At 33.6% G+C, this 72089-nt stretch overlaps 1 protein-coding gene across 1 annotated transcript; it reads right to left on the minus strand.

The window, feature by feature from the left end:
• Positions 1–2476: 2476 nt before the first annotated feature.
• LOC149410474 (fatty acyl-CoA reductase wat-like) lies at positions 2477–47465 on the minus strand. The gene is made up of 14 exons (XM_089648254.1): positions 47405–47465; positions 46077–46394; positions 44644–44774; positions 43182–43304; positions 25977–26102; positions 24446–24594; positions 23132–23241; positions 9340–9417; positions 8995–9118; positions 8351–8473; positions 7452–7571; positions 6178–6307; positions 5331–5455; positions 2477–4304 (listed from the first exon to the last, which is right to left on the minus strand). The coding sequence occupies exons 1-14, from the start codon at positions 47463–47465 to the stop codon at positions 4205–4207; spliced, it is 1818 nt and encodes a 605-aa protein (XP_089504380.1). The 3' UTR covers positions 2477–4204.
• Positions 47466–72089: the final 24624 nt, after the last annotated feature.

Consider the following 72089-nt stretch of genomic DNA (forward strand, 5'->3'; position numbering starts at 1 on the left):
TCTCCTGATGAATAATGCAATGAAGATTTAGCATCGAAGTGTTATTACCAAGTTTGCAGGCTTCATTTTCAATAAATTTTACTAAACCTTCGTGTTTCCCAACCATTGCTGGAGCACCATCTGTTGTTAAGCCCGATAGCTTGCTGAGTTGTAACAAAAAGCAATTGAATGTCGATGTAACAGCTCCTAACAAATCTCGTGAACAAGCAGTGTCCTTAAGTGGATACAGTGCCGCTTATTCTTCTATTTTGTTAAAATGGACATCAACACCCCTGATAAAAATCACCACTTGGGCGGTATCTATTAGGTCTGTGCTTTCATCCAATGCTAGAGCATAAAATATGAACTTGAATGCTAGATTTTTCAAATTATCTTTAATACATTGCCCACTCTCCGATACAACGACTTCACACCATGGGAAATCATTACTTGGGTGATGTTGACATATTCAATACCAACTTGGCAAGTTTTGTGGATCATTTAAAACATTTATTTCAACAATACTCCTAAACACATCATGTAAACCTACAAATAGCTGTAATTTTCTGTTTTTGTTTCTTGTGTTTGTATGACTTGTTGCATAGCTTTTATCAAATGTAATTTTATTCTTATTTTTTATGTTTCAAAGTATCTGTCAAATTAAAATTATACTACCAACCATGTAAAAGCCCTCTGGGCGTTAAATAAATAAATAAATATGTTTTCCAATGTCATCGACACGCCTAGTAATAGTTTTTAACACGAATATACCACAGAAGAAATTGTCACGATAGTTTGATAGTTGATAGTTGTACTGATATGCTTTCATATATGAGATATTATATGAACTACGCACGTTGGAATATTCTTCTGGTAGTTTTATGTATACTAAAAGAAAAAAATGCTCCGCGGGCCACAAGTAGACACCCAACGGGCCGCGGGTTGGCCACCCTTGATGTAGATATTTGGATATGTAGAAAGAATGCTAGATGACAGAAAACCATAAATTATGACCAAGTGGGTGGCCCAGTAGAAGTGGCTCGGGCAGATCAAAAAAGACAGTGGAAGAGGATTGTAGCAGGACGGAAATGACGACTGGAGGAGTACAGTAAGAGACCGCAGTCAGTAGAGAGCATTTGTGGTGGAGTTCAAATACTACTCGGAATGCAGCGTCGTGTTGATGATGAAGTTAAAAATAATTAAAAATTACAAATTTCTAATTTTTTGACTGAGTGTAACGATGTCCTGTTCTCGATCGTTCAGCATTTTTATTTATTTTTTTTATTAATAATTTTTCTGGTACATACATTGGTATAATTTTACAATAAAGGAAACACTTTTAAATATTTATAAAGTTAAAAAGTATAGAATAATACATTTAGCAGATTAACCAAAAAAATCCCACATAGCCAGTTCGTGGGTATACTTGTGTTTATTAACAGTTAAAATTTTACTCACATACATAATGTTTGTAGAAGATTAGAAAATAAAATTGAAAAAATAAAAAATCAGTGTTTACTGAATTACAATTCAAAAGACATGATTGAAAAATATAAAAAATATAAAATTAAAAATGTTAAGTTACATCAGGTCAGATGTTACAGCAGGTCGGATGTTACAGCAAGTAAATGTTTGTATCAATGGTATTTATTCAAGACTCAATATGATTCATCTGTCTGGAAATTTGTTTGTACTCATGTTCCGTTTCCAGTTTAAAAAATCTGCTGCATCCACTTTATTATTCAGGCAATCCTTACTTTGACTAAATGGCTAACTTTGACTTGAATTATTATGGTATCCACCTGCCTGAAGAAAGTTTGAAAAAAGAATTATCATTGAGATAGTGATGTTTTTTTTGGACATATGGTGTAATTCCTTATCTATATAAATAAAAATGTAAATGTTTGCTTGTTTGATATCTTAAATATCCAAAAGTTTGTCACCGATTGCTATGAAATTTTTACACAACAGGCATTGAGTAACTATTGGTTTTTTGGCAAGTTAACTTAACCCCCTTGTCTTACAAACTGTAGTAATGTCGGGGTTTTTTTTCATATAAAATCCTTTTGTTTTTTTGCCTTTGATACCTGTTTGCATTCGAATATGCGTGTGTTTTTATATTGGTACCTACATTATAAAGATGTCACCAGTGACAGAAAAACACATGCTTTTTAAAAAAACAGCGCCATCACGCGCTATTGTTTCTCTATCTGCACAGAGAGACTGAGCCACAGCAATGCGGAGAGGGGTACAGCTAGTTTGAAATAAAAAAATAAAATGTTACATAAAGTATATATTACATGGTTTATACTGAAGTAGGTAGGTATTAAAGTACCTACATAGGAACAAATCTTATAATTTCAATGAAAATTTAGGTTTTCATTTATTAAATAAAGGAAATTTAGAAAAATACTTTTTTGGAGGCGATTTCTGCTGTTCACAGAACTTATGGTTTTGGATTCGGATGTAATAAAAGTCAACATTATAAATTCTCTATACAATAACAGCTTTATTATGTATTTGTTATCTTGTTTTATTATTATCTTACTGTAGGTATATAAAAAAAATATCACAATACAAAAATATTGTTTGAGCGCTTCATTATAATTATTTTATAAATCTGCATATTACAATATCAGAAAAATCAATTGTAACTAAATAGATTATTATGTCATATTATAAAATTGAGTGGTGTACCTCAGGGATCTGAAAAAGATCCTGTATAACTCACAGATTCTTCCAATTCATAAGTACTTATATTTATTTTACTGTTTCGTTATGCCAATACCTTGAGCTATTTATAAAGCCAATAAGTACTTCACTTATTATGTTATTATGAAGCATTTTACTAAAAAGTTAGGTAAAGTATTTTTGAAAATTATTAGTAACTTTGAGGTGGAAGAATATTAAAAATATCTTTATATCTAAATCACTTTATTTGCTAATAAAGTCATTACAATGACCCAAACAGGCACAATTCTGTCCAAAACTATTTAGCTTCAAATTCAAATAAGTCAATTTCGTCCACATTAAATTTAAATATTTTTTAAAAATTATTTTTAATTTCTTTTTTTAGAAATTTTAATCAATAAATATATGTAATCTTATTCCACTAAAGATGATAATGAAAACTTAAGGATAATTCTTATATTACACAGCACCAGTGGATTGGTTTATTTTTTTTATTTACACATTTCCAATATCTTTACGTTCATAAATTAACTAAATACTTAGTTAATTTATGAACGTCAAGATTTATGAAAGCAAAAAATAACCTATAAAATCATATGTCTACTTAGCATAATAATATCGTCTGTTTGCTTCCAAATTGTGACATTTCGCAAAAGAAAACTTTGACAGAGGTGATTTCTAGGACACACATATATAAAAAATATTATTTTTAGAATATGTACTGATATTGGTAGCAAATTGACAATATTATGTCGATATTTTGTCGCGACATTCAAGCGGAGGTCAAAAACTCTGATTTTTGTAAGAAATTCTTTTCACCGAGATGAAAATTTCTTATTTTTTAATAATCATTTTGCATAACATTGAAAACGAAAATAATACTAACAAATCTAAATGAACCATGAAACAGAAAAAATAAAAAAGATCTCGAAACGGGAATCGAACCCAGGATCTCTGTCTTACAAGAACATCGTCTTTAATCACTCGACCATTGGAATTTAATTTTTTTTGTCATATTTGTTGATCTTATATTTCAAATTCAGAATTAACAATATTATTTAACGAGTAGTTAAAGAAATTGTCCCGGTATGATCCAGGGTTTTTCAACTTTATTTTTTCTGTATCTTGTCTGTTTCGATTTATTAGTACTATTTTCTTCTTATATGATATATTAAATTGATGGATATAAGAAAAGATGTTCCAGTAAAAATCATTGTTACAGTATCCGTGTTGAGAACTAAGAAGAAGCAATTAACTTGTGTATATTTTGTTAGCAATATTCGATCAAGCATCATAAAACACATCAGCATTAAACGAATGTTTATTTAATATTTACATTTATAAATGGGTTTCTGGAAATCTGATTTTGAACTAAGGGTTTTCAGAAACCCGTTTATGACAGCATTGCTCTTAGTCAGTTCCCTTTATTTGTTCTCCCTTTGTTTGTTTCGATAACAGTTTGAGTTAATGACTTCCGCGGAATGTCCACAAAATCTGGTTTCCTTATATACTATTAATAATTATCTTATATTACTTAGGAAGCTTTAAGGAATAATCTGTAAAGGAGTGACCATGCTGCATAGGACAGGGTGACGATACTGGTGGTTTTCAATAGAATATGCAGGATGTAAAGTCTGAAAAAATAAACATAATTTTATTACGTATCTATTGTATGTTTTTTCTATTTCCATGACTTCATTTTAGGTTATTTTTTATTTTATTTAGGAAAAAAACAGTCATTTATATATTTAGCATAAACAGCAATTATTTACAATATTAGACCAATAATGTTCCATTAATTCTAGTTGTGGATTCAATATTTGCACCTATACAATACATTTATAAATGACAAAGAAATATTAAGAATAAACATTATATGGAATTACAAAATGTTATAAAAACAATTAAAGACAGTTAGTAGTAATTCAGTTTTCGAATGATTATAATAAAAACAATAAAATAAACAAAGATGACAGGATTATTTCACAAAATAAAAAATTAAGTTATCAGTTTAGTAAGTAGCATTTTATGTGTTTTCAAGTTACACTTGAAAATGTCTACATCTCGTAAGGCATTGTGAGTTTTACAGATACGATGTTCATTTTGAGGTAGGTAGAAAAATAATAAAACGATAGAAACATGTATTTATGCTGACAGCCGAATTATTGATATCTCTCTCTCTCTCTCTCTCTCTCTCTCTCTCTTTCTCACACAAAACAAATATAACAAAAGACATAGGTGCCACGATAACTCAACATAATTAAAATTCAGTACACCGTTAAGCGATATAAAGTCATGAAATGTGATGAAACAAAAACTAGGTTACAGAGGTTAGGTTTATGTGTGAGTTTTTTCCATCGCTTTTATTGACTTTATACCTCTTTTAAATGTGTATAGAATTGTCACTGCGTTTAGTTATCACGGAATCGTGATTATGCCATGCTAAATTAGCGCTTCTAGCGGCCAGAGTTGCCGTCCAATACAAGTAAATGATGCCAATATTTTACTGGGGATGGACGTATTATTAATATTCTAGGGTATTTGGTAACGCAGCATAGGGACGCATGGAAGCCGTGTTTGGTTGAAGGGTCTTCGAACTGAATAGGACAAAGGTAAGAAGATGAGATAAGATATTTTAAAATAAAATAATGTAGTTTTACCTTTTCCATTTTTTGACTGCCTGTTCGTGGGTCTGCTGCTCCTTGAAGAGATAGGTCCTCATTCCCTTGATGTAGTAAGTGAAGTAGTGCACCCAGTCCATGTCCTTCATGCTGAACGGGAACAGCTGTCACAAAAGGAGATATAGTTAGTTGTGGTGCCCACATTAGGAGATATTAAAGAAATTCGGTTCCATGACAAAACAGAACATTGAAGAAAAGTACGTAATGACTGTTGACCCCCCGGATAGTTGAACCCTCTTCCAGTTGATCCCTCGAAAGCTTGATCCCCCAAAGGATTATTTCTACTGTATGTCCTCATTGGTAAAGTATGCAGACAGGATATACAGCCGTATAATATCAAAAGTCGATATACTGTAGGCGTCTTGATTTGAAATCCGCTATATCACTGCACATGCGTTCGGGGACACGCCGTTATTGTTATAAAGGCTTGAAGATATAAGTATATTGACTTTTTTATACCTACGGAAGTATATTCTCTCTCTCTCTCTCTACATACTTACTTTACCAATGAGGACGTACAGCAGTACTAATCCTGTGGGGTATCAAGTATCCGCTGGATAAACTGGCAGAGGGATCAACTGTCCGGGACATCAGCTGTTGGGGGGCCAACTGTCGGGGGCTCGATTGTCAGGTCATCGAAGAAAAACTATTCTAATTCAGATATCTTAATCAGATCAGATATCCGATATCTTAACGAATTACTTTATCATGTTTTGTTTTGTCACCATTCTATTTTTTTCTTGGTGGAATTCATAGCATTCAACACAAGTGTATGAAATTGACTCTAATTGATATTTTATATGAATATAGTTTGTAATAAGGTTACCCCTTTGTCTTTTTCATCTAATTTTCTCCACAGGCTCTGAACATTGTCGTTGGAGAAGTCCCAGTCGTGCGTGCAGAAATAGGAAATAACATCGGCAAATTTGTTGATTTTCTGGTACATTTTTAATAATCTAAAAATTTAAAAAAATTCAGTTAATATACATATTTTTTAAATAAATTAAAACATTTAAAAACAATAACTATAGCGAGTAAACTTGTTCACATATACGTTAACAATTCACAATCAGTAATAAATACACGTTATTGTATTTGTACACAGATATACATAAATAAAAAGTAAAAAATGTTCGTTGGTTCAAAATCGTAAATATCCAATTCACCTTCATCGATTGCTTTGAAATTTTGATACAACGTTGCATTCGAATACGCGTGTGTTTTTATAAACCTACATTATATAAATGTCAAATGTAAAAACATGTTTTTTTTTAAAAAAACAGCTGCTATTGTTTTTCTATCTGCACAGACAGACTCAGCCACAGCAATGAGTGGCGGGGTACAGCTAGTTTTAAATATAAAACCAAATAAACTACATAATATTAAAAGGTTATGTCAATCATTGACCAAAAAAATAACAACATTTAAAATTGAAGACCAAAAAATATAATAAATAAGAATGACAAAAAACAGTAAATTACAACAATAATTAAATAGTGGTTAATTTTGGAAAACAGATGTGTCAAATAATGTCTGCCATCTTAGACTGTGCGGGTTGTGATTGTGGTTGGTATTAAAATGAAATTTTAAACGAGACCGGTCGAAACAAAAACATTGTGGAAAATCATATCTCTACCATTTTTTCATATCTCCCTTTCAAATCGTCTTCAATAATCATATTCTTCTTTTTGAACGCTAATAACTTAGCCTAAAGTGGAACAGCAGCGAGGAATATTTCATACAAAACTTTAAATTGGGATTTGAGGCCAAAATACCCAACCAAACTGAAACATTATTTCTTTATGACCAGACAATACCCTAAAATAAAGTCCAGAATCTCTACAAATTTGTTAGGGGAAATTCAACCGCAGGACTGTCCAATACAGTAGGGTCTCGCGTCGCATATTTTTGTGCACGGCTTTTTTACTTACGTCGTTAAGATTCTGGACTTTATTTTAGGGTATTGTCTGATCGTAAAGAAAAAATTTTTAGGTTTGGTTGGGTATTTTGGCCCCAAATCCAAATTTAAGTTTTGCATGAAAAAGGCCGCGCAGCTGTAGAAATAATAATATAAAGTAATACTATAAATGTACTAATTACCTAGGTTTTTGTCCGATGCACACAGAGATTCCGTCGACTAATATGGCTGGGATGTAGTGATAGAAGAATGAATACAGTTTGTGCATATACTCCGACTTATTAAGGGTCAACGTGTAATACCTGGAAAAATACATTTATTTAAAAATAATTATCATCATTAAAGAAGTTCTTATGCTGGTGTAATTTGATAGGAGCACCCTCCCCAATAAAGACTCCATTGAAGTGATTGGAGGAAGTATCTCAGACCAGCTCTGTAGAAGCCCGAGTAAATCTGGCTTCCAAGAAACTGGGCGTTTTGTACAAGGCTAGCATATTCTTCAGTAGTTACCAGCTGCTAATCCTACACAAATCTCCATTATGTTCAACTATTGAATTTGGGAGCCACCTCTTGGTTGGAACCCCAAATGACTTGATTATATTCGAAGAAGGGCGATTCGTCTGATTGACAATCCGTTATTAACAGAACGTTTGCCACATCTAATGCACGGACCCAATGTAGACGTTTTGAGTCTGTTATACTGGTATTTCAACGGAGCCTACTCCAATGAGCTAGCAATACTGATCTCCGCTGCAGGTACACGAAATTCACAATTTACAGTTGTTGTTCATTAGAGTCGTTTTTTGGACTCATTTTTGTGTAAGTCTGCTGGTATGTGGAACGAGCTACCGGCATGTGTTTTTCTTCATATAATCCGAGTCACCTCAAGACCAGCATTAATACATCCCTTCCTACAGGCCCTACAACGCTGCCCAAACTGTTGGAGATATAGTTCTCCTGTTTTTAACCTAAACAGACAAGGACGCTTTTGTGAGATGTCACATAAAATATCATTTCGAATATCAATTGAACTAAATATTATTTATTTTCTGTGTCATTTAATCAGTAAATGTATATTTACCATGTAGCCGTACCGAAGGGGTATTTAAATCCGTGGGTTCGGTTAAGGTAACAGAATTTCTCCCAGGTGAGTGGATTTTCCACGTTAGATACGTAGTTGTAAATCAACATGTTGTTTTCTTTCCTGCAATTATAATTATTTTGTTTTATATTAATTTGGTGTGATCATGAAAGGTTTGGATGCAAGATGTGCAGATGTGGCCTATGTTTGTTATAAGCGCGTGTAACGAGATTAAATAGCCACAGAGAAAAATGTGGCAGTAACCTAGGAACATACTTATTAATCTTTATTAATTGTATGAGTATTAAAGTTGGAAAGGAATTCCACGAGACATGATAATTATTACGAGAAATATTATGTTGGGCACGTATCACAAACAACAATGACAGTTAAAATCTTCAGTTGGCGAAATTCGAGATGAACTGATGATCCAAAGGGGTTGGAGCAACTGGAATCCAAATGGTGTAAATTTTCAAGTCATCAGCAAACAGTAGGAAATGAACTCCTTGAAATATAGAAATTATATCTTTGATAAATAGTAAAAAAAAGAATCGGACTTAAGTGGGAACCTTGTGGCACCCCCCTTGAAGCTGATACAAGACGAAGAAAATCTTTGGTAGACGATTGGACAGTGCAAATATTACCTTTCGTTGCAGTTATTAGCGATATCCCAGGCTGAAGCCAGAAGAGCGTTTACGCAGTAGTCCACAGGAACCACATTGGCGTGCAGCTTTTCGTTGCAATGGAGGGTTCTAAGTAGGCCAGTTCCTTTAAATTAACAAAAAAAAACTTTTTAGACTCTGTGTTGTTCAAGAAAAATAAATTTGCATCATTTTTTGCCATCTAAGAATATTTTCTAACATTAATAATCGGTCAGTAAGGATTCAATCAGTTAAATCAATCGTATTAAAAGTTTCTCTAGGTGTGACAGTGAGGGACCGAAATCAATGAAAACGAAACCTTTGGTGCAGTAAACAGTATTAACTCACCAGCTCCGGCTATGACTCCGGTAGGTCCATAAAGGTTGTCGATCCATCCCACAGCTGGTTCTTTGAACGTCGATGTAACTGAAAAAAATTAAAATGTTAATAAATTAAGGTGGAAATAAGTTTTTTTAGATTTTATTACAATAAAGCGCAGACACGTGAAAAATCACAGGATAGGGGACGTTAGCGATCTGCAATCGAGCTCAGGAACAAGTTATCTATATATCCTTTATTGATCGATTGTGCTCGACACCCGGATATTTCATGGAGAGATAAACATTTAAAAACAGATTAATTATATCATTCAATAAGAAGATAATATTAATAAATCTAAACGAAACATGAAACAGAACCAGACACAGAAAAATAAAAAGGTAACGGTCTCAAATGAGAATCGAACCCAGGATGTCTGTCTTACCGGGACAACACCTCTAACCACTCGTCCATTTGACGTCATTATATTCAATCTCATATTTCAAATTCAGAATAAACTATATTATCTTACATTGACGGGTATAACTTTCAAAAGTCATTAAAGGAAGTTATTGCAATCAAATGATATAATTCATTAAATATGATTTAAGATTTTAACGGCCAAAAGTATTTTTGTTATTTGTTTTTGGGGTGTTATAGCGCAACACGGCATAACACCCCAAAACAAATAACAAAAAATATATAATTCATTATTTAATTATTGAAGACAATATTAGCGATTCCTAAAAGAAAATTTGAAACAGAAAGATACGGTCACATCTAGGACTCGAACCCAGAATCCTTGCCTTGCCGAGGCATTATTAACGATTCCTAAAAGAAAATTTGAAACAAAGATACGGTCACATCTAGGACTCAAACCCAGGACTCTTGCCTCGCCGAGGCACCGCTATACCAACTGAGCTAATGGGACCCTATCTCCTTCGGTCATATTTAACTGTATCATACTTCGAATAAGAACTACCAACATTGTCTTCATTTTTCTCAAAGAACATTTTTACTGGGAGCTATCTTTATTTCTTATGTCCCATTAGCTCAGTTGGTAGTGCCGTGCCCCGGCAAGGCAAGGGTCCTGAGTTCGAGTCCTAGATTAGAATCGCTAATATTGTCTTCAATAATTAAATATTACAACTTGAGATTTTTACTCATTATTTCACAGTTTTTTCAGTGTACCGTAAAGTCAGTATCACCATCATATGATATAAAAAGAAACAATAAATTTGAAATTACATATTGTTACAGGTAGTACTAGCAATTGTGTATGGAAAATGTATACAATATTCATTGCTTTAGCTGATGTTTTTTAGTTCTGAGGTCAGCCCAGATAAGTTCAAGTCAATTATGTGGTGTACCTACATATAAAATGCGGTAATGAGGTATTTGTTTGCGGTGGAAGTAATGTTAATAGTGTTTTTGTTGTGGTGTAAAATGACATTATTTAATTATTTTGTAAGTTTTATGGGTTGTTATTTATCTAAGCATACCTAAAAATTTCCGATAATGAATAAATTTTATTTAAATAAGATCTGGTGTCGTTGGCTTAAGTCCGCCAGGTAAGTCCTCTATAAAAATATATCAGGGGGTCTAGTACCGAAAACATTATAATATTGACCGATAGGCGTAATCACCGATGATTTAATACCGATTTCAAGAGCACGGTCGGGCTGTTGATATCCAGACCGATGTCGATAACGCAACACGTCAGAAATCGATATATGCTGGCAAGACTGGCGCATCTCTCTATGAATTGACATTCCTAAACGTCAGACGGCTATGCAAAAGTTATAAATACCAATAAATTGACAATGTCGTAAACATTGTCAGTCCGCACCATAGACATATGAATATTAGTAGACCTGCCCTAAGTGATTAAAAGCGTATTATCCCCACTCCCCATACCGGTTCCATTGGAGCCGGCTGTGCTCGCGTATGGCCTCAAGTGAAATTTGAAAACGTGACGTCATCATTCTTGTGCGAACTATGGTCGAGGCATCATCGGTTCATTTTACGAAATAACACGGCAAAATGTTGACTTGTACTATGAAAACTTGTAAAAATAGATGTGAAAAAGAGAATAAACCCAATTTTCGTATTACATTCCATATATAAGTATTATTTTACTTTATTTTAAGCATATTCACATCGTATAATATGAATCAGTTGTTACTATCACATCGAGAAACGTCTGGACGCGAAACACAAAGCTGGTTGGTTGCTGGGAAGTAAATTATGAACATTTATAAAAGTGTCTTAACTAAATACTTAAACGAAATATTCGTCTCTGAAAATAGAACCGAATTTTTTTGCCGAATTTGGACTTCGCAAATTTGTTCATAACGTGGCGAGTAATTTGCGCTCCCATGTAAAAATGTCTATTCATTCAAAAGCAGATTTTACTTTTAAGAAGTAAATGGTGATATTATAATGCGAGATGCCTATTTACTGTCAGATTGATTTATTGACGAATCACAGTCAGCTTCACTCCCTTCGTTCTTCAACAGTTGATTTTACCCCTCGCCATTATCTTCTCGTCTATTAATTCCTATGTCTGTGGTCCGCACGTAGGTATTCCTTGACATTAAAAAGAGAGTTAGTAAGTTCACGCGGTCATTAGTCACAACTAACAAATTGATCGCGTCTTAGATGAATTATTTAAGCCTATAGATCGCTTGTATGATTTTTTTCAATTCTAAGAGCTTAGTTCACCCCCATTCATTAACAAGCCAGTCATTTTTTATAACGAACAAGATAATCAAAAGAATTGTGCATATTGACAGCTTAGCTTACCTTGGGTTTCGCGCTAAAAGTAGCGACTTATTTCTTCCGACTAATTAACTAACTAACTAACTAACCATCACGCCGTTTCTGCGCAGGGGTAGGCAGAGAGGACGGACCGCCAAACAACTCGGTCTTGGCACACACTCCTTGCCTCATTCACATTAATACATCGTCTCATACATACTCTTCTATTATTCTGACTCTTGACTTCCGACTATCTGAATCATATTCTGACCGTGCTCGCAAATATCGCTACCTGACCATAGGTGACGGATTCCGTCAATATCGCATTGACATAGGGCTTCATCGTCTCCTGGGATTTATGATAGAATAAGCAAAAATGACAGTTTTTGGTAATATGATTTAGGTAACCACAAGAAAGGTATCTAAAACGTCCCTTATTTGATGCTATCAATGTCCATGTCAGGTGCTATAGATTAATAAAATTGTGACCTATCTAATTTTAAAATAAAATAAAATATATTTTGGCGTTTTTTACACCAAGAAATAGATAAACAGTTTTGTTTCCTGAGTGATTTACATGCATGCGCATGATGAATGGATATATTCAAAACCTGAAAAACTATAGCTTTCCATTGGTAAAGTCATGTGGTGGTCTCACTAGAGCGGTGTTGTCATTCTATAAGAGCATTTCTAATTGATTATTAGGTGTCATGAAAGTTCTTTTGGCAGTCGATATTAGGTGTCATGGACGTCTTTTGGCAGTCGGTATTAGGTATGGACTTCCTTTTGGCAGTCGATATTAGGTGTCATGGACGTCCTTTTGGCAGTCGATATTAGGTATCATGGACGTCCTTTTGGCAGTCGATATTAGGTGTCATGGACGTCCTTTTGGCAGTCGATATTAGGTGTCATGAACGTCCTTTTTGCAGTCGATATTAGGTGTCATGGACATCCTTTTGGCAGTCTATATTAGTATTCATGGACATCCGATTGGCAATCGATAATAATTGTCATGGACGTCCTCTTGGCAGTCGATATAAGGTTTCATGGATGTCCTTTTGGCAGTCGATATTAGGTGTCATGGACGTCCTTTTGGCACTCGATATTAGGTGTCATGGACGTTCTTTTGGCAGTAGATATTAGGTGTCATGATCATTTATTTTTAGTTGTCCATCTCTAAACAAATATCCTGTCTCCTATCAAGCCTTATCGAAAATTAAATAAAAATTCACCTCCCCTCTTTCGATAATTTGAAATGATGGCCTATAACACCCTTGAAGGATAAAATCCAGAAACATTTGAAAAAATAAACACTAATCGTGTTACATGATTTAATTATTGTGCTAAATTAATTTCGACATATGCATACGTGATAAATATTATAACCACGTAAGCACAGGAATTCGGTGCGTAGATCACATTAAAAATGACTCACGAATTTTGATTTCCTCGAAATGTGATAGTCTGTCATGGAACATTATTCGTGAATTGTGACGAATTATTAATTATTTGTGTAAATTTGGCTAGAAACATTGTTGAAGGAGAAAATTTAATATTTACCGACGGACAACACGGATTTACACAGTAACCATGTTAGGATGTATCAGGGCTGGGAAAAATCATTTATATTAGTATTCATTTTTAAATATTAATAATAATTTAAGATTTGGTAATTTATGTTTTTTTTAATATTAGGTTACATACGAACATTCTAATCCAACAGTCAAATAGATAAATGAAAATGTTTGTAGGTACCCTGCAAATTTGAATACAAACAAATGTGCCACTGACTTAGAACCTTTTGGTTGTAGACCATTTAGCACGGAGTCTGTCTCATGGCTGTATATAGCCATCCCGTTTGAATTTCGCAATCATGTAGACGCAATATTTGTGTCAAAGAAAAATACTTTCTTTGATACAAATAGTTTCAAATAGTTGATGCAAACAGACTGTTCAAATACTTTATTTGATACAAATAGTAGATGCAAATAGCCCGATACAAATATCTTCTTTGACGGAAATCGCGTAATACAAATACTTTCTTTGAAATAAATAGTTGATACAAATAGCCTGATACAAATAGTTTTAGTTTCGGTTAGTTAGGTCATCTAAAGGTCTTCCAGCTGCTGTGATCATAATCAGAATGAAAACTAAGTTTTTCTTCTCAGTTTTTCATTTCCCTAAAAATATTTCCAAAATCGCAACCCTGTTTCTAATGTTATATTTTTTCCAAGTACATTATTTGCATATATGTGTACTCGTAACCGTTTATTTACTTAGGTCCATATTATTTTTCTCGCGAGAGTCTATTGACAAAGTTTTTTTAATAGCGAAGCTGTCATAAATTCTGCAAAGCAACAAAGTTTGAATATCGCTATTCCGTGTGTGCTCGGAACTTCAATGGAAGACCTCGACATAGAGTGTAAATAACGATATAAATCACAGCATAAACAAACACAAAAGACGATATATAAATGAACAAATAATGGTCACGGAAATCTGAGAAAACTGAGTAATACGTATTAGACACAAATAAGGACATAATGTTTATGTACCTTCGTTCAAACTACACAACTGATATAAGATGACGTGGTATTTGTAATGAAGTGCAAAATTTTAATACAATTATCGCAATGAGTAGGATTTTTTCCACAAAACAACACGAAACAAACGCAGGAAGATACGAACTGTGCAAGTTACGCAGAGAAAATGTACTATTGTTGAATAATGCTAATTAATTAAGAATCGCTTCAAATTATCCGTTATCCGGTTAAAAACGGGAATGCAGACCCTTAACGAATGAATTGATAGGTTTCCCGATAAACTTTAAGTCAAATACAAATGATTATCACGATTTCGGAACACATGTTCATAAAACTTTGAGTCAAATAAGAAGTATTATCACGATGTCGGAACACATGTTCATAAAACTTTGAGTCAAATACGAATGTATTATCAGTACCTATGTCGGAACACATGTTCATAAAACTTTGAGTCAAACACGAATGAATTATCAAGATGGCGGAACACATGTTCATAAAACTTTGAGTCAAATACGAATGTATTATCAGTACCTATGTCGGAACACATGTTCATAAAACTTTGAGTCAAACACGAATGAATTATCAAGATGGCGGAACACATGTTCATAAAACTTTGAGTCAAATACGAATGTATTATCAGTACCTATGTCGGAACACATGTTCATAAAACTTTGAGTCAAACACGAATGAATTATCAAGATGGCGGAACACATGTTCATAAAACTTTGAGTCAAATACGAATGTATTATCAGTACCTATGTCGGAACACATGTTCATAAAACTTTGAGTCAAACACGAATGAATTATCAAGATGGCGGAACACATGTTCATAAAACTTTGAGTCAAATACGAATGTATTATCATGATGTCGGAACACATGTTCATAAAACTTTGAGTAAATACGAATGTATTATCAAAATGTCGGAACACATGTTCATAAAAATCCTAATATTTCCGCATTTCGTCACTTTATATTATCAAGGTAAATGCAGATGCATGAACACGAGTTCCTATATAATAGAAATTTAATAAAAGTTTATCAGTAAATGGCCTGCAATCCCGTTTTTAATCGGATTAAAAATAATTTTAAGAAATTTTTTATAAATTAGCAATTCTCATTCTCCGTGTCCACGGATGAGGCTTCAGAATGTTTTTTTTTGATTCTGAGGAAAACACATATACTTACTTATGCCCATAGGGGTAGGCAGAGAGGATAGATTAAACACACAACTCTGTCTCGGCACACACTCGTCGCTTCATTCACATTCACACATCGTATCATACATACTAGTCTGTCATTTCAACTCTTGGCATGATCCAACATATAAAATGAATTGTTTAAAGCAGGAAAAGTAAACATGTTGCTTATGTAAGTACAATATTTAACTTAAAAAATAACAACACAAAAATTAATTCTGTATTGTTTTATCAAATTATGAACAAATAGCAACGTTTACATTTTACAAAACAAACAGCAAATTTTGTTGAATTCACACCATTATTTTTTTATTATTTTTTGGCATTATACCTAGCTCTCATTCAAAATTAAGGCGTATTAGATCTATAAAAAATTATATATAAAAATGCAAAAATCAGTCATTTTAAATACATGTAGGATTACGAAAGGTTTTTTAAATATTTATGTTGAGGGATCAGTAGGTTTTATAGGTCCTGTTAGGAGTTCTACCGAGCAGAACCCTCTGATATGAAAATATCTGGAGTCGGTGAATTATTTTCCCATTTGATCTCTGGTGAGTTGACATGTTGTTCTTGTATTGTTTTGTATTTATTTTGCTTATATAATGCACTTGCATAATGTTGATTGACTAGATGATCATTCGTGGAAAAGTGTGTGGAAGGGTTTAGTTTTTCCTATGGGGAAGATTTAACCCGGACATAAAGTCGGAAACAGAAAAATAAAGATTTTTTATTTATTGTATATTTATTTTTATTTTATTTTATTTATTCACAACAAAGAATTGTGTTCTTTGCTGATGAGATAGTCGTAAGTAACTTTTAATTTTTTTATATGAATTACCGCACAAGAGACCCAACCACTCTCAACCATCTGGAGCCAGTGACACTATGGCATCATGACATGATACTTTGTTGTGATGCTAAATGTAGTGGGGAGCAGGGCCAGACCGCAGGCGCAATTGGAGCAGTCTGCTCCAGGCGCTGACTTGCCAAGGCGCCAAGGAGCTAAGGAATCGAGGCGCTGATAATACCTAACACCTAAAACAGCACCCTTGAGGTTTTTACTAGCGTCAGACGCCATTTGCCTCTGTCCTGGTGGGAGGAGAAGAAGGTGGGAGAGAGGAAGGTGATAATAATCTAAAAATATACTGTATAAAATATTGTTTTGGATTAATAAATAAATTGTAAAATAACACAAATCAAATAAAATTTGCTTTCGCATACCGGGATTCCTTGGAAGGGTAGGCATAGAGGGTAAACCATCATATTGTAATACTCCTTGCTTTCTTACATACTTCGCCTAATATACGCCATTCTGCGGTAGGTACCGACTCACGTATTTGAATCACTCTTTCGTGCCGTGTTTTCTTGAGGCGGCCTCGAATTTTTCTTCCATTCTCCCCCTACATTTCTTTTTCTGATTTTTTTTTTCAGTTTCAGTTCTTAACCTTGCGCTGAAATATTGTCTTTCAAAATATTATGTTAAAAGTAATGCATTTTGCGGAAAATCATTTTTACAGGCGCAGTATAACTTAACGGTTTATACAGGATTTTCCAATAAGAGGTGTTATTTTGATATTCAATCGTAAGATCAATGGTTTCGTTGCTTGTGTGGCACGTAGCGCCGTCTTGTTGAAAGTAAACGTTGTCCAGATCAATACCATCCAATTTCGGCCATAAAAAAACATTAATCATCTCTCGATAGCGCAATCCATTCACTGTAACTGTTGCTCCAGCCTCATTTTCGAAAAATTAAGGTCCAATGACTGCGCCGGACCATAAACCGCACCAAACAGTCACACGTTGAGGATAGAGATGCTTTTCAACAATAACTCTTGGGTTTTCCGAGCCCCAGATGCGACAATTTTGCTTGTTGACGAAGCCACCGAGGTGGAAATGGGCCTCATCACTCAAGATGATTTGCATTTGATTCACTCAAGTGAATTTTAATAATTTCAATGCGTTGTTGAAGCGTGTATTGTTCCATTTTTATTAATGGCGTAGTTTCTACTTGTCAAATGTCAATTATAGGTACCTACAGTAGAATCATTGTTGAGATTGTTGCTTGTGTAGTGGTGTACTATATCATAGAACTACTGTGGGGTAAGAGGGGACTTCGAGCGGGTGTTTCAACCTATTTCTTGCTTAAACTATGTAATAATCTCTAAATAGTATAAAATAAAGTCGCTATCCGCGTCTGTCTGTTTGTGCGCTTAGTTCTTCTAAAGTACGCAACGTATTTTTATAAGGTTTTCACTATCAATTGGAGATTTTTTTCCGGCAGGTGTATGTGTATAATAGAGGCATATTATATTTATAGAAAGTAGAGAAAAATGAAAATAATAAACAATGTAATTGTGTATCTTAAAAAGGCCTACATAAAAGTCCGCATTGGTATATGTCTATTTTTTAAGTATAACCTCCAGAAACGCCAGGGAAGTTTTCTTTAAAAGATAAAGTGAATTTTAAAAACTCCTATAACTTTGAAGTGGTCGAAGAGTTTGCCTACCTGGGCTCCATCATAACGCAGGACAACGAAGACCCAGTAGAAGTAAGAAAGCGCATCACAGCCGCTAACAACACTTACTTCGCGTTGCTGCCAGTGTTCAAATCCCGAAACGTCCATAGGAAAACCAAAATAATCCTGTATAAAACAATTATTAGAACGGTCTTGGCCTATGGATGTGAGGCGGGAACACTGACAGCAAAGTCTGCGGAACGGCTGGACACCTTCGAAAGAAAGGTACTTCGAAGAATCTTAGGAGCGGTGCGAGAGGCAGAGGCATGGAGAATCCGCCACAATAAGGAGCTATATGACATCTACCAAGCTCCCAGACTCTCTACTCATTTACGGCTCCAAAGACTAAGATGGGCCGGACATGTGGACCGAATGCCAAGCACACGTGTACCAAAGAAGGTTCTAACAGGACACCCGGGAGGCAAACGAAAGGCGGGCAGACCTAGGCTGAGATGGGAGGACGATGTCAGGAAAGATGCAAGAGGACTACTCCATGTTGCAGATTGGAAGACGACGGCCGAGGACAGAGGGCGGTGGAGGCTCATGTTAAAGGAGGCCAAGGCTCGAAATGGGCTGTAGCGCCATTGAAGAAGAAGAGAAGTGGAAGTTTTCAATTGAGAACTGAATAAATATTAAAAAGGTAACTTTTGTGTTGTTTTAATATTATTTTATATTATTATTATATTCATCTGTATATTATTATTATATTCACCCTGTATATTTTTTCCGACTTTATGTCCGGGTTAAATCTTCCCCACAGGAAAAACTAAACCCTTCCACACACTTTTCCACAAATGATCATCTAGTCAATCCATATTATGCAAGTGCATTATATTAGAATAATAAATACAAAACAATACAAGAACAACACTTCAAATCACCAGAGATCAAATGGGAACATAATTCACCGACTCCATATTTTCATATCAGAGGGTTCGGCTCGGTAGAACTCCTAACAGGGCCTATAAATCCTACTGATCCCTCAACATAAATATTTAAAAAATCTTTCGTAATCCTACATGTTTTTTAAATGACAAATTTTTCCATTTTTATATATAATTTTTTTTGATAGATCTAATACGCCTAAATTTTTATTACTTTTATATTATTACTATATTCACCTGTGAATTATTATTATTATATTCATCCAGTATACTATTATCATATTCATCCTGTATATTATTATTATATTCACCTGTAGTTAACAATAATATTCAATGCCCATAGTTGCTAAACAAGATTCCATTCAATGTACCTGCACGTTCAACACGCTCTTGTGTCCTGTTCAGGGTTAATCAAAGTAAAACGAACTCTAAGCAGAATTCTTGCCTGAACAGACTATGCAATAATTACAATAGCGTATTATCTAAGGTTGATTTTTTCAGTTGCGAACTTACAAATACAAGAGGTCCATAAAATAATATTTCTCTGATGGTTTGTGAATAATATTTATGTCTCTATTGTTTAAATTGTTTATATCTCTATTATGATTTGATTTATATCTACAACCTTTCTCCATGGCTATAAATGTATTGTTTTGTAAATTTTTCGTTTTATATGATCTGTTGTTTTGAATATTTTTTTTTTAATTCATATTCCTTTCTCACAAATTTAAATTATGCTGTCTCAGTTAAAGTCACAAGGAGGAAATCCATAATTGGTTATATTTTACTAAATAACACTTATGTACAAACTGATTAAATGTAAACTGTCAATTTCCCAAAAATGAATAAAAAAAAAATTATGTTCACCTGTATATTATTATTATATTTATCCTGTATATTATTATTACATTAATCCTTTATAATAAATTTATTACATTCATTCTGTGTATTATTATTATATTCACCTGTGTTTTGTTATATTATTCAATATGATGGCTTAGTTTTATACAATTCTGTAAAAATTATAAAATTAAACCGCTGATTATTGATTAATAAATGATTTGTTTCAAATATTTTTATAACAACATATAGTATTGAAGAAACGTAGTGTTACGGAAATTAGACGACACCACTCTTTATAAATGTACCTGAAAGAGAATTTATCTTTTTATTTAACGATGTCTTGACATGTATGAACTTAAAGGTCAAGTTTGCAGTATTCCCATGCAAAGAATGTTATAAGAAATAGCAAATAGAAATATAAAACAAGTACCTGCCTCGCGTGAGCGTTTCCGCGACTCTGAAAAACCATAGACAAAAGAATCTGTTTACTATTTAATCTGCAGGTACTTGGAAGTACTGTGTAAATAAATAATGTGATGTTTATTTTTAAATAAGCTTGGCCGTGGTCAAGGGGTAAGGTAAAGACTATCAATACGAAGGTCGCGGGTTCAATTCCCGGCGTGCGCATGAAAATTTTATTTAACGAATTTTTGTTGTTTCATAATTCAGAATTGAAACGTTGACCATATCTGAATAGTCAGATACTCCCCCACCTTCCTCTTCCCCATATTCTTTCCCTGCTCACCTTTTCAGCCTCACAACATACCCCAATTGTGGATGCCATAGTCTCACTGGCTCCAGACAGTTGAGAGCTGTTGGGACTCTTGTGCTGTATTCATATAAAAAACAATATAAATATGTTAAGTATGGGGCAACATTTTGTCTATAATGTACAAGTGTTTTATTAATTTACACGTTTTATAATTTACAATAAAATGTTACCCGTTAAATGTTAATAGTGCTGTCCATGGCTATCCTACGTGAAGTTAATAGTGCTGTCCATGGCTATCGTACGAGAAGTTAATAGTGCTGTCCATGGCTATCCTACGTGAAGTTAATAGTGCTGTCCATGGCTATCCTACGTGAAGTTAATAGTGCTGTCCATGGCTATCGTACGAGAAGTTAATAGTGCTCTCCATGGCTATCCTACGTGAAGTTAATAGTGCTATTCATGGCTATCCCGCGAGAAGTTAATAGTGCTCTCCATGGTTATCCTACGAGAAGTTAATAGTGCTCTCCATGGTTATCCTACGTGAAGTTAATAGTGCTGTCCATGCCTATCGTACGAGAAGTTAATAGTGCTGTCCATGGCTATCCTACGTGAAGTTAATAGTGCTGTCCATGGCTATCGTACGAGAAGTTAATAGTGCTCTCCATGGTTATCCTACGAGAAGTTAATAGTGCTCTCCATGGTTATCCTACGTGAAGTTAATAGTGCTGTCCATGCCTATCGTACGAGAAGTTAATAGTGCTGTCCATGGCTATCCTACGTGAAGTTAATAGTGCTGTCCATGGCTATCGTACGAGAAGTTAATAGTGCTGTCCATGGCTATCCTACGTGAAGTTAATAGTGCTGTCCATGGCTATCCTACGTGAAGTTAATAGTGCTGTCCATGGCTATCGTACGAGAAGTTAATAGTGCTCTCCATGGCTATCCTACGTGAAGTTAATAGTGCTATTCATGGCTATCCCGCGAGAAGTTAATAGTGCTCTCCATGGTTATCCTACGAGAAGTTAATAGTGCTGTCCATGGTTATCCTACAAGAAGTTTATAATGCTTTCATGGCTTTCCTACGAGAAATTAATAGTGCTGTCCATGGCTATCCTAATAAAAGTTAATAGTGCTGTCCATGGTTATCCTACAAGAAGTTTATAATGCTTTCATGTCTTTCCTACGAGAAGTTAATAATGCTCTCCATGGTTATTCTACGAGAACTTAATAGTGCTGTCCATGGCTATCCTATTTTTACGATGCTTTAGCATCATTGATATTTCAGACTAAGCATACAAATAAAAAATCATGTTTTCATACAAGTATCAGAATATTTTTAAGTGCCTATTGACTATTGACAATATTGACAGAATAATTAAAATGAAAAAAAATATATTTATGAGGACATCTGCTGAGTGTACGTTTTGTGGGTCAAGTCAAGGTTATACATCGACCTCTGATTTATGTTTCCGTGGTGGAGAGGTTGGGAGTGTTAGGACATCAATTAACATGGGAAATGGAGGTAGTGCGGGTAGTGTAGACAATGTGTACCGCCGCCCCGGGAACTATTCGTTGGATAACCTTAGGTAACACCTCTGCCATGGGTCACCCCAAGTGGTTCACTACGGCCGGTAAATTAACAAGGTTATTTTAGGTACGTGAGGTGAAGTTTGTCTAGGTCTTGGGGGGCCACCAGCTGCGTGGCGGGTCGATCGGTAGAGGCCGGTTGAGAGAGACCCTTTGACCTCTCCAACCGGACTCAATCGACCCACATTTACTTCATTTCCTAAATTTCTTTAAAAATACCATCCACATAGCATCTCCAAGGTGACAAAAACCCGGAGAAAATTGTTTTCTTCAAAACCTCCTGTTGACGCAACTATCTTCCTTTAACATTGTCCTTGAAATTTTCCCACCCTATTACCTACAAGTACCTGTCATTATCCGACTGTACCCACGTTTGTGTTACATTTACAACAATAAACATGACTGTCAAATCAGTTTATTGATGAAGCCGGTTTGATTAACATCTCTTTATGATCAGTGCTTTTATTGATATCAACTCGGGGTAGAATATTGTGCTGTGAATATATTCGGTTCCCATCAGTGTGTTTCTTACCCAACCCAGATGTTGTGGAAGTTGCGTGTGAAATAAATCATCTTTTGTGAGTGAAACCAACCAGCAACATCGTTAACGAACATCAAAGGGGTAAGTCGGATTCCTTCCTTACTCCCTGTTCACCATCTCTAACCATCGTTGTGTCAACTTCAAGTTCACAATTAATTTTACAGTCCATTCTTGATTCGCCTTGCGATTACACCTCCTGTGTAGAGTTAAAGTTAAAAAAATAATAGATTCACTTACCTATGGCCGGGCGGAACATTCCCATGGGTAGGCCTTTGCAATTGTCCCTTATGTAATTTTCAGCTAAAGCTTTGGTAAAGGTGTACGTGTTGGGCCATGATCCCAAGATTCTGAAAGAAAAATTCTGTTATTATATGACATTAAAATAAAAGCTATGTAGACCGACGGGTCGTGCAAATTAAGCAGATTTTTGTCGATGTGAACTATCACATGTCATTGGTAATGATGGACTTACATGCCAAGCCCCCCAGGAGACCTTAAAAAACTAAAAATTTAAATCTGTTTGTTTGGAGAACTAAAAATCTGCTAATTTGAGACGTGGATTTCTGGAAAACTGCAAATTCGGACCTCTGATACAATAAGGACATTCGTATACATAACACAAAGATGTGCAATGAAATCAGACTGACAAAAGGGGACAACGCCAATAAAGAGATGAAATATTATAATGCGCTGCCGGAAAATATAAAGTTTGCACCAATTGGTAGATTTAAGATATATTGTAGGAGCCACAGCAAGAAAATATGTAATAGTATGTAAATTATTTATTTAAACGCCATAAAATGGCTTTTTCAATAGAATCACAAATCGGATTATAAGCATACAGTGGTACACAGGAGAATATTAGTAATAAATTACAGAACAAGTAATGTGTACACAAAAATATAATTGCAAGTGATACAGTTGTTAATAGAAGTGCAGTGAGACTATACATGATTAAAAGAAACATCTACTAATGTAATAATAGTCGAATGAATACAAGGTTTGTATAAGACCCGACATAAATCGAAGTATGATAATAGATAGTAAATAATATAAAATAAACTCTACTAAGGTATAAAATGTTATAATAACAGAGAATATTTTATTTGAACAGAATGTTAACATGTATAATAAAAAGTGACTTTTTAACGTGTATAATCTAGCAAAATATTACAATAGAATAATTAGCAGTGAGTTTATTGTCACCTTTAAAATAATTCTACTTGGAATAGCGGGGCAGGTATCGCAATTTGGTTTTAATAATTCAGGGCTGTCAGCAATTTTATGAAACGTTTGGATTTAGGAATGATATTTTTAATAAAATAATACATAAGATTTCTGGAGTCAATAGTTTAGATGTAGTAAAATATGATATAGGACCCACGCAAAAGAACATTTTCATGCCTAAAATTGATTATTGTAATTGAGGTATGTAATTATAGCCTTCTGTAACTATATTCCGTGCAGTTGAATACATGTACGTTATAATAAATTAATCTTCTTAAACAATAATGTAATTAATAAAATGAGGCTTCAAATTTTTTGACTCACTTGGGGGTATTCTCTTCAAGTTCCTTGTCGTTCATCTTGGATACCTGTTGATAGACATCTTCGTATTTCACGGGATACCTGTAGAAGCATTCGTCCACTGCGCCGGGCCTGAAGGAGTTGGTGTAAGCTGTTGACACGTGCACCAGAGACTGAGGAAAATAATAGTCACTTTTAAAACTATGGCAAAGACCTGGTATAGGATAAAGAAAAATATAGCTTTCATATTTATTTATTTTATTTTACCCCTATTAAGGCTTTTACATACATATATAACAATATTTAAGAAATTATGCTCGTAAATAGTGCATGAAATGACTGTTTAAAACACATATATAAAAAAAAATATTGTTGAATTTGATCCACACAATATGTAGGTACAAAATATAAATATAAAATATCCAAAATAATATTTTTGTTTCAGCCGACAAAATACTGTAATACTGTAAATTTAAATAGCTTTATCAAAATATTCCCCTACTTGATGAAAAAACTTCAATAATGTATGCTTATATAAAGAAATTGATGTACTAAATATATCAACAACATTGGAGTATTTGTTTCCTAGCTGTTGAATCCGTCGCATAGGAGTGTGATATTGGCACGTTAATATAGAATTTCTACAATAATATGGTAAGTATTATAAAAATGTCATAACTTAACATAAGATAACATATTATTTTATGATTTTTATTTTCAAGATGAGATTTCACATGTTTTTTTTATGCAAAGAACATCTACATGAGCATACCATCAAAAAACAAAATATTCAACAACGCAAGATGGAAAAATAGTAGATTCCACCCGTGCGATTTTTGGCATAGGTACAATGCCATGTTTTCAAAACGTTTTGAGCGATCGCTTGTCATAATGTGCCTTATGTAAGTTTTCAGATTATATCCTACCGGCTGCGCCAGCTGTTGTGTTCCCACAAACAGTTCTCCAACTCTTCGTGGAAGGAGATTATAAATAAATGGTTCTTTGTGATAAATCATGGATTTATTAATACTTCGCGTATTACAATGGTGATTCGATAGTCGACTTAACTAGAAGCTGGCTAATTGAGATCTGAAACATTATGTTTGTCTGGGAGCATTCTAACTGGTCCTGGCGACTACTGGCTACTAGCTGCCATCTTGCGGACTTCCACGCAAGCTCTATGCACTGCCCTCTATGAGTGCATCTGTGAAGCTCTTACTTCTCAACATCGTGCAAACCTTTCGGAAGAAATTCTCTAAATGATAATGAAAAACTATCAAAATCCGTTGCGTAGTTTAGACGAACTAAACGCACAAACAGACAGACGCGGATAGCAACTTTGTTTTATACTATTTAGAGATAATAGAGATGACTTCAGTCGATAAGCTAATTTTTGTAGAAAACATTCGTGTTTCAGTTAGGTTTCAGATTATATGCTCTGACTTCGGTCGGAAAGCCAATTTTAGTGATAAAACATTTGAGGTTAATAGAATCCTCGTGGAAGATCGGATTGTGTTATCACAGGGATGAATGGTTGGGGTAGTTTGGTACTGACCTTGAGGTGTTTCATGCGCTTGCAGAGCTCCAGGGTGCTTTTCACCCCCTCCACATTGATGGACATTGCCAGGGATAGCTTCTCGTCAAACCTCACTGTGGCTGCAGCGTGAAATACGATTGTCACCTGAAAAAAAATTAACTTTATTCACGCCGCAAAAATTTTATTTTTTTTTACATCCGGAGGTTTCAGGTTCAAATCCTGGTGTGCGGTTGTAAATTTTATTGATTAATTTATGTTATTTCACAATTTATTAATTTAATATTGTAGCATATAAAAAAATATTTGATGGCCTCCGTAATCGAGGGGTAAGGCTCTCTACTAGCAAACTGGAGGTGAATTTTATTTGATAAATTCGTGTTATTTCTCATTTATAATAATATAAAGTATATTTGTGGCACGTTCCAGAATGGAATATACTCTCAGTATCGCCCTGGTGTAAGACCACCATTCAGAATTGAAACATTGCTTGAAATGGCTTTAGCTGTGTTTGTCAACAAGATCTGAATAGCCAGGTACTTGACCCTCTCTTACTCATCTCCTTCCCCTCCCCACTACATCCAGCCTAACAATATATTCCAATTGGGGATGCCATAGCCTCACTGGCTGCAGTTCTCTGTTGGGAGCAGTTAGTGTGTTTTTTGTGCGTTTTCACATAAAAATTGGACATTCCTGATAATTCTAATCATTCAGAACTGAAACGTTGCTTGAAATGGCTTTAGCCGTGTTTGGTGACCATTCTGAATATCTAAGTACTTCATATCTTTTTCATTTCCCATTCATTCTGTCTGATGATTTTTTCGTAACCTGACTTAAGCAAATATTTTCATGTAGATTTGTCCCTGTTCTGTTTACTCACTGTTCTGTTTTATAACTGTTCTGTTTTGTGACTGTTCTATTTTGTCACTCTTCTGTTTATCACTGCTCTGTTTTGTATCTTCTCTGTTTTATCACTGTCCTGTATTGTCACTGTCCTGTTTTGTAACTGTTCTGTTTTATTACTCTCGTGTTTTGTAACTGTTCTGTTTTATTACTGTCGTGTTTTGTCACTGTCCTGGTTTGTAACTGTTCTGTTTTATTTCTGTCCTGTTTTTTCACTGACCTGTTTCGTAACTGTTCTATTTTATTACTGTTCTGTTTTGTCACTGTCCTGGTTTGTAACTGTTCTGTTTTATTACTGTCGTGTTTTGTCACTGTCCTGGTTTGTAACAGTTCTGTTTTATTACTGTCGTGTTTTGTTACTGTACTGGTTTGTGACTGATCTGTTTTATTACTGTCCTGTTTTGTCACTGTTCTGTTTTATAACTGTTCTATTTTATTACTGTCCTGTTTTGTTACTGTTCTTTTTTATGACTGTTCTGCTCTGTCACTGTTATGTTTTATTCAGTACATGTGCTGTGTATTCCATACGTAAAAAGATAATGTGAAACGAGTAATTTTGGCGCTATTTTCAGGAAAATAATATTTTGTTTATTTGGTGACCTCCGATGTGTCATAATTTTGCGTAACATGCAGATTATTAGATATTGCAAAAATTGGTGCCACCTGATTATTCATATTTTTAACATCAAAATAGTCAAGGTTATGAAGAAAACCTTAACCTAATTGCGAAATGTCCCGCATAAGGTAAACTTTGTTTAAACCTATGAAGATCAAAGCCTAATTAGGACATTGCATTTAAATAGTGACCGCTTTTTTTAATGAAGTTTTGTAATCAAAATTGAACGAGTTCACAAAAAATTATATAATGATCATACATAAAGACAGCAGCCAATAAAAAAATTCGTAAAGAAAATGAAGTCGGATTAGCTCAGTGGTAGAGCAGCGCCCCGGCAAGGCTAAGGTCCTGGGTTCAATTCCTTGATGCGACCGTATCTTTTTTGTAATTTTTCTGTCTCAAATTTTCGCTTAAAGATTACATAATGAAATTTTAAAATGCAAAGAGAGGGAGACCATTTTAAAGTACCTAATGCGCATATAAAAGAAGTTTAATATTAACATCTTGTACTATCATGGTACTGTCACACTATTTCACACGCAACGAACATTTTTTGGGCGTGTCCCAAATCACCATATCGCAAGACTTGTCACACCAGACAGATGATGTGTTATAAGTGTGGGCGTGGTGATGGATGATATGCCGTTATCTACTAGCCAGGCGATATTTGAAAATGATGCTTATCAGATCAGTTGGGGAGCTGCCGTTGTCACGCAGCTATCAGCCGTCAAGGTGACCGTTACAAATAATTTATATTCCGCGACAGCTCCCCGATTGATCTGACTCCATCTCCTGCCGTAACTATAGCTTTGTGTGACACGAAAACATGTAATCTGTTATATGTTTACTAGGCCACGCCCAAAAAAATCTTGATGAACGCCTGACACAGGCATCATTAACAATATTTTAATTTCACGTTTTTTTGTTTTACTAAAATAAAAAAGATAACAAAAATAATTTATTTGAAAATAACCACAAAAAACTATTACAACGGCCGAGAAGCGAACCCGGATCAATTGCTTGTAAAGCAACTATGCTAACCATTACACCACCTTTAAAATAAGGACATTTAACCCTTTCATCCCCAATGTTAATTCAAAATAACATGAACTTTGTGATTTTTTTTACCGTAACGGTAGCGATTTATAAAAACCATGTTTTTGTTTTCTTATAGCTTGTAATCATTTCTGTGGCGTCCATTTTTTCCGCTCTGTTGAAATCGTTATTCCCGCCACAACAACGATAAATATTTTGACATCTGCTGATTGTGAGTTTCATAGAATTTCTGCCGTCATTGATTACATAATTTAAGGTGACATATCAGTATTTTCTACTCAAATTACAAATATTTTAACGCATTAAGATGTGTTCTATAGTAATAACATCAGTTCAATTCACTGTTCACAGTCATTTGCAAGAATATTGTAAATGAATTTCAATGTTCATTCAAATTAACACTGATAGTAACGGACATGTTTTCTACAAGTATGGCGAATTTCGAAAGATTTGTTATCCTAGATTATTTCTTTATTTCTGAATGAATTTTAGTTAAAATGTTATTTGTTTGTACCTTAGAGATTATCACTACATTGTAAATGTACATTTTTGACATGATTCAGTTATTTGTATTACTTTTGTGTTATGTTTATTTTACCTTACTATTTAAAAAATACCCTCTGACATAAAATGTTAATCCAAATTAACATAAAATAATTTCTTTTTAATTAATAATTTTATTACCAAAAATTTTCAAATTTTAGAATGTTGTGTACACAACCAAAATAATACTTTTTAATTGATAATTTATAAATATTACAAATAGAATACGTAAACATAACTTGTGTACGAAAAAAATTTACGATAACCCTACTTATATTAATTCGAAAAAAAAAATCATCACATTTATTTGTAAAATCATCACATTTATTTGTAAAATCATCAAAAACCACCTCCTAAAATTTGTGCACTTTAGCCCGGATACCGTGTATAAAATAAATATTTAAAAATATGTTTTTTTTTTTAAATTAATTTTAATATAAACACGTGTTTAAAAACCCGTACCGTGGGAATATTAAACCTTTCCATTGGCTTATTTTGTGGCCAAAGTGAAATGATTCGGCTAACCTTCCAAAACAGCGATATTACGCGATCGGTAGGAAATTACGCGAGTTATTAACTCTCCAAGGATAATTATTTTCATAAATTTCCATAAGTTTTGATGGATATATTAATGACAGAAGAACTATAAACTTACGAAAGAATGTGTCATATTGACATTAAAATTTGAATGGGGTAGTCAACCTTTATGCCAATTTATCAAGATGTAACTCGAGTATTGTAGACCCGGCGTCCAAAAATGCAAGCTTCTAATTTTATGTTATTTAATAAATCAAAATCAAAAAATACCCCTGAAGGTATGTAAGTAGGTACCTACTAAATACATACCAATTTGTCCAATGAAACGTCACCATATCTATGACATTTCTTTTTTCAAACTTTTTTCAGGTCGGTAGGTAGGTACCATAATATTCATTATTCCAATTCCGACACGGCCACCATCTTAAAACGGAACCGAAACGTACCAAATAAATTTACAGATAGATGAAATGCCAAACGTTAAAACAGGACTTCGCAACGCTAACTGCTCAGTTAAAAATTATTCAGAGACATTCTTGGAAAATACTAAAATTGAATAATGTTAATTTATTAAGAATTTGTTCATTAGAATCCTGTTAAAAACGGGATTGCAGGTGCTTAACGAATGAATCATAAGTTTCCTAGTAATTTTTTTGTAAAATACGAATGTATTATCACGATTTCAGAACACGTGTTCATAAAATCATAATATTTCCGCATTTCGTCATTGTATACGAGTATTATAAAGGAAAAAGCAGGTGCATAAATACGTATTCCGATGTATTGGGATTTTACTAAAAGTTTATCAGGAATCGGCCTGCAATCCCGTTTTCAATCGGATTACTAATAATTTAAAGAGATTTTTTAATTAATTAGCTATACTCATTTCTCCGTGTATCAAATGAATTCGTCAAATGAAAAACTATAGTGTTATATTTTTGACAGAAAATTATTGCAATAATTGCCATTTCCGAAATTGGAACTGTTTTGTCGAGAATTCAAAATACACGTAATTTTTCATAGGTTAACGTGAACCTGCTGACAGGAACAAAATAGCAGGGAAACAATGTCAATCATTAATTTGTATTAATTTCCGCATTGTCGCTACTGTCACAATTATACACAATACACAAAATAATAATAATCACCAAAAAGCAAATCTGTCGACAAGAACAAATTACCAGGAGTGCAGAAATGAATATGATGGAATAAACAGAAACTCCATTTGGTTATTTTTATAAACATTTATTGCACGGTGACTGTAGATGTTAAAATTCACATAACGAGGAAGACATCTTTATTTAAAAAAATACATTCATTTTAATACAGGGTTTTCCAATAAGAGGTGTTATTTTGAATAGCCGGCTATTTCAGTAGATGTTACTTTTGAAGCTGTCATTTTTTAACATTTGACAAGCAGAAACTACGTTTTTAATAAAAATGGAACGATACACGCTTCAACAACGCATTGAAATTATTAAAATTCACTTGAGTGAATCAAATGCAAATCATCTTGAGTGATGAGGCCCATTTCCACCTCGGTGGCTTCGTCAACAAGCAAAATTGTCGCATCTGGGGCTCGGAAAACCCAAGAGTTATTGTTGAAAAGCCTCTCTATCCTCAACGTGTGACTGTTTGGTGCGGTTTATGGTCCGGCGGAGTCATTGGACCTTACTTTTTCGAAAATGAGGCTGGAGCAACAGTTACGGTGAATGGATTGCGCTATCGAGAGATGATTAATGATTTTTTATGGCCGGAATTGGATGGTATTGATCTGGACAACGTTTACTTTCAACAAGACGGCGCTACGTGCCACACAGTAACGAAACCATTGATCGAACCAATATCAAAATAACACCTCTTATTGGAAAACCCTGTATTTTAAGGTAAATACCGCACAAGGGTCCCAACTGCTCCTAACCTGGAGACTATGGCATTGGGGATGTTGGGATATGTTGTGGGGCCGAGGGTAGTGGGTAGAGAAAGGAGATGAGGAAGATGAAGGTGGGAAGATCTGGTCACCAAACGCGGCAAAAGCCATTTCAAATAACGTTTTAAATCTGAATGTTGGTCTTACACCAGGGCAATACTGAGAGTATCTTCCACTCTGGATCATGCCGCAACTATAATATATGTTATTTTAGATTAGAAATTTGTGAAATAACACAAATTAAACAAATAAAATCGGGATTTGAACCGGCAACCTCCAGCTTGCTAGCCGAGAACCTTACACATCGACTACGAAGGCCGTCAAATTTGGTTATCATTATAAGCATTTATCGATAAGTCATAATAGATGTTTAATATCACATTTTTGACATTAACGTTTTTAAAAATACGTTTATTAATTTATTTCAATTTTCCCGTGATTTTTCACGGGTCTGTGTTAGTTCTTACTAAAATGGACACAATCTATAACTATTTCGCTAAACTCAACACTGACAACAAAGATCCATGACCTATTAGACAAGCCATGTTATCGCTTTGACGAAATTCACAAATTTGGGCATCACGTTTGTGCGAACATTTTCTATTTCCTCCGTATCAGGAAAGTCCTTGACGTTGTGTTTACAAAATCACTAAACTAAACAAAAGGACCCTTGCGACGTGTTCCTTATTTCATTGTTTACATTTCGGCAATACTTTATTCTGTTATGGAAAACGTACATTTACGTAATCAACGATGCTGTCTCCAAGACAATTGGAGTTTTGCAACCAATAATCTAGATTCCTGCATCGTGGGCATTATGTTTCAGATAGCATCAGTGTTCGTTATCAGGGCAAATTTGTAATCATTACACATCTTTTACACTTCTGCCCTGATGATGGACTCTGTAACGCTGTCTGAAACCATAATATAATACCCCAAAAATAAATCACTATAATACTATTGGTAGTGAGAATGTTGATTCATATATAAATCAGTTGATTAATTCAAGGAGAATTTACATTGATTAATGTAAAATTGTACTAAAGTTTCGTTAAAACTGATTATTATGAGAAAAAAGTAGCTACTTTTGCTAAAAATGGCTGATTTTTTAAATTATTTTTTTCCACTAGAATCCCAGCCGACTAGAGCCAGTGAGACTATGGCATCCCCTATAATTGGGGTATGTTGTGAGGCTGAAGGTAGTGGTAAGGGAAGGAAATGAGCAAGAGGAAGGTGAGAGAGTAACTGGCTATTCAGATCTTGTCACTAAACACGGCTAAAGCCATTTAAATCAACATGTCAGTTCTGAATAATGGTCTCAAGCCAGGGCGACCACGGCGGCCGTCAGTCTTTGATATGCTACCCTTTCCATTATTACATTCGAATTAATAGACGATCCAATCAGACAAAAAAGGGAACAAACCAAGAAATACGTGACCGTCCCACTTTTGGTAATTTGTCAATATATGAATTTGACAGTATATAGGCAAATCGCATTGTAATATCACCATTCGGTCCTCGAAAAAAAATCTGCTTACGAATTACTAGTCCTTTTTACAATGCAGCGCAAATTGCTGGTTGCGTTAAAAACTTGACTACTTGTAGCAAATCAGGTAAAAATAAGTTCGGGCTTGTTTCTAAAATGTTATATTTTGTTACAATATTTAGTTAGACACTTTTACAATGTGTTATACGTCAGGCGATTTGTTTAGGAAGGAACTTTCAGATTCTGCACAGAAAAGTTCACCAATGGAGAGCGTTGCAAATATTTGACTTACTTTAGCTAACATTACTTTTCTGCGCTTGGTCTGGTTATTTCAATGTGCGCTCTTCGGTGGTCAATTTACGATTGATATTATAGTTTATTCAAAGCATTCCTTGTGCCAAAATTAAGGCCACGTGGTTTCCTTCAGCTCGTCGAAATGATACCCAGATTTCATATTAGGGCAAGTGTATTTATTATTATTTTGTTTGTATATTATTTATTTATTTATATATACGCCCAAAAAAGCTTTTACACAGAAGTGATACATGATGCAGTGTACATAGGAGAATATCTATATTATACAGGAGATACTGACAGTAAATATATGTAATCTATATTGTAAAGAAAGTACAAAATACACAATAATTGTAAAATTGTGATTACAAGTATAATGAGAAAATATTAAGAAATAATTAAAAGAAAAAGAAAACTAAATATGAAGCAATATTAGTAGAACGTAAGAGTAACATAAAGTAAAAAAAGAAATTAAAACAACACTACAATAAGACAAATCATTAAAACTAATTTACCAACGCTACTCTAATTTGTAGGATTCGACAAAGTGTTGGTATAGATAATGCTTAATTCTATAAATGGAGTCAATAAATAATTCAATAGCACCCGCATATGATTTAAGATTTTCACGGCCAAAAGTATTTTTGTTATTTGTTTTTGGGGTATTATGCCGTGTTGCGCTAACTCCTTCTTTAGCCAACGTTTCGGACAGCATTGCAGTGTCCATCATCAGGGCAGATGTCTTATTGTAATATAAGACATCTGCCCTGATGATGGACACTGCAATGCTGTCCGAAACGTTGGCTAAAGAAGGAGTTAGCGCAACACGGCATAATACCCCAAAAACAAATAACAAAAAAGCACCCGCATACTTGTTGCCCAGATCATCTAGTATAATATATTTAGAATTACTTTTGTGTACAACTTATTTCTTGACATTTAGGCACACTTTATACTACATCTAAAAAACGTTGGCATTTAGGCATAACCCACGAAAAGCTGCAAGGCTTTGGCTTCTTTAAAATCCGTCGGTAGTTAATTGAATATCTCGAATCCTTTGAAATACAAATTATTTTGTGTTCCGACAAATATAGTTTCGGATATATAATATATTATATATATATAACCTCCACAACTTCTCGTGGGTTAGCCATATATTTCGAAATTAAAATTTACATTCTTAAACATGATTAAGTTATTAATTATAATTTATCTATAAGTAATTCCATAACATTTTTAAATTTGTATGTTGATGATCATAACTTAATTCAGTTGTAACAGCTGGGAGCACTTAAAACTTATTTGGTATTATTTTAGAAAGCAATAACTTTGTGGTTTGACATATTTAATAAAATAAAACAATTATTTTGTTTAAAACCACGATTTTTTATTAATTTATTCGGTTTCGTTTAGCTCAAACATGATCAGGGTGTTTCACATTGTACATTGTACCTTAATTATTCCTTCGAACTATCATAATTTGAAAGGACATAAAAGCTAACTTTTATCTCGTTTCTGAATAAAGGAATTAAAGATCAATTTATGCTTATTTTTACTACAAGGAAATAGAAGGTTTAAAAGATAATTTAAAAATTTATTCATTATTTATTACCAGTGTAACATCTTTTATTTTATTTTATTTGTTATTAAAATAATTTTGATTTTTTTAAAATTTATTGACATGTGCCTATTTCTTAATGTTCTGTGATATGATTTACATACTTTTAATAATGAATTTACATGTCGGTATGATCGTGAACATCTTATATTCCCTAAATTATTAAAAAGAATATTAAATATAATTATGGAAATTGTTTGCGTGTTTTTTCTTATATACTAGCTGGATGTATGAATGATTTGGAGCAAAGTCATGACAAAACATACGTATTTGTGTAATTTCATCGTGCCATGCTTTCCTAGGACATCCTCAACTACCATTCTATACCATTCTCTACCACACCACGCATTTTTCTTGCACCTCTTTCTTCGGTCATTACGCCACATTTTGCCACAAATAATTATTATTGATTCCTGCCCTTATTCCTATCGAGCGTCCCTAATTTTTTCCACCATTCACTACTTTACACCGCATATAATTCACATATACATACCTAATATCATAGTAAGTGAAGCTGATGTCTCTTTGTTACCTATAGATAAATATCATCCACCTCTCTCTATTAACATCACTAATTTCTTCCAATTAGATTCTTTGAAACCAAGTGCCTCTTATCACTACAAATATCTTAATGGTGACTACTCTAATATGAACAAATTTCTTTCCCAGATTAATTGGTCAGTACTATTTTTAAAATCTGATATTAATGACGCTGTATTTAAATTTAATGAATGCGTCTCACGCGCTATAGATTTGTTTGTTCCTAAGGGATGTTACTATCAACCCAAGTTTCCAAATTGGTTTAGCTCAAAACTCAAACAGTTAATAATTGAAAAAAAGAAAACTCATAAGCTATTTAAAGACACTGGCAACTTAAACTTGTATCGAAAATTTTCTCATTTAAGGGAACTGTCCAAAATCGAATCAGCCAAATGCTATAAATCTTATGTAGAAGTTACTGAGTCAAAATTACTGCAAAACCCTAAACAATTTTGGCAATTTGTTGCGCAAAAGCGTACTGATAATGATCTTCCTTCTAGTATGCACTATAATGAAACTCATGCTACTAACGGTCTTGACATCGCCAACCTTTTTGCTAAACACTTCTCCTCTGTATATTCTGGTGCCTCATGCAACATCCCTCCACTCAACTATGACTACAACATTGACTTGAATGATTGCCAAATCTCACTTGTAGAGGTTTACCAATCTTTAAGTAAACTTTCTAACAAAAAAAGTACCGGACCTGATGGCATTCCAGAAATCTTGCTAAAAGAATGTAAATATTCATTATCTATCCCAATTTGTATGTTGTACAACTTATCACTCTCATTTGGAACATTTGCTGATTCATGGAAAATTTCATATATTCGACCCATTTTTAAATCCGGGAACAAGTCAAACATTGAAAATTACAGACCAATATCAATTATATCTTGTATTCCAAAAATATTTGAGTCGATAATTACAAAGATAATCACTCCTATATTCAAAAATGTTCTGATTGATGAACAGCATGGATTTAGATCGGCGAAATCTACAACAACTAATTTATTGTCCTTTACAAATACCATTGTTAAAGCCTTGGAAGACAACACTCAGGTTGACGTACTCTATACTGATTTCTCCAAAGCCTTTGATAAAGTAAATCACTCGATTCTCATGGCCAAACTTTATGCTATAGGCATTAGAAACCCGTTCTTATCATTCTTTCGCTCTTACTTGAGCGATAGAAAACAAAGGGTTAAAATAAACAACTTTGAATCCTTTAACATTGACGTAACGTCCGGCGTTCCCCAAGGAGCTCATTTGGCCCCGCTTCTCTTCAACCTTTTTATTAACGATATCACCAAAGTTTTTTCTCATACACGCTTCTGGCTTTTTGCGGATGATAATAAGATTCTTCAGATAATTAAATCCTACCTTGACTGCTTACATTTTCAACGTGATATTGACTCGTTTAATAATTGGTGCAAAATAAACTGCATGGAACTTAATGTTGATAAATGTAAAATTTTGTCCTTTTATAGAACCAAAAAACCTATTCAGTTTGATTATAAATTAAACAATGTTTGTTTATCTACTGTAACATCTATCAAGGATCTTGGGGTCACTCTAGACTGCAAACTTTCTTTCCGTGAGCACATTAACAACATTGTTAACAAATCACTTAAACTACTCGGCTTCGTTCATAGAATAACCTCTGACTTTAAACATATAAGTACCCTTAAAACTCTTTACTGCTCGTTAGTTCGCCCTCACCTTGAATACGCTAGTGTTATTTGGTCTCCTTTCTATGCTGTCCACATTTGTCACATAGAATCCGTACAACATCGCTTCCTACGAGGAATCGCTTGGAGGTTGGGTCTTGAAAGAGGAGAGTACTCATATGATGAAGTTGAACAAACTTTAAACATTTCTTCTTTGGAGAAACGTAGAAGGGACACTGATCTGATTTGCATATTTAAGATTATCAATGGTATTACAGACTCACCTGCTTTGTTGCAACTTATCCAATTCAACATCCCTTCCCGTAGACTCCGAAATAATGAATTGCTGTTCGTCAATCAACATTCTACCAATTATGGATACCATTCTCCTTTGTCCAGAATGTCGAGACTTGTCAACTCACTGTCAAGTCAAAGCATTGAATTTTGTGGTATATGCCTAAATGACTTTCGACAGTCAATACGCAATGTCTAATTTCTAATGCCCTTTGAACCATCTTCATGCTTTGACTTATTATTATCTCCCATTCTTACTTTTATATTATTATTGTCTTCGCTCCTCATTTATATATGCTCTCCTTTCACTGTCATCTCTGTTTATAAAACTTATTCGTGTAATTAATATGTTGTTAATGGACTATTTGTCCGTAAATAAATAAATAAATAAATACCAGGACTGAGCATTTCAAGCTTGTACCTAGATTACATGAAGTTAGTAATAGATACGCAGATGTGACGGATCTATTTAACTGCACGGTATATTTATACCGTTGATATTAAATAAAACTTTGATCACAGAGCATTTTTAATTTGCCAATTTTTAAATTAATATTTAAAAGCTTCATGGCTCATGATAGAAATTAAGTTGCGGGCTTACCTTGTATTACGTTGAACATGCGATTACACGTTGAAAATATTGTGCAAATTTCACGCTATGAATATTACGCTTCATGATTTAAATACTAATATTACATTAGTCTGTTAGTCGGAAAATAATTCCATACATTTCACTATTTTGAGACACTCTGAGTTGTTCAATAAAATATTAAAAAAAAATTAAAAAAATGATTTATAAAATATAACAATTTTTCAATACACCTGTTAATATTTAAAAATTTATACATAAATGCGGACAAATGAATACATACGGAACATTTTTTGATCATTTTTTTGAACACAGATGCTCCAAATTATTATAAGCAATAATTAGTAGCCTGAAATGTCAATACAAAAGAGCACCTGACTGTCAGTCAGAAGACTGAGGGTTCAATTCCGGGAAGATTTTTTCAATTTATGTAGGTGTTTCAGGCTAGCAATTATTGCCTAAAAAAATCATACCTATTTGCTTACAAATTCTTCATTTGAAAAAAAAACGCAAATATGTAGTATATTTTATATGTAAACATCCAATTTCTTTCGCAGCAACAAAAAAACTATCTTGTCCGTGAAAATGTTTCAGCAGCAAACTTTTACTCCCATACGTGCCGTGTATTTATTTACTCAAATCAACATTTACGTAAATTTAATATTAATTATCGATTAGAAACTACCTTATTTATTTCATAAACATGTGATTTTTAGCTAATTTTTGTTGGAATTTCACTGTCAAGTTAATTGCACGGCCAAATTAATGAGTAATTTCGGGATTTCTGTGTGTCTGACCAGACTTAAGCATATCCCATTCCGTATAATTTTTTTTTCACTGACGTCATGTCATTTATCAAAAGGTATACAGATATATTTATGTACTTTAAAAGGTATACATATATATTTATGTACTTTAAAAGGTGTACAGATATATTTATGTACTTTAAAAGGTATACAGATATATTTATGTACTTTAAAAGGTTTACATATATATTTATGTACTTTTAAAGGTTTACAGATATATTTATGTACTTTAAAAGGTATACAGATATATTTATGTACTTTAAAAGGTATACAGACATATTTATGTACTTTAAAAGGTTTACAGGTTCTAACAGGACACCCGGGAGGCAAACGAAAGGCGGGCAGACCTAGGCTGAGATGGGAGGACGATGTCAGGAAAGATACCAGAGGACTACTCCATGTTGCAGATTGGAAGACGACGGCCGAGGACAGAGGGCGGTGGAGGCTCATGTTAAAGGAGGCCAAGGCTCGAAATGGGCTGTAGCGCCATTGAAGAAGAAGAAGAAGAAAAAAAGGTTTACAGATATATTTATGTACTTTAAAAGGTAAACAGATATATTTATGCCCATATTTATCTTACAAAATAAAATAAATTTTTGCCCATCGTCATTACAGTCCAGTTACATACTTTTCTATTATTCTGACTCTGCATGGCCCGACTAAAGTATCTGATACACTTGATCGTGCCATGTCATCCGATTTCTTATATCATTCATATTTGCGTCATATATTCTCCTTTCTTTGCTCATTTGCTCTAGATGCCCAAACCATCTAAGCGTCCATTTTTTAATCTTACTCATTACGCTTACATCGGCCTTGCATTCTTTGCGGATCTCCAAATTTCTCATACGATCATTCATTGTTTTATCACACAAACGCCTCAGGAACCTCAGTTTTACAGCATTCAGTCTACTTTAATCCTTCCTCTGCCAATTCCATGCCTCACTGCCATACATCAGGGTAGGTACCAGCACTCCATTGTGGACTGTTAGCTTCGTTTCGTTGGACAAATTTTTGTTAGCGCCAACTGCATTCAGTCCTCCATTAATGGAGTTACCTGCATTTACCCTTCTTTCAATATCTCTGTCAGCCTTCCCATCTCTCGCAAACATGTTTCCTAAATACATAAACTCATCCACCTGATCCAAGTATTCCTCATTTACAACTATATTGCACGCTGTTTTGGAACTCTCTCTTTCAAACACCACGACTTTAGATTTACTTAAATTCATCATTAACTCATTTTTAGATAGATAGTAACTAAATTAATCTACGCACCAATACCCTTAGGTTCAACAAATACAAAGAAAAGTGAAGAGAAAAATTACTGCTTACTGTAAATAACAAAAAACAACATTAAAAGAAAAAGTAAGGTACCTACGTGGTAAAAATAAATTAAGTAAGGTACAGATTATATTTAATTAGCGAAAGAAAATATTAGAAATTTCTGATTTAAATTTTAGTAAGAAATAACTTAAATAATAAACGCAACTGAATTTGTTTCCAAGCCTTTGGAGCCTTTGGACTGGAGAATGAATTAATTAGTTTGTTTTAAACGAATAAACAAAGAACAACTCTGGAAGTCTAGTGTTATGATTTGTCACTCGGGTAACATTATTAGCTTTGTTAACTCAAGCGCATTCATTGAGTTATTAGATGATTTATATAAAGGTAACAAATCGTGGATGGTTCTTCAGCAATTTAATAAATTGAAATAAGAATGATGTAAATACTGCTGCAAGGTCATAAGTCGTAAACAAAATATTGCAACATCCAACTAACTAAGATATCAAAAAGATAACGTTGAAGAGATGACTTAGCTCAAGTTGTCTTCAACTGGAAACATTGTCCGATTCGAGGACAATAAGTCAATGAGGAGGGTGCTCCAGTCAGAGAGCAGAGAACTCGTGTTCTGATGATCTGTCGACATCAGTCAAGCAGTTGCTTCAAGGTGGATTATAACTAACTGACAGGAAGGTGTGACGCAACAGAAGGGAAATTAGAGAATAAATTAAATAAAAATAAATTATAGAATATAAACAATAATGTTTATATTCTTCTGGCAGCGACATGAGTATTTTAGTTATAACAAATTTCTCAGAAATTTCTTCTCCCAATTGTTTTAACTGGTTCTGTAATTCTTGTATTTTTGATAAAAATGCAGACATTTCTGTTCCTTTTTCATATTTGTACTGAAAAAATCGCTGTTGTACAATATGAATGCTGGTCTCCGTTTTTGTTCATACACACTCTGCAACTTCTTCCATATTTCCGCTGAAGTAGAACATGATATTATGTGTAACATAACATTTTCTGTGCAATTTCTTCAGGTTTTGTACTCCGATCTTCCACTATATCCAGCCATCCTTGTCCACGTAACAATACTGCAGTCTGGAGCTTCCACACATTCCAGTTTCTTGACCCCTCCAATTTTAACATGTTCTGATTGCCTTCCATCATTACAAGATGTTTTTCCTCTTATCACATGTGCCTGGGCCCATAACCTGTAGTCTTGATAAATAATAGATGGTGATCTTTAATAACCAAAATAACGTTTATTGTAACAGAGCACACACATTACAGCCATTACAGAGACTAATATACGAATACTTTTGACACCTACTTCCTGTGCATGTAGTGTTACCAACTGAATGTTATTTCATATATTACAACACCTACATCTGACACTTGATCATAAATCAATCTGACACTTGATCAAAGTGGATGATGACGCGGAGACAATCGACCTGATGACCCTGCCACTGAGAGTTTTATAGTAGCCTCTATTTCATATGCAATCGTAATATATGATAAAAATCAAACCGTAAAGACAATTTCTTTTTCTATGATACATGTAAATTAAAACTTTTAAAAAAACAGAGAATAGACCCTTCCTATACAGGAACTGAAGTCAAGTGAGACTCTTTGACCTCTCCAGACGGATTCTCTGGAACCATCGCAGTGGATTCATACTTCACGTATAGAAATTTTAACCCCTGATTCCTACTTATCCCTAATGCCTTTTTCCTTTAAATTTATAGAACTTCTCTCCACTCCTCCCCTTACTTAAAATAACCCCTCCACACAACGTCATGTAAGATGACTTTTTTTACATTAACCCCGAACAGGAGGCCTTGATGAAAATAACTTCCCTTATAACCTATTCTATCTTTTGGGATTTTGTAAGGAAGGTCTTTTTTGTAAAAAGGAAAGATAGGAAGTTCTGGAGAGGTAAAATTTATGAGGGTTGGGTTGGAATCTAGGGATCATTGTTTCCAGGAGTAACGGAGATATTAATATATCCCTCACACTGCGGCGCAAGGCAATAGGTTCAGAGACCAGTTGTAGAAGTCAAAGGGTCTCTCCAAACCAGCCTCTCCCGATCTGACACGCCACTCAGCTGGTGGGCAGACTGTTAAGTCACCAAACGTAGGTTATCCAATAAATGGTTACCGCGGCGACGGTACCCAAACCCGCCTACCAAATTGCATTAAAAACGTAGGCCATGAATGAATTTAATTACTGTGTGGAGTCAATGTAAAAAAAATACGTATGTTTATATTTTTAACAATCATTTCAGTATGTACCTGTATAATGTAAATAAAAATTTAAACATAGAAGGTCAAGAATTCGATGAATCAATTTCCAAATTTAAAGTGGAAGTTTATAATATCATTTGGTTCCAAAAAGCTTCAGCAAGGTGAATGCCGATGCTTGATAATAAGATCATTAAAATACGAGGTTAAACACCCCGTTATTCAAATTAACTTACAAATCATATTTAGATGTCAAAATATGAATAAATTAAATTTAATAGATTCAACCTCTAGTTGAATGTTTGAAATTAAGACTTCTTTACTGGAAAGTTTATTGTTTTTTTTTATGTGATCCGCGTATATTTCTACTAGTCGGAAGCAGTGGAACTATGGCAACCTCATTATGGTAATGTTTAAAGGCTTTTATTTACATCAACCCCACACAGGAAGCCCTGAAATTTTCCTAAGGGCCTATGTCATCTTTGAGGATGTTGTGTGGAAGGTATTTTTAATGAAAGGAAGGAGATGAAGTTCTGGGAAGGAAAAACGTGTGAGGGGTGTACGCAGAAAAATGAGTATTGCTAATTACATATATATATATTACCAACATATATTAGGAATATACTAAAAGTTGCCCCACAGGAAATGCCCCATAACTGGATTAGCAATAATTTGAAGACATTCACAACACTATTTTTTCTTCGTATGGGTCAGTGTGTCCAGTAGTGACGGAAATATACACATACGTCTTTTCTTCTTTCGTCAGAAATAAAATAAAACGAAGAAGATTAAGAAAAGGGATTCTTACCTTTTCGATGAGCATCTGTCTGTCTGTGAGACTAAGTCCCAGTCCAGCCAATGAGACATCTCCGGGCACCAGGACAATCTTGTGGCGGAACTTTGGCAGACTTTTTCTGACCAAATCGAACACCTAGATGAAAGAAGAAAACATACATCAGTTACATCATCACACTACATGCTTCATTAGGAGAAACCGTCTCATACATACGTACTCTGTTATTCTAATTCTTCACAAGAGACATGACTGGGGTTGCCATAAGTGGTTAGAGTGCATGGGGACGATGGAGTAAAACAGGTGCAACAGCAAGAGAGGGCGGGGCTTATAAAATTGAAATAAGTCATGTTTTTTCAGAGTACTAGAAGTAATTTGATCGGAGAGACAGAAGACACGCGGTAGAGATATTCAAATTACTAAGGACGGACATCAACATAAAGGTGACAGTCCCGATAAATATGAACCAATTTCAGTCTTCGATTTGATGAATCGTACCGTGTCTTCGTTGGGTATTTCTCACACATTCTCCGAATACGTTTTCCCCGTTCTATCCTCTATAGATCAAGTAATCCAAGCATCCCTTTCTTAATTTTCCCCAAGATTCATTGGATTATTTTCGAATATCCCATTTGGACACTATTATAAAAACAGGCGTCTCAAGGATCGAATCTCTATTTCACTCAGATTGTTTTCATCCCTTTTCTGCTACTTGACTACTTGTGTTTCCTGCCATATATCAGGGTTAATTAATTGAATTTGCTGTATTCCCCATCTGTCAATGTCCTTATCAACTTTCTAGTCTCTGTCAAAAATGCATCTTCCCAAATATCCAAACTTATCCACGTGATCCAAGGATTCACCGTTTACAACTTGCAAACTGTGTTTTCGTAAACTCTCTTTCAAATATCACATGGGTATTTGAACATACTTTCACGCATCATTAAATCATTATGTAATAATTTTAATTCATCCTTGACACGTAAGATTACAGAAGATCAATTCTGTTAGAAATTATCGGCACCCAGCACAACAGAGAAAATTCTTTTGCATTGTTCATTTTTAACACGTGTTCCGACATCGTGAAAATATATTCGTAGTTTACTAAAAATTATAGGGAGATCAAAAATAGACAATATAATGATACCAAATACAGACTGAAACCGAAACCAATCAATTGAACAAAAAAATACCTTGTAATATATTTATGATTATTTCAGAAAAAAGCACTATTAGATATGTCAATAATTACTTTATATTAGCCATACTACTAAATTTTAATCATATGTTTATGAAATCCTCTGGACGGGAGATGACAGTGAGGATATCATTATATCCGTTTGTTACAAAAAAAACAATAATTTATTAATAAAAAAGCCTCAAATTTCTTAATAACGGTAAACATTAGAACATTGACTTTATATGGCAGGGTTATGCCACAAAACCCGGCAGAACAGAATATTAAGTGATATGTTACCGGGTCATCGAATATTTCCTCAGCCCTGGTGTGAATGTCCTTTCCTTTCTTATCTCTCACCAGTAGGAAGATTGTCTCCAAGTGTGGGCAGGCCCTGAGCAACTTTTCGAGCAGAATCTTGCCCATGAATCCTGGAAGATTAAAACGTGCCATTAGTTATTATGGGAGAGACTACACTTAAATATATGCATCCTTAATTAATACTAAATAAGCATCGTAAGGATGCACTATTCCTGTATAAAGTAGTTAACAATAATATTTAATGCCCAGAGTTGCTAAATAAGATTCGATTCAATGTACCTGCGCATTCAACACGCTCTTCTGTCCTGTTCAGTGTGGATCAATACAAAACGAACTCTAAGCAGAATTCTTGCCTGAACAGACTATGCAATAATTACAATAGCGTATTATCCAAGGTAGATATTTTCAGTTGCGAACTTGGTTTGTGGTTGGGTTGGTTGGTTTGTGAATAATGTCATGTCTCTTGCCTGAACAGACTATGCAATAATTACAATAGCGTATTATCCAAGGTGGATATTTTCAGTTGCGAACTTGGTTTGTGGTTGGGTTGGTTGGTTTGTGAATAATGCCATGTCTCTATTGTTTATATTTCTATTATGATTTGATTTATATCTACAACCTCTCTCCATGGCTGTAAATGTTTTGTTTTGTAAATTTTTCGTTTTATATAATCTTTTGTTTTGTATAATTTTTTTAATTCACAGTCCTTTCTTACAAATTTAATTTACTTATTCCTTATTATGCTGTCTCAGTAGAGGAAAAGTCACAAGGAGGAAATCAATAATTGGTTTTATTTTAGTTATATAATACTTATGCACAAAATGAAATAAATGTAAACTGTAGATTTCCAGAAAATTAATAAATAAATTGCTATTTTTTTACATTAGCCCCACACAGGAGACCTTGAGGCCACTCCCCGAAGAAAAAAATCCACCAAGGCCTATGTAATCTTTGGGGATGGTGTGTCCAGGTTTTTTTTAGGGAAAGGAAGGAAGGAAACTGGTCGGAAGTTCTGTAAGGCAAGAGGGGTGTATATGAATCTGGTGGTCAATGTATCTAGGAGTGACGTATTTAACTATCCTTCCCACTGCGGTGTAAGGCGATGGATCGAGGGAGCTGACTGAAGAGGTCAAAAGGTCTCTCTTAACCAGTCTCTCCTGACCACGCAGTAGGGGGGAAAACGCATCCCGCCAACCCGGGCACCCCCGCTGTCACCAAACGTAGCAAACCACTTGGCGTGACCTATGGCAGGGGTGTTAAGCATTCGTTATCCAATAAACGGTTTCCGGGCCGGCGCGCGGCGTTACGCATACCCCAATTAAAATATATGCCGAATCGTTTGTTGTATTTTTGCGTATATATTACATGTGCGTATTTTAAAGATAATTATAAAAAAAATGTATTTTACATACCTGTTCCACCAGTCACAAATATGTTTGCCCCTTTGTAAAATTCCTGCAATGGTGACAACTTAGCAACGATCTCTTCAATTTCGTTGGAGTTCGCTATCAATGGTTGAGCCCCCTTCAGCGGGCCCTTGGCGAAGCTGACGTTGTTGTTGTTGTTATTGTTGTCGTCGTTGATCAACAACATCTTGTCGTTACCGTTGTGCTTGTGCTTGATGGAAATGATGTTACGTATGGCCTCGCCCTCGCTGGCCACGGAGGTGCGGGCTAACGCGTCTGTCATGGACTCCATCAGAGGAAGAGAATCCATGTTTATGGGCTGAACTGTAACAACAAAAATATAACATTAATTTTATTGATAAATAAATATTTTTCTGATTAAATCGTTTACTGGGCCTCCAATGGACCAAACCCACTTAAATGCAATTTTTTATTTATTTATTTAGATGCCCATTTGGTTTTCACGTAGATACAGGGTGTATCGGCACGTACCCGAAAAACTTTAACCAGCTATTCCTTAGCATATTTGGAGTAAAAAATCTTATATGCACTTTGCTGTCCGGTAACGTTTATTTTAATAAAAAAAATATTATTCATATTTTCACCACATGTCACCACTGTTTTATCCTTTGTCAAAGTTTGAAAACCCATCTGGCAATATTTTATTCGAATTCCGTTGAATAATGCACGTGTGTACCTATATTCATAACGAAATATTATAATCACAACGAAATGGAACGGCACCATTCTTCTCATTTATAACTATTATTATTTAGTGTGTGCGAAAGAGCGAAGACGCTTTTCGACATACTTGCTTATAACAGCTGTTGAACACGAAAAGCAATGCCAATGACAGTGATGGAGTGTGGAAATTTTTATTTTTTTTGTTTTTAATTGAAAAAAATATGCTACCGGACAGCAACGTGCCCATAACATTTTTTACTCCAAATGTGCTAAGGAATAGCTGGTTAAAGTTTGTCGGGTTAGTGCCGATACACCCTGTATAAACAAAAATATAAGTGACAATAATCTTATAATGATTGCATATTGCTGGCGTGTTTTTTTTTGCGAAGCTTGTTTTGTAAAATTTCAATACCGCACCGAGTCCCAAATGCTGTGTGGTTTCAAATATTAAAAAATCAGCTAATTAAGAAAACAATGTCAAAATTTAAATATTTTAATCACAAAAATAAGTATACAATATATTTGAATCAAAAGTAACATTAATTAGCTATTTCGCTAACTTATTTAGCTTACATCATATTTTAAATAGCATTTTATAATGTTGACCTCTCATTATAAGGTGCTATTAGGCAATAAGGTGCAGACGTTACTCTCAGCGGGGTTTGATCTCAAACTGTCCAATTTTGTCACAAGTCCTAATGACAGTGCCATTTTGACTTGCAGATTCTTGACACCATTTTTATTTACGGAAAACAAGTTTTCTGCCCGTTTATTCTTATCATTTGCTAATCTCGCGCGAGTCTGTCAGAATATTTCAATAATGAAAAAGAAAGTTGACCACGCACGTTACGGATTGAGTAATACTACGTTCATGAATAAAAGATACGCAAGTTTAGCTAAGTCTTTATAATTGAATGAACTCGCACAGAATTGTTATATCGTTATGCCAAAAAGAATATCACGCCCTAATTAATTTTCTACTATCCGAAGTGCTAACATCAAGTCTTCTAGATTCATTCTATGGAACGGCTGGTTAGCGTGTGATTAGGAAATAAAATTACGAAGTCTTGTATGTGCCACGAAGGGTTAAGATCTTATACTCTTCGTTCCCTTAACCCGTTAATGTGAAGCTTAATGCCAAATCACTATTTTGATTAATCTTTATAACGAATTAGTGGACATTATGAATACCAAAAAGTATGCTTTGGATAAATTGAAGGTTTTCCTATCGTTTTGCTTGAGTAAAATACATATAAAAAATAAATTAATCAATAAAATATATAAATGTAATCTACTAAAATTTTTTTTTTTAATAGAAATGTATGAATGCATAAAGGAAACCAACTAAAAAATACATTATTATAGCTAAGATTATCTGTGACAGTTTCACTTTATCTACTTTTTGGCTTTCTCATAAAATTATTTGCAAAATAAATAAAAACCAGTTTTGTGCTTGAAATCGAACGTTTCTAGACTCCGTTTGTCAAGCGATTTTAATGCCCTACCTACGAAATAAGGTATACCAAGAATGTACACATTTTTGGTTTGTAGCTTCATTTAAATGATGAGCAAAAATACTTTCGAACGCATAATTCTCAATTGTTCCCGTGTATTATACATGTTCTGTTACATTACTTAATGTTTATCCTTTGCAAAAACTGTACTAAAAACTAGGTAAAATAATCTTATATCTTAGATTTCGGAATTTTAAATTTATTTTGAGTTTAAAAAAACATACCTGTAAAAACATAACGTATAAAAAGTCTATGAAACTGCACATTTTGAAAACACATTCCTTTTCATAAGTAAAAATTTGCAATGAAACTCTCACTTCTTTTTTTAATTTTTTTGATACATTTAATTTTTTTATTACGTATTAACCCTTTCAGCACCACAATTTTCTTTCCACATATTAATATTAAGGTTGATAACATCTTAAATAATTATTTGAAAACTTGTGGTGTAGAAATGTTTTTTTTCCTTACTAATTTAGATTTTTTTCTGTTTTTATTATTATAATTTTTAAGCCTCAAAGGGATATTTTTTGTTGTAAGCAAAAAACCTATCGCACCAACCATTGATAAAATTATAGTGTAACGTGCATAAATATAAAGACAACATTAAAAAAAGACATACAAATAATAATGGATATTTACAGTATTTGTCGCTTGAGTAAAGGTTGCAATCTTGCAGAAGAAACAGAAAATACGGGGTGATTTGTTTCGCAAAATCAAGAGATATTATTTTTTCTTCGTATTACTTAGGTGCTGCAATCATTCTTACGAAACTTTTTTTGCAAATAACTTTTGTTGCAGAAAGATATGTTCGGTTTTTTGTCTCTTTTGCAATTAATTAAAGATTTTGACGAATTTTTATCGAAGTCATGTCAAATCGTCTCCTTTTTAGATAGTAAATATATAGCAAATGTATGGAGAAATAGGTGGCAGGAAGATTAATGAACCGAAGGTGAAGTGAAAAAGAATTCGGGGTTACCCGAGGAAGACATGGCCCGATCAAGTGAATTAAATGATTGATTGAGCCCGATAGTAACAAGAGTTGGTTCAGCACAAGTGTATAGATATATATCACATGTTAAGCAAGGGGTGTGTTTATTTATTTATTTAATATCAACGGTATAAATATACCATAAACAATGATAACATGTCACAGTTAAAATCGTAAAAATATTTTTAAAAAAGAATTACAAATATATGTGGCATTTGATTGTAAAATGACATTAGAGAGTAAGTAAGTAAGTAAACAAGAGATACAAGTACTTAAGTTTCTATAGTGCAAATAAGGTAGAATTCGATTAAATTAATATTGATTGAAAAGATTTGATAGCATAGCCCTCTTGTACCTACATTGCGTGCAGTTAAATAGATCTGCCACATCTGCGTATCTATTACTAACTTCATGCAACCTAGGTACAAGCGAGTGTTTGGAATACTCAGTCCTGATATTGTTGCATTTAAACAAAATTTTAGATCGAGTAGCTCTCGTGGGTATATGAAATTCAATGAGGTTAATTAAATCTGGACTGTCTATACTACCATTTACAATTTTGAACATAAATATTAAGTCGGATATAATTCTTCGATCTGAGAGTTTTAATAAATTTAGATTTTTCATCAAGTAATTATAATTTATATTTTCAATGGGAATACCGAGTTTAAAATTAATGTGTCTTAGGAATTTATGTTGAATTTTTTCGATTGAATCTGAATGTAATTTGTAGTGGGGGGACCAGATCGAGGAGTTATATTCGACTTGACTACGAACCAGGGATGTATACAAAATTTTTAATGTTGAAATATTCTTGAAACCTCTGGAATTTCGAAGAATGAAGCCTAGCATTTTCATTCCTTTATTATTAATATTATTTATATGCGATATAAAGTTTAATTTAGAATCGAAAGTTATCCTCAGGTCATTAATTTCTTCGACAGAGGTAAGGATTGAGTTATTGAGTTTATATGAATGAATAATTGGTTGATTTATTCTGTAAAATTTAATTGAATAACACTTATATATGTTCAGATGAAGTTTGTTAAGAGAACACCAATTAATTAACCTGTTCAAATTATTTTGTAGACAGATACAATCTTCAGCGCTTTTGATTATTTTAAATATTTTTAAATCATCTGCGAAAAGTAACGAATTAATATCTTCATCAAATATATTTACAATATCATTTATGAACAGTAAAAATAATATTGGGCCTAAATGAGACCCCTGTGGTACACCACTGGTAGCTATAAATTGATTGGAAATGAACAAATTGATTTTTACAAGTAAAACTCTATTAGTTAGATAGCTAGCAAACCATTCTAAAAGTTTTCCGTCAATACCGAGCTTACGTAGTTTGATCAGGAGAATTTTATGGCATACTTTGTCAAAGGCCTTGATAAAGTCCGTATATATGGAATCGACTTGAGTTCTGTTAGCTAATGCGTTTGATATATAGTTTTCATATAATGAGAGATTTGTCAGAGTTGATCTACCTGACAAAAATCCGTGTTGATTCGGAACAATGAGATGGTTAATACATGGTGAAATTTTATCAAGTAATAGTTTTTCAAAAAGTTTAGGAATTACAGATAGCTTACATATTGGTCTATAGTTAGTAACATCACTTTTATTACCCTTTTTAAATATAGGAGTTAGATAACAACGTTTCCAAATATCAGGGAAGCACCCTGTGTCAAGGGATTGATTAAACAATAGAAAAATCGGCTCAGCCAGTGAAGTAATGCAATTTATCAGGATATTGGGATGTACATTATCAGGTCCAGCCTTTTTGTTTTTGTCTAAGGATTTGATTTTACTTATAACGTCGTTTAAGTTGATGTGTATGGCAGGGATATGTATGCTCTCGTTAAGCGACGAAGGTGGTATCTAATTGTCTGGGATATCTTCGTCATAGACGCTTTTAAAATAATCAGCAAAATAGTTAACTTTTACATTCATGTCAGTACTACTCTTTTCTTTGAAGTGCATTGAAAGGGGTAAACCTTGTTTGTTTTTTCTAAGAGAGTTAACGTGAGTGAAAAAGTTTTGTATATTAGAAGGTATAGAGTTTTCGATTCCATTTATATAATTGAAATATGAATTTCTTGTTCCAAGATATAGTTGAATGGCCTAATATCTTCTCTGACCATCTTGACGATGATTAGACAGTTTTGGAAACTTTTATCAGCGAACCCTGAAATGAATTGAGATATTAACTGTCTTCTTTGAATACTGTTATATTATGTCATCGTCTTCGTTATCCTCTGTGATCATTCCATGATAAAATGTTACTACTTTACTAGCCTCGAACTTTATCAAATTCTGAAATAATATTTGACTTAAGTTCGTAATAAAAATAAAAATGGGCAATGTTTACGTCCTTGCTGAACCCCGCACAGTATGTAAACAATTTTAAATAAAATTGCGGATAGACTCTATATTTGTGAACTCACACTTCGAACTATGACCGCCTATGAAAATAACTACAAGACGCAAAGATCAAAATTCAAAATATATTCAAATTAATATATTTTGAATTTATTACTTGTAGGTATTACTTAACAATACAGTCAGAGACGTCACCATTTTAGATATTGGGATCACTAGGAAAAAAAATCCCGAAATTAAACTTTCAGACCAGTACACCGTAATGTTAATTTATTTGGGCTTAAAAATTTTGATAAACTTATTTTTTTAATGATTAACTAATGTTTATAAGACAATGTTTTTTATGCATAGCACAAAGGGTAACAAATTATTATAAGCAATAATTAGTCGCCTGAAATATCCACACAAATTGAAAATATTGAATATTTCATATGTAATAATTTTTTATCCTTTGAAAAAACCTTTTCTTGTAAACATTAGTTTACCAATAAAAAAATAATAATATTTGACAAGTCACAATATTTCACCAACAAATGTAGATGTCTCGAAACCATCTAGTGGGGAATTCAGCACTTACAAAGCCTTTCCTACAAAAATAAAGTTGATTGTTTACAGGGAAAAAAATATAATAAGCAGCATAAAAATCTGGCAGAAAAAGAATTTTCTTTCACAGAGAAAACAGACTTCTAGTCTGAGGGTTTTTTAGACTGCAAAACACAGATTTCTGTTTCATATTTAAAAATGATAATAATAATTTACCGACAAAAATTTTATAGAAAACTCATTATATAGATTATAGTTGTTCCTGTCAATCATCGAAAAAGTTCTTACTTGATAAGGAATTTCACCACAAATTTAACCAATACTTTCAACATACTGTAAAATTGTTGAAAAGTCAAATGTGTGGAGGACGGCGTCTATAAACGAATTTGTTCTTATGAGAAAATTGGAAGCCTATATTACTATCAGTACGTTTAGCATCGACGATCGATAAAGCCCTTTTTCAATACGATGTTGACTAAATACGTAATCTATGATCAGTTAACGATATTTAGGAGTACTGACAGAATATGATTCCGACAGTTGGTATATAAAAGCCGCTACTTTGAGCCCGGCCTCCAAGGGTGTCGGATAAACTGTCAATATGCATAACTTTTTGGATAATACGCTATTCAAAATAACTAGCTTATTATTAAAGGAAGGTAAACTAACTAAGCTATTGGAATTGAAATTAATAGTTTACACGATCTCAATTAATTCATGACTTCCGATTCCGAACGGAATTGATTCCGTTCCAACTTGGAGAAACAAACGTTATTAGTCATAAATTAAGACCTCATGACCTAATTAACGTCCTTTTTAGAATCAAAAAGGACACGCGGACTGCCAATAAAGTCATTATTTTAATTGTACATTGTCAATTTATTAGTTATTTTAACTTTTAAGTTGCCGTCTGACATTTAGGAATGTCAATTCATAGATTTAGCATTATCAATATCATTCTGACTATCAACTCGATATAAAATCATCGTTAGTTACTCCTATCGATCTGATATTGTAAAGTTATCGATTTCTCTGTGATCGTATGCCTTATAACATTACCCATTTCCTAAGCATCGGACACTACCGCATTATTTTCCAGTCATTTCATTGCCAGGGCTACGTGAATACTATTCAAGATTTACGAGCACCGGCGGGCCATCAAAACCCTATTATTTATTCATCACAGATACAGTTACACGAGAACGATGCTAGAGAGTGCAATTATCTTTATAATGCACCGTTAGGCTTAATGCATCTAGATTCATTGATCGTTTACGAGTATACAGGTACGTTACGTAATGCGTTTTTATACCCAAATATTATCTGATGTACGAGTAGGTAGCTACTGAACCCATTACAAATTACTTGAAGCGCTCGCGCTGTAGCGTTATTTCTAATGAATAAACTGGATATTACAAGGTATTGTAGAGTTCTTTTGAAATATATTACATATTATTTTATGTAGCTTCTCATCTTATCACTCTTATTTCTTTTCTTTCTTCATATTCCACTCAAATTGAATAGCGAAAGGTTGGAAAACACACGGAGAAAAATTATAGTCATTCAGTATATATCGAGAAAGTGTATTCTTTTCTTTATAGATAGAATGATGGAATGCTACAATATAAGTATTTCAATGTTAATGTCAGTGTTTGTGTGAATATTTTTTTACTGATACTTTGTTAGGAACTCTTTCTATTCGTTCGTTATAGGCCTGCAGTCCCATTGTAACAGGAAAACGAATTATTTGACCAGATTGTTAATTTCACATCAGTAAATTTTCTCTATGTAAGTACGTACCAAATTTAAAGATAAATATATGCCAAAAAATTACAATTGAAACTATTGTCCACCATAGATCGAATCAAAATATGGAATTCTCTACTAGACCCCGTATCCATCACACTAGATAGAATGAAAATATGGAATTCTCTACTAGACCCCGTATCCATCACACTAGATAGAATCAAAATATGGAATTCTCTACTAGACCCCGTATCCATCACACTAGATAGAATCGAAATATGGAATTCTCTACTAGACCCCGTATCCATCACACTAGATCGAATTAAAATATGGAATTCTCTTCTAGACCCCGTATCCATCACACTAGGTAGAATCAAAATATGGAATTCTCTACTAGACCCCGTATCCATCACACTAGATAGAATCAAAATATGGAATTCTCTACTAGACCCCGTATCCATCAAATTAGATAGAATCAAAATATGGAATTCTCTACTAAACCCCGTGTCCATCACACTAGATAGTATCAAAATATGGAATTCTTTGCTAGACCGCATGTCACCGCATCACACAACATTGAATCAAAATGACTTGACAAAACATTCCAAGCCATAAAACCACATTCGGACAAAGAAACTACATTTATTTTGCAACAAAACTTCATAACAGATATAAAATATACAGATATAAAATGATTAAAAAAGTTTAATGGGTACAAATCATGAATAATAATCTGGCTGAATGAGGTCAATGAAAATACTTAAAAAAACAGTAAAAACAAATTAAAAGAATTAAATACTTTATTCCGCCTCAGCACAGGACACCCTAGTGAGGAGCAGTAAGAAATATCAATACTTTACTTAAATTCACCATAATGTTTGGCATGTCCAATGTTTTATATAGGGAGGGGAATAGATGGGGAAGTTAAATGTTGGGAGATATCTGGCTTTATATATCTGGTCACTAACTAAGCTAAAGCCATTTCAAGCAAAGGTTTGATTCTGAATGGTGGTCTTTATCCATTGAGATGACTACTGAGAGTACCTATTCGTTTATTGGTGCAAACAATTACCCTTATTAGGTTCTTACGCGCCCGTTTAACTAGCCCGTTTTTAACGCACCAACGTGCGGTAAAGCCGGCCTTGAGCCTTGTTTAAAATCATTTTAAACCAAACAAACGCCATTGTTATAAGTCAGGTTTTTCACTGTTCTGACCTTTCGCGCCGTGTTATATTTACACCACGTTTTTTGTAAGGCTGTAAAAGTTTATTGTCTTTACTATATTACAACGTGTGTCGGTGTTTGACCGGCTTTCTGAATACAAAATGGTTAACTTTTTAAATAAATTTTATCCGAAACAAATCTTGACAATATCTTCACGAGGGTTGAGAACCAGCCACCATCATCCTGCAATCAATGCTTTAACCACTACGCCACAGATCTTCAATCACAAAAAACACCTCCAAATCTAAATAACATAAAATATTATGGCATTAAGTCCAATATTGCATCAACAACGGCTGCGTTTGAACTCTGTTATAGGATATTTCGTAACACCTATTTGAGGGATATTACCTGGTACACCTGGTACTTGCCGGGAGATGCGGCCGAAGTGTTAGTTGCATCATACCTAACTGGACCCGGCATAGTCGATTTACGCGGGATTTGAGATATCTAACTTGTGACTACTTCCGGTCAAAGCCTACTTTGTGGTGCCGTGAAGCAAGTTGAAAAATGAGTCTTAAAAATTCAATTTCTTGTTGTTGTTGAAACCTTATTTCTTATGGCAATCATTTTTTTTAAAAGAAAGACAAACATCCCGAAATGTACCAATAAATACGATGAAAGAACCCTAAACTTTATTGTACCCAGAATTTTTAATAAACTTCCAATGACAATTAAAAATATAAATGTTTTTATAGCTAAAGTCAAATATAATCTAAGGAAATGGCTATTAGATACTGAGGATTTATATTGATGTCCTACTGAAGACCTTGTTTTCCTAATTGGAATTCACACTCTAAGGAAATGTAAAATCGTTATAAATTTGTATTACCTTATGTATACTAAAACCATAGAAGTACTTGTTGATTATATTCATTTGTTCATATTAAATTCATTTGTGCTTGTTTGTTATATTTTTTGCCCTACTGTCGAATTTGGCAGCCATCTCTGGTCTGGAGCCCCAAAATACCTGAAAAAAACCCTTGACTCTGTGCAGAAACGGGCGGTCCGTTTGATAGATTCCCCAATCTTAACAAACGGACTGCAATCTTTAGAGCACAGGCGTCAGGTAGGTATGCTGTCCTTGTTCTATCGGTATTACAATGGAAGATGCTCTGAAGAACTAGCGTCATTGATCCCTTCGGCACCGGTGCGTAGTCGGGATACACGCCAAACGCGCGCCCAACATTTGTACACAGTTGACACTTGTCACATGAGAACGGGTCGCTTCTACGATTCGTTCTTAAGTTCAACAGCTCGGCTGTGGAACGAACTGCCGGCCTCTGTGTTTCCTCCCTCCTACAACATGGGACTCTTCAAGACCCTTGTTCACTCCTTCCTCTCCACAAAAAGACCACCACACAGCATCCCCAAAGATGACATAGGCCCTGAGGGAAATTATTTTCTTCAGGGCCTCCTGTGTGGAGTAAATATAAAAAAAAAAATAAAAAAAAAATATGAGGCTTATACTGCTTTTTACATATTTATATTTATACATTTCTGTAATTTAACCAACTTATCTTTATTGTTAATTTATCATCAACATTATACATACCTACATACTGTTTACCATTGTACCATGTTATTGCAAAAATGTTGTCATTATGTACCTGCTGACAAACTACATAAGTAGTTTAGCAGGTTTTGAATGTTAATAAATAAACAAATAAAATAAAATAAAATAAAAAATTCCCGAGTTGCAAATAACCTGACAATATTTAAAAACTCCTACTTCCACCACAGTTAGCGTAAAATGTTGCTTGTGTTGTGATGGAGGACTTAGCCAGCCGAGGGAATTGAACACACTTCGCCTGGGTGAGACCCAAACGCAATGCCAACTCAGCCACCGACCATGTCCCATCAATTTAATTTTCTTACAAATGTTATTTCACAATCTCAATGCATTAAAAAATAACGGTATGCGCCATTTCATTTGATATTAAAATTAATGTTATACAAACAGACGGCCTCCGAGGCCGAGGGTAAGGATCTTGACTTACAACCCGAAGGTCGAGGGTTCAAATCCCGGCGTGTGCAAGTAAAATTCATTTGATAAATTGGTGTTATTTCACAATTTATTTATTTAAGATAATAGTATATTTGCGGCACGTTCCAGATGCTCCCAGTTGTAAGATCACCTTTCAGATTTTAAATGGCTTTAGCCGTCTTTGGTGACCAGATCTGAATAGCCAAGTACTTCCCCAACTTCCTTTATCCCATCTCATTCCTCTCTCGACTACCTTCATCCTCAGAAAATATGCCGTATTATCACTGGCTCCAGAAGATTGGAAGCAGTCGGGACTCTTGTACGATATTCACATTAAAAAAACATATGACATTAACAAAACGACATATGTTTAGTATATTTGTTGTGTTTTTTCATATTAAAATTGCGAATGCGAGTAAAATATCAATAAAACGATACGTACCTAAGAGTGGATGTTACAATTATATTTTAAAGATTTACATTTAAAATATACTAATTCATTCAAATTTGTTGGTAAAAGTAAAAAGAAAGTAACAAAGAAAAGATAACAAATACAGTTTTGTAAAGAAGGCATCTAATGAAAATTCAAATTAACCTCAATGCAAGGCTAATTAATTGGTTTAAGCAAATTATCTAGCTCTATTTAAGGAAAGGCTAATTTAAAAACCATTGCCGTGTCAGTTGGGATATTTATTTGTTATGCCTGATTACATATAATTTTTATTTTAATACCTTAAGAGTTCGAGCTGCCCGGAGCCTGTCGGACTATAGCATCCACAATTGGTATATGTTGTAACGTTGAAAGGAGTGGGAACTGGAAGGAGATGGAGATTAGAAGGTAATGAAGTAAAAGTAATTATAAAGCCCGGCAAAAGCCGCCTGCAGGGTCTAGCGGTAGCATTCCGCAGCAAACATCAATAATTTGCAGTGGCACTGGATTTTAAATGTGTATTAAGCACCCAAAAATCAGGTTATTAAAACATTTCAAGCCACAGAAAGACATTACTAGCCACAAACATCAGGTTATTAAAACCTTTCAAGCCTGAGAAAGACATTACTAGCCACAAACATCAGGTTATTAAAACCTTTCAAGCCTGAGAAAGACATTACTAGCCACAAACTTCAGGTTATTAAAACCTTTCAAGCCTGAGAAAGACATTACTAGCCACAAACATCAGGTTATTAAAACCTTTCAAGCCTGAGAAAGACATTACTAGCCACAAAAATCGAATTCCGTTAGAGCCTCTAAAGGACACTCCTGACCTAGAGTTATATAACTATACAAACATTTGTTCGTTGTTGAAAAGGTAAATAATTATTCTTCTCAGTTTGCCTCAAATATTTATACAAGATTGAGGACGGGATGTTTTGGAGAATTTAAAAAAATAATCAAATTTAAACGATCATTTTGAAGTTCTGCGAAAGATTTTTCAAGTTCTGTTTTTATTTCAGTTCTGTCAAGCAACTAGTCTATAAAGATATAATAACAGAACTTGAATAAAACTTTCACAGAACCCGAAAATGAACGTTGAAATTTGATGAATTGTTCACACTGTCAAAGTGTATGATTACAAATTGGCGGGAATTTTTCACTGACAGTTGAAAATTGAATTATTACTATTTTATTGTATAAACGACATAAAAAGCGAAGTGTTAGTTTTCTTACAAATTCTTTACACAAAGGGAATGTGTTTTCTAAATATCGAAATATTTCAAAATTATGCTTATTTTTCTTTTGTTTTTTATTTAGTTATAAAAAATTACATTTTTATATCTAGTATAAACCTTTTAACAACTTATTTCTATGACATTAAGGAAACTTTACAATACTTTTAGCTTATTTAACATCTTTCGACTCAAAATGTCCAGGTAAAGTTTTGTTTACATTTTCACGTCTGATATTAAATTTTTATCTTTTAGAAATATCAACGCTTTTGTCTTTGTACACAAATATTTTTTTTACTTACAACTTTGTCACCGAGTTTTTAATTAACAGTTTGAATGTAACTTATGTAACTTGCACGAGTTCCCCCGAGCAGTTATTACCTGTATAATACGACAGACATTTTTCAAATGATTTCGCGATTTATAAAATTTGTTATTTATTATAACATTGTCTGAAAATCCCATTAACATGTAATAAGTATGGAGTAGGTACTGTGTGCCAGTCATTGGACATAAACTAAAACATTGCCTTGCATTTGAGGAAAATGGGGAAAAAATTGTTTTTCTTTCATATATTTAATAGTATTATTATCAAATTAAGCCACATACCCAATTTATACCGATTATAACAAGTTTCTCGTTAAGTTTTTAAGTTCCAAAAAAAAAAGTTATATTCAAGATAACATCATTTTTGTTTTGCCGAAACGTTAATTATATGAAATTCCCTCGATAGAAAAAAATTAAAAACACGTTTTGTTCTGTTATTTAATATGTTATAGGCATGAATAAATTCACAGTGTATCTTTAAATGCAACAAAATCATTTGTCGAGAGATTTTTGCTGTACTTCAAAAGATTCGTGTTTTATTAAATATTTTCACCATTTTCGCTTAATATCGTTTTTTTAATATTAGCGCGCTCCCTCTAACATTCGTATTTACATATCTCCCTTTCAAACTATTTTTTAACGCTGACTACAACGCCTTAATAAATAACAATTGATTATTAAACAATTTATGCTGTCTAATTGTCACTACGCGTGACAGCTAAAACTAAAACTAAACTTTTTAGGATAACAAGCAAATATTTCCCTATTCATACTCGGAAATCAATAATAGCGTGGGTAATAAAAATTAAATTTATTTGTTTTCATTATAAGTACCTATATTACTATAGTACCTATAAGATTTATACTTTGATCGGATAACTCATCGAGATGACAAAACTCACCATTAAAAAGTGATAAAAAGTCATGAAAAGTGATGAAACAAAAACTTGATTTAATAGGTAAGGTTTAGATAATACTTTTTTTCATCGTTTTTATCACTTTTTAAGAGGAAGCCACATGCCACAAATATGTATATTTTTGGTATGCTTTATTTTGTCACGAATGTAGGCAATAGGCATCAAAATCGTTTGACAAACGGAGTCTAGAATCCGATTTCAAGCACAAAAGTGGTTTTTATTTATTTTGTATAAAGTTAATCAAGGGAGACTGTCACAGCTATACTAATCTTAGCTATAATACTGTATTTTTTTCCTTTAAGCGTTTATACATTGCAATTGAAAAAATGTTTTTTTAGTAGTTTAAATTTATATTTTTCATTGAGTAATTTTTATGTGTATTCTACTCAAGGGAAACGATAGGAAAACCTTCAATTTATCTAAAGCATATTTTTTGGTATTCATAATGTACACCAATTCGTTATAAAGATTAATCAAAATAGTGAGTTAGCATTAGGATTCTCCTTAAATGTGTTGAAATGTCATTTTGATGAGTTATCATGGAATCGATTTAAACACCTGTTATACACGGTGTCCGGAAACTAGTGGTAGAAGCGGGAAACTGGTGAATATGCAGAAAAATGATTATAGCTGATTTGTTGAAATCCTGTTACAAAACGTGACGGCAATCCATTTCCTGATAAAATATCAGTCCATTCCGAACAAGTGTTCCACTGATATTTTCTGGTATCGATACGTCATCGTGACAGTTAAACGTCACTTAATTGTTTCAAGCGACGACGTGTGTAACATTTTAAGTACAAAATAAAAATAGCTTTGCTCGCTTACTGAGGGCATCACCGCAGTAATAAAATAATGGTTAACTAATAACTCAACACAGTCACACTAAACATTCATTTAAAAAGTGATAATAAAAATGGTTTGTTTCACAGATTTTTAACAATTCATCAAATTTCAAGGTAGATTTTCAAGTTCTATGAAGGTTTTATTCATGTTCTGTTATTATATAATTATCGGCCAGTTGTTTCATAAAACTAAAATAATTACAGAACTTGAATAGAACCTTCACAAAACATGAAAATCAGCATTGAAATTATATGAATTGTTCAAATTTTGTGAAACAACCCGTTCTTGGTAATTAAAAGCAATGAAAAAAGCTATAAACCTAACCTACATAACCTATTTATCCTAGGTTTTGTTTCATCACTTTTCACGACCTTGTATGACTTTTTAAAAGTGTGTTGAATTGTCATCGTATTGAGTTATCCGCTTTCCTTAAATAATATGCCATAGCCATTATTTAAATATTTCAGTATTTTTTTTACTTTCTATTCTAACACGATAAACATTTATTGTTTTCAACGTCTTTTTACACAAACGAAATCATTAATTGTTTACACATTTGTTGCTTATCAGTAGTAAGTACAAACCGGTTTCGCCACAATTTCAACACACTTTTCGTTAATTAAAAATTCGGAACAAACAAAAACAAATATGTGCCATGTAAAATAAGTATTTCATAGATATAAACGAGTATGTAAAAATTACTCGATTTTTATGTGAATTCTGCGCCAGAGTCCCAAGTCCCAACTGCTCTTAACAGTCTAGAGCCAGTATGGTATGTTGTGAGGCTGAAGATAGTGAGGAGGGGAAGAGGAAGTGGTGGAGTACCTGGTTATTCAGAGCTGGTCACTAAATACGGCTAAACCGATTTAAAGCAAGGTTCCAACCATTCTGAATGGTGGTCGTACACCAAGGATGATTCTGAGAATATCTTCCACTCTTGAAAGTAAAACAAAATACACGATGAATTAAATAATAATGTGTTATGCAAATTTCACAACGTCAGAGCTCTCCGTTAGTAAGTCATTGGAGGGAAAAAAACAGATTTAATTACTAACTAACTTAATAACCGTGTTTTTTTTAATGGTTATATTTTCAAGGACTTACACGCCAAAAATACATTATCAGCTCGATAACAGTTAGTACATATATTGGCGTTCGTGTCCTTCCTTACGACAGTGGATCTCTTACATTAGCGGTTAATAGTGGGTCAGTAGGTTATTGGTAGCGTTGACACTGACGCACCGAGGTATGCGAGTTCAGCTCCTTCCGCGAGCAAAATTAATGTATTTATAGGAATACGAACTCGAACTAAAGCTATCAGTATGTAAAAGCAATTAATTACATTATTTGCTAAATATTCTAAACACTCGTCTTTTTTAAATGATTCAGATTTTAGCTTTGATTTACATGATTTAGACTGAATGCTAAAGGCATGAGATCTCTGAGCCGTATGTGTGGTAAATGCAAGGCTGATGTAAGCATAACGAGTAAGATTAAGAAAGGGACGCTCAGATGGTTTGGGCATGTAGAACGAATGAACAAAAAAAAGAGTGTGAGGAGATTTATTAATCAGATTTATTGAATCAATCAGATACTTGTAATTAAATGTATAATCGTCTCTAATTAAATGTTTGGTCCGGAGACAAATATTTTATCAATACTTTGAATTATTTGTTTATTTTTTCTACGCCTATTAAGCCTTTTACATAATATATAACAATATTTACGAAATTATACTTGTAAATAGTACAGGAAATTACTGTTTAAAACACATGTATAAATAAAAATATTGTTGAATTTGATCCACACACTATGTAGGTACAAAATATAAAAATAAAAAATTCAAAATAATTTTTTTCTTTCAGCCGATAAAATACTGTTAACGTGCAAAATACTGTAATACTGTCAATTTAAATTGCTTTACCAAAATATTCCTCTACTTGATAAAAAAAAACTTCAATAAGGTATGCTTTTATAATGAAATTGATGTACTAAATATATCAATAACATCGGAGTATTTATTTCCTAGCTGTTGAATCCGTCGCATAGGAGTGTGATATTGGGACGTTGATATAGAATTGTTACAATAATATGGTAGGTACTGTCTTGTAACCGACCTGCTTGGAGTATGAAAAGATATTACATATAATAAATCAGGGGTATCAAACATTGAATTAATGATTTTATACAAACAGGTTAAATCGGAAATGATTCTACGATCAGATAATTTTATTAAATTTAATCAAAGTTCGTTATCGTAATTTTGGCATTCTCTTATCAATATTATAATATCCCATGATTTTTCACTGGTCGACGACGCATGTAACAAATATAGTTACAATATTTTATGCTCTTACAGCGTCAGAACCATAATTCAGTTCAGAGAAAACCCACACGAATTTCCCCGACGCACGGTCAAGCGCCGAGCCCAAAATGACCTCCAAACATTCCGGTCGTACGAAATGTCATATTAAACTTCTCTTAAGTAATGCAATGTTTGTTTACCGACACGTAACATGGCAAATATAAGCTGTAACACTTTTTTTAAGCATTTAATTATTTCGCAGTGTAAAACACGCACCTTTCCTGAAGTTGGTTTATTTAAACAAAGGTTTCTTAATGCATTGTTTTTGTACTATTTTAATTTGGCAAAGTAGTATAGCAAAGTAACGAAATCAACCATTGGAGAGTCCTGGTTGCGGATCCACGTTTTGCATCCCTAGACAAGGATATCCCCCTAATATACCCGTCCCCTCATTTAAGCCTTGGCATAAACCATAGCGAGCGATCGCTACGCGGTTCAAAGTCAAAATGCAAAATTCAAAATCAAGGGGGTAGGCACGCTAAGGACATTTAAAAAAAAATAAAATTTTATATTAACTCCACACAGGAGGCCCTGAAGAAAATAATTTCCCTCAGGGCCTATGTCATCTTTGGGGATGCTGCTGCTGGGGATGCCACAGCCGAGCTGTTGAACTTAAGAACGAATCGTAGAAGCGACCCGTTCTCATGTGACAAATGTCAACCGTGTACAAATGTTGGGCGCGCGTTTGGCGTGTATTCCGACTACGCATCGGTGCCGAAGGGATCAATGACGCTAGTTCCTCAGAGCATCTTCCATTGTAATAAATACTAATGTCCCTAGCTAAGGATAAAGAACTGGAATTGGTCTCCAGAGGACGATTCTGGTTATACCCAGGATAATGAATTTTCCTTAACCTTTAAATGAAAAAAGGGGCTGTTCAGTTTCTACTTAAGGATAAGGAATTGTCCTTAACCTTAAAATGAACGATTTTTTTAAAACTAAGGATTATTTTAATCCCACGTAAGATAAGGCACTGTCCTTAACGATAAAATGAATCACTTTTTCGTTAGCTAGAGGCTATTTTGGTTCTACTTAAGGATAAGGAATCGTCCTTAACCTTAAAAATAATGACTTTTTCGTTAACAGCGATTCCAGTTCTCTCAGATGAAGTAACAAAGTAGTTAGTTTTTTGGTTAAGTACAAAAACCGAAATCCCTTCTAGTTACATCAAAGAAAGGCCCACACTCCTTCCAATCCTCCGAAACTAACCATTGAATATTTTTTCTAAAGAGAAGGCGTAGAAACCGAGGTACGTATGACGTCACGCGATTTTTTTTGGCGTGCTTTGAAAAAAAAATTAAAAATATTTTATCCATGAAATAGACATTGTAAAAAAATGGTATTTAAGTTATAAGTTGAATTTCAGGTATATATTTATTTAATTGAATGCAATTCCTCGTTGGTAGAACATGACTAAAATGAAAGCAAATAAGGGTTTTATAAGCCTCATAATGAAGTTCTAAATAAATCATATTATTATACTTCGAATCATCACAAAAACACGAAGATAATGTTATGGAAAACCAGTAGGGATTCCACAGCGTCATAGATACACGTGTAATACTATTATTCTGTATACTGAAGTGTCCTTGTTCAAAAATGTTTGGACTAACAAAAAGTCGTAAATTAATGACTTTATACCAAAAATAATCATTCATCGACTACGATAAAGCCTTCGACAAGGACAAACACACACCTTATATGCTAAAGTTTAATGATCGTGATGACAAAGACATCCGATTCATTAAAAAAAAAAAAATATTTTTTTTTTTTTTTTTCGAATTATATATATATATATTCGAATCAGGTGGGTTTGACGATACTCAATTTTTTTTTGGAGAAAACACAGATATAAGACAATAAAAATATTAATTTGTGTATTCGCCCACATCCTTATTATTTCTCATAGAGTAACATAACAACTGCTTAAAATATTAGCAATAAACCTTTACAAATATTTTATTATTTATAAAATGATATTAAGTGCCAATGAGAAAAGTGCACAACATCTACTAATAAACGTGTACAAATAATTTTGATTTAAAAATGCTGTTAAAAAGAAAAATGAGAAAGTACATTAATGTACAAGAGAAATATGTTGAAGTTGTTGTTTTTTTATTGGAAGGCTTGAAAGCTTGTAGTACTTTTAGAATTGAAATTTTAAAAGTACTACATATATCAAAATGGTATTTTAAGGTTTCAGTAAGTCAAGTTGAGGTGTTAACCAAGGATGCATATTTTATCCCCCACTATTTAATGTATATCCTTTATCTGTATTTAAGGTCCTAGACAAGGGATGGCTTAACGATCTATTGAAGTTAACGAACAATACGAATAATATTTCAAATGCCTTTAAAATATGTTTAAATATAATTCTAACATTATTTCTGTGTAGGTTAAAATTATATTAGGTGCCACAGGTGAGTTTTTTTAATGTCATTTGCTTGATGCCTAATTACTTTCTTAGTTTCTGTATCTAGTGAGAATTTTTGTCTAGAATCTATACGACCCAACGTCAAATACCATCTCAAGTTTTTAAATACTGCTTACATTACCTACCGCGAAAGTAAAACCTTTTTAAAGTTTTTTTATTGGATTTGACAGTACAGAACCAAAGATGTTCATGTTAATAACAGATTGTTTTTTGTTGTTGTAAACTTTGAGATGGCTCAAAGCGTATATTATAAGAGTGACGGATATTTGACAGGAAATCTCAACACAAAGCAAACTGACCATCTTGTTAAGAATGTTATTGTATGTTTAACATGTTGGTGCAAATTTACACTGAGTTCAATCCCCTTAGCTGAGAAACTTTATGGTGTTGCTAATATTTACTCCTAAACCAAAATCTAGTGAAAATGAAAATGAGTTTAATTTTTTTTAAATAATAATTCTAAAAACCTTTCAAATTTTCCAATTAAGATATCCTGAGGCTTAAGCAAGAAAAGGGGCTGTTTCTTAGTGACGTTTGAGGACGTCTTAAGGACATCACCGTCGGATTTGTATACATATTACATATTTGCACCAATCCAAAGATTGTGTTTTTTAGATCTACTGTTGCACAGTAAGATCAAAACTAATAGCAAAGACATTAATATAAAACACATTATTAACATCGGACCACAAAAGTAACGTAATAATTAAAATAAAATAACTCTGTTTTTAATTCTACTTTATTGTATAAGTGTTAACATGTGAAAATTTAATATCGGCGAGTACGACCAAATAAGCAATAATGTATATATCATAAAAAATGAATAGATATATTAGATACATACTAGCCTTACTACCCGGTTTCGCCCGAGTCATAATATTATTCTAAGTGAAAGATTTAAAATTAATTCAACAAGCAGTATGGCGTTTTGTGAAATTTGCATCTAAAAGTTCCGTAAAATAAAGACAACAATTTTTTTAAATTTCATGACGCCAAAGCTCACTTTTAACGAGTTTTTGCTGTTTTATTTGTACAAGTTGGTACGTGTATTAATTAAGAAATTCGTTTGAGAACCGTTATGTAATTCGGTTGCTCAAAATGTTCAGAAATCAAAGTAAACAGTATAAATACATCATATTCCGGAATCAAACCTTGAAACTGTATGCACAGGCGGGCAGTCAAAATTAACGAAATTATCATTATAACATATCGGCAAGCGTGCGATATTTGCTTTGTACAGAGTGTCTAAAATAAAAATTAAAAGCTCAATTTTATTTTTAATATGGTTTATTTCTTGACTAACTAATAAAAAAATACCAAATTGTAGTTTATGCGTCTTGCATAGTTAAAAAAAATAAATAGTACATTTTGTATCTTCAAGCATGAGAATGGACAAAGTACATTTGTTTCTTTACAATAGCTGCATACGTTTGCGACAAAGGGATAAATCAATGTATGAGGTGATTTGTGACCGATAGTATATGCGTTTTACTTTTTTATAAATATGCAAGAATATTTTCTATTTTCAAACGCAGTCGAGGTTTGTAAACGGAAATAGTAAAAATTATATCATTGTAGGAAACTGGATGATGACATCAAAAGTACTGGAATTGATGGAAACGCTCAAATAAACTGTTTTAACTTTATCTCGATCAATTAATTGATCGCATTTTCTTAAATAAATAGAATGGTAAGTTAGTGTGACGAATACCACCAATAGTAGCTTGTTAACATCTTAGATAATTTTATCGCGGAATGTGAGAAAAACCTAATAAACGTTTTAAAAGGTCCACAAGGCCATTCCCTTTAATGTCAATGGAATATTTCTGACGTCAATCGAACACAAGATCCTAAAAAGAATATAATTATTGTTAATTCTTGTAATATTCAAACTAAATGGACAATCAACATAAAAATTTTCGATCATTAATAAATATGATATGCGTACTTTGCCTATCTCACTTATGGACACGTGAGGATATTAATTCGGCATGGTTTGTGTATTGCCGAATTATAGAAGAAAAAAAAATTACGTGAGGTTTTTAAGGTAAGTCCTTTAAAAAGCAGGCTAAAATTTAACGACTACAAAGGTTAACGATTTAATTAATTTTATGACAGCTGTATAGGTATTTTAGTAAGATCTGGCAAACATTATAAGATGATAACATAACGCCCAAACCAGGAACCAACAATGATATTGTAAAATTCAATTTAATAAACCGATTTTTCTTAATCTGTAGCCTCTTAATCAGTTTTGACATAAATTATAATAAAACAAGCCAGAGGTGATCTGACGAATCGAGTTTGAAATCCAAAGCCTGCTGCACCAAGTTATGCTTAATTCATTTTAAGGATATGTTTTGCGTGGTGAAAGGTCTGTACAGATACGCAAACATATCTGTAAACATGACTTGTCATAAGGTGCACGTTGAAAGGAATAAACTAACTAATCAATTCATTTACAACAGGTAGATAACGAAGCCCTCGACTGAAGACAAACATTCCTGTATTACGAATAACCTGATAATGTTTAAAAATCTCCTATTACCACAACAAAGCGGAAAATGTTTCTTGTGTTGTGATAGAGGACTTAGCCCTCACACGAAAATTTCTGTGTCTCACCTAGGAAACGAACGCAGAACCTAAGCCCTGGCGAGGATTTGCTTTACCACTGAGCGTTTTTAACTGTATCATACTTCGAGTAATAACTACCAACATTATCTTAATTTTGTTAAAGCATAATTGTATTGCCCGCCATCTTATATATGATTACAAGATTCTTCCCGAACTAAATGCAATCTAGAGAGTGTTTTGCATAGATATATAATTTTTTTATTATTTTAATCCTAGACTTGTAGAAAAATCAATAGATGTCACACATAATTTTTTTCTTAAGTTTGAGTTTATTAAATCCGATAAAATGGCTCACTTTGAAGTGGTGAGAGGCGAGGGAGATTTTAGCGTTACATGACGTCATATGCCGTAAATTTTTCTGTGTGATGAAGTCCCGGGCGGTTTTTATGACGTCATATTTCGTCCACAGATTCAAATTATAATAGTGATGCAACAGTAAATGATTTGCTTATAGAGACATCAATAAATTACGTAGGTCAGTTAATCATATTTTCACCAACTGAAATGAGACAATGGCATTCCCAATTGGGGTTATGTTGTGAGGCTGGAGGTAGCGGGGAGGGGAAGGAGATGGAAAAAGGAAGGTAGAGAAGTACCTAGCTATTCAGATCTCGTCAACAAATACGGCTAAAGCCATTTAAAGCAACGCTTCAATTCTGAATGGCTGGTAACAAATTATACAAATAAAATTTACTTGCGCACGCCGGGATTTGAACCTCCGAATCGCTTAACCGAGAGCTTTAACCCTCGACCACGGAGGCCATCAATTTTATCGTGTGATAAAAGTTTAAATACAAAAAAAAATTGTTTTCACCTTCGAATTTTTCATAACGCGGAATTTCAGTGATGGGTTTTTAAATGCCCACACTGTATTCATTATTTAAGCAGGTACTAAGTACGTAGATTACAGTGTCGATGTAAAAGCATTCGGTTCAACCGAGTCAGTAAATCCTTGAAGTAATTAGCACTCTCGAACTCTCGACATCGACGTTCTATCAGACGGTAGAAATAAATTCATGACGGTAAGTGTGATTTCCGCAATATGGAGTCAGAATGACATTTCATTCATTGCACATTCATACTTTGTGTTAGTTGATAAAGATAAGAAATCGACCTTAACTTTAAAATTAACGACTTTCTCAATAACAAGGGACTACTCTAGTTCTACTTAAGGAAAAGTACCTAAATGTCTTTAACCTTAAAATTAACGACTTTTTCATAACTAGGGGCCACTCTGGTTCTAATTAACCATAAGGAAATGTCTTTTAACTTAAAATTAACGACTTTCTCATTAACAAGGGACTACTCTAGTTCAACTTACGGAAAAGTAGATACATGTCTTTAACCTCAAAATTAACGAATTTTTCGTTAACTTGGGGCTCTTCTGGTTCTAATTAAGGATAAGGACATGTATTTAAAATTAAAATTAACTACTTTTTCACTAACTAGGGACAACTCTAGATCTACTTAAGGAAAAGGACATGTCTTTAACCTTAAAATTAACGACTTTTACGTTAACTAGGGACTACTCTAGTTCTACTTAAGGAAAAGGACATGTCTTTAACCTTAAAATTAACGAATTTTTCGTTAACTGCGATTCCAGTTCTCTCAGATGAAGTGACAAAATCGGAAGCTATGGTTAAGGACACGAACCGGAATCCCCTCTAGTTACGTCAAAAAAGCCCACATTCCTAAAAAAATGGTATTTAAGTTAGAAGTTGAATTTCAGAAATATATAAACGACTTTTTCGTTAACTATGGGCCACTCCGGTTCTACTTAAGGAAAAGGACATGTCTTTAACCTTAAAATTAACGACTTTTTCGTTAACTGCGATTCCAGTTCTCTCGGATGAAGTGACAAAATCGTAAATTTTATGGTTAAGAACACGAACCGGAATCCCCTCTAGTTACGTCAAAAAAGGCCCACCGTCCTAAAAAGATGGTATTTAAGTTAGAAGTTGAATTTCAGAAATATATAAACGACTTTTTCGTTAACTAGGGACTACTCTAGTTCTACTTAAGGAAAAGGACATGTCTTTAACCTTAAAATTAACGATAAATAATATAACGATTTTCGTTAACTGGAGGCTCTTCTGCTTCTGCTTAAAGTAAAGTAATTGTCCTTAAATTTAAAATTAAATACTTTTTCGCTATCTAAAAGCTGTTCCATTCTACATAAAGGTAAGGAATGCTCCCGAACCTTAAAATTAACCACCTTTCGTTAACTAGGGGCTTTTCCGTTTCCACTTAAATATAAGGAATTTTCCTTGACCTTAAAGAGGGGCGATTCCTGTTCTGCTTAAAGAATAATTGTCCTTAATTTTAAAATGTGCAATTTTTTCATGATTATTGCCTGCCACAAATAACCAAATAAACCGTCAAAGTTTTTGACAGCTACGGTTGTTGCTAAAACCACTTTGTAATATGAAAGATACGCAGTAATGCCACTAAATGGCATTGTTACTTCAATTTAGGATTTTCACTGGTACTCCTTGTTTTTCTCCTATGATAACTGCAATAATGGCATTTTCACGTGTGATTTCAATTAATTGCTTTCCCGTCCTCTTTCGTTTGACGCAAACATAATTAATAATTGCTTTCTGACTTATTCTCCTGAGAATTCTCATTTAAGCAATTCATAGTTTTACCTAAAACAAAATAGATTATGTATTTTTATATGAATACTGCACAAGATTTCAAACTGCTCCCTATTTACCAAGCCAGTGAGACTATAGTATCCCCAATTAGGGTATGTATATAAGATAAGGAAGAGGAAGGTGTGGAACTACCTGGCGATTCTGATGTGGTCACAAAACATGGCATGGAAAACGAATATTGTGGTTTTTCAAAATCAATGAATTTGACTCCGTCGACGCCAGTCAGGGCTACCTACAATTAAATTTTTTTCTTAAGGGCGTTTTACAAGATGCTGTTTTTCATCCAGTTTTCATGTAGGTCGTATTTTTGCAAGGATTTGGATGAAAACAAGAATGTGTTGGCAAATGACAGATATACGCTTTCGTGTGAAAGATATTGCAATTTTGTTGCTGATTTAGTTACACGAAGAAAAATGATCCTCTCAAAAAGTGAAAGCATGCCAATGTATTTATAATTTAATTCCTGATAAAATATTATTCATTCAGAAAATATTAGAACACTTACTCTTTTACTAGTAAAAATCATGACGGAATGCGACAATGTGAGTTTGTCAATATCAATATTAATATCATCGTCGTCTTCAAAATTACACTTAGTTAGGAACTCTGTAAATTCATTCGTTAAAGGCCTGCAGTCCCGTTTTTAACAAGAACACGAATAATTTTACCATATTTTAATAAATTAACAATGTGTGAAATTGTATTTATGCAAATAATGACCGTGCATAGCAAAAATTTTCCACGTGTGTCTCGATATAGTTTCCATCTGGAAATAGGTATGGAAAAAAGCATCGTGTAACACGACCAATAAAGCGTCCAATTCTAGCGACATAATGTAATTTTGGGCTCAATGGGAATTAATGCTAATTTTTCTTAATGGCTTCCATCTCTTCGTATTTCTATAGATAAATCCATAAAGGGCCGATTAATTTAATCGAGGTAAAGGTCGCCAAGGTTACCTACTCGTATATACATTGAAAATTTATTAATATATTATTGTTAGTTCGCAGTTCGGTCATCGTTCTGGTTGCTTTTCAAGGATTTCCGGAAATCATTTGTTATTAATTCAAAATTTACGGAGACGTTTTTAA

The sequence above is a fragment of the Hesperophylax consimilis genome, chromosome 27 (assembly GCF_061612785.1).
Source record: "Hesperophylax consimilis isolate HC1 chromosome 27, BYU_Hcon_1.0, whole genome shotgun sequence".
Taxonomy (NCBI): Eukaryota; Metazoa; Arthropoda; class Insecta; order Trichoptera; family Limnephilidae; genus Hesperophylax; species Hesperophylax consimilis.

Excerpts from the sequence above, each read along its gene's own strand:
- LOC149410474 (XM_089648254.1), bottom strand. The coding sequence starts at position 47,465 with ATGGCACTGTCATTAGGACTTGTGACAAAATTGGACAGTTTGAGATCA. Across the intron at positions 44,775-46,076 it reads ATTTGTGACTGGTGGAACAG|GATTCATGGGCAAGATTCTG; the intron begins GTATGTAAAATA and ends TTAATCTTCCAG. Across the intron at positions 24,595-25,976 it reads AGCGCATGAAACACCTCAAG|TCTCTGGTGCACGTGTCAAC; the intron begins GTCAGTACCAAA and ends TATTTTCCTCAG.